General features: G+C 49.8%; 1 protein-coding gene and 2 long non-coding RNA genes across 5 annotated transcripts; 1 reads left to right on the top strand and 2 right to left on the bottom strand.

Moving 5' to 3' along the window:
• Positions 1 to 23,833: 23,833 nt before the first annotated feature.
• On the top strand, positions 23,834 to 42,208 carry GATA2 (GATA binding protein 2). 3 transcript variants are annotated; one of them, XM_042017128.1, is made up of 6 exons: positions 23,834 to 23,921; positions 30,972 to 31,459; positions 32,171 to 32,770; positions 35,413 to 35,591; positions 38,557 to 38,682; positions 39,521 to 42,208. In XM_042017128.1, exons 2-6 carry the CDS (start codon positions 31,231 to 31,233, stop codon positions 39,818 to 39,820), a joined length of 1,434 nt encoding a protein of 477 aa, XP_041873062.1. In that variant the 5' UTR covers positions 23,834 to 23,921; positions 30,972 to 31,230; the 3' UTR covers positions 39,821 to 42,208. The 3 variants fall into 3 exon arrangements, with proteins under 3 accessions (XP_041873062.1, XP_041873054.1, XP_041873070.1); XM_042017120.1 differs by lacking the exon at positions 23,834 to 23,921 and adding an exon at positions 30,169 to 30,432; XM_042017136.1 differs by lacking the exon at positions 23,834 to 23,921 and adding an exon at positions 30,172 to 30,432 and having other exon boundaries at positions 35,446 to 35,591.
• Positions 24,709 to 28,581, bottom strand: LOC121659228. The gene is made up of 2 exons (XR_006014216.1): positions 27,828 to 28,581; positions 24,709 to 25,142 (listed from the first exon to the last, which is right to left on the bottom strand). It is a non-coding gene; the product is annotated as an uncharacterized LOC121659228 (long non-coding RNA).
• Positions 42,202 to 47,188, bottom strand: LOC121659232. Its single transcript, XR_006014223.1, has 4 exons — positions 46,868 to 47,188; positions 44,684 to 44,824; positions 43,598 to 43,746; positions 42,202 to 43,342 (listed from the first exon to the last, which is right to left on the bottom strand). It is a non-coding gene; the product is annotated as an uncharacterized LOC121659232 (long non-coding RNA).
• Between the last annotated feature and the right edge of the window lie 23,101 nt (positions 47,189 to 70,289).

Here is a 70,289-nt window from a genome sequence, read left to right as displayed (position 1 = left end):
CCTGGATGAAAGGCAGCCTCAGTTAAGTGTCCATGCTCATCATCCTGGGCACACAAAGAAGGGCTTGGGTGGAAAATTAGATTCTCAAAGATCAGGCTTACCACAACTTTACGTGTTTGACATATTTTTTCCACATATAATAAGCAAGGGACAGGAGCTGAGCACACAGTTCCTCAGGAGGGACCTGAGTTGGTCCCTACACCTCATCTCCCAATAAAATACTTGGATATACACAAACCACCATGTTCCATATGTCTTAGAAGTGTGTTGGTCTGGGAGCAGCTTCCCTACAAAGCAATGTCCAACCATTTGGTGCCACAAAAGCGCAGCCCATGTAGAATCTCTGCTGGCTAATAAAGGGTTGAGTGCACGTCATGCTCTTTCCCCTCTGTGGTAGCACTAACAAGCCCTTTTCTCTACCAGTTCAGCTCTTTGCACTCACACTTTCAGGGGCCTTGAAAAACCCAGAAAAACAGTGAGAAAGGCACACTGAGCTTACATAACTGATGTGCACAAAACAGAGCATGTGGGATAGTACTGGCTTTTGTGCTCCAAAAAAAGGGAGCAGAGGGTCTGCTGGTGGACTGGATGAGACCAGCCATCATGGGAGACAGAACACAGTCCCCCTCCAGTCAGCCACCCTCCTCTCCATCAAAGGGACACCAGCCTCCACAATTCGCTTGGGGCACAAGTCCTCTCTCAGCTACCTTTTGCCAGCTCACATGGCTGCCAGCTCATGGCCAGAGAGCTCATTTGCCTGATTTTGGTGTTTTTCTTAAATCTCAGCTGCTAGAGTCAGGAGAACATTGGTTCGGTTGTGATCCATATTTTTGACCTAAAAACACGGGCAATTTTAGCACTTGGAATTACAACGGGGAACAAAAACCCTCTCTCTCTCTCTCTCCAAAACCCAGCAGACAGATAAAAACAACATCCAAAATGTTCATTTTGGTCAAATTTCTTGATTCTGGTCATTCACACTGACATGGAACAGAGAGATGTTGAACTCCCACTGGCAGATGCTTGGGTTCAGCAGGGAAACGGGACAAAAAAGGTAAAACCCTACACAAGATAAAGGCACACAAGGTATGAGACAAGGATGGTGCTGGACCAGGCTGGGTAGGAGATGGAGGATGAAATTCCTCCATCAGAGGCTTTGCCATGGAGAAAGGGTGGTGGCAGATGCCAGGCAGGGAGGTGGCATGCCCAGGGCTGCCAAGGGCTAGGGACCAGCCCTAGCAGGCCCTTTACATGGACCAGCCTTAAGCATATTTCCACACAGCTGGAGGGAAACCCCAGCTGCAGTCCTGAAAAATAACAAATAATAAAAGTGGCTGTGAGCAGCAGCAGGGCTGGCAGGAAACATTCCCAGTAGCAGCTGCTTCCTGAGTGCGACATTTATTTGATCCCCTGGCACCATCTGGGCCATGCCCTACTCTTTGTTTTCATTAAGAGTTTAGGAAAACAATTCAGCTTTGACTAATTGCTCTTTAAGGTCCCAGGCTCACCCTTTCTCCTCCCCCCACATTTCCTCTCCCAACCCCTCACCCTCCATCCATGCCCTCCATCCCCTCCAGCCAGCTCTCCCCTTCCATCCACGCCACATAACACCCACTGCCCCTGTGTTCCCAGACATACCTGGTGTCCCCTAGTGCCAGGCAGGGCACATCTTCACGTGTTGTCTCCCACGAGCATCCTCCTTTGCCTGCACAGGCAGCACTGGCACAAGCACAGCAACACATGCCACAAAGTGCCAGGCAAACCCTGAGATGTCCCGCTGTGCTGGGGTGGAGCTGCGGGCAAGGGAGATGAAGCGGGTCAGCAGCACCATCCAGGACAACCGTGCTGTGAGTGGACACCTCCCAAATCCTGTGGGCTGGGAGCTGCCGGTGCCCTGCCCAGACCCCTCACAGTCCTCTTTCCATCTTCAACGTGAGCATGCAGTCCTGGGGGAAGCAGCCCTACGACCCAGCCCGGAGACAGGGCCTGTTTTGTTGAATGTGTATTTTCCACCCTGGAATAATGAGAGAGTAAAAAGTCAAGCCTTGATTTGAAATCCTTGCCATGCTGGGAGGGGGGTTGTTATTGCACAGGACTTGCATGTTCCCCCCTCACCCGGTGTCCTCACCTGATGGCTTTAGCAGGATTCGAAGGGAGGACAAGGAACCAGAGGAATTCCGGCCCCCTAATTACACTTGCTGGGAAGAATTTGCTTTTGCAATATCCCTGCTGAGTTAACCTAACAAGCATGGAGACGAGCCTTTCTTATTTAATTAGCAGCTCCACCGTGAAGTCCCCTTCACAGCACGCACACACTGGCTGCCCCCTCCTCGAGAGCCCTGCCGGTGTTTGTTCCCTCTCCCCTCACCCTTTGCCCTTTGCAATCCTCTGCGAAAGCTCAAAGCACTTTTATGCCTTCCTACTCCCACTTTCCGGTCCTAAAAAGTGTGCTTGGGTCGAGGCAGCAGCTCTGTTTCCTTGCTCCTTCCTAACAAGTGCTTCCTGCTCCTTGCTGCCTGTGATTATGTGGAGCTCACGAAGCGCTGGGATTTCCTCCCCTGGAAACCCCGCTGGCTCCACGGTGCTCTCTGCTCTGCTCTCCTCGGAGGGCTGGGTAACTCATTACTCCAGCCCTGCAATCTCGGCTGGGAAAGCAGCCGCGTGGGAAACCGCAGCCACCAGCCGCGCTCCCGCTTCCTACAGCGGCAGGTTGGCAGAGGGCTGATCCCTCTGCAGGGGGAAACTGGCCAAGGGAAAGCTGGGGGGGGATGGGGGAGGTAGTTTGGGGAGTTTTCTTATCCAGTGGGGCTTGCTGCTGGATGGAGGTGGCAGGGCCACGGGGACCACACTCACTGTGGATTGCTACGAGTCGCTTCGGAGCCATCAAAGCCAGCAGGCTGGGTCGCACTCGGGGGGGGCTTGGTGAAGGTCACAGGTGGAGCTTGGCCTTCCAACAGGGATCAGTCTGCTTCCAGGTGTGCTGTGAAAGGCAGCCAAGGTAGCAGAGGTCACTGGTGGGCCAGGCTTATGCTGCCAGAATGAGGACTGCCAAGGAAAACATTCTGGGGGTTTGCAGGCTAAAGCACTGACCCTCTCCAAGGCAGAGCTGTGCTGGAAAAACTCTGCAGTGAAGACACTTGTCCTATACTCCAGACTAGGTAGAGTTATATTGTAATGGGAAAAAACCAGAAAAATTGGCTTTGTGGGCCTAGAGAATCATGGCACTGGTGTCAGCTGCGGTGGCTGGGAATATTGTATTTTCCCCTGCTGTGAACTGTGGGGTTTCAATAGCTCCAGTTTGCACCCTTAAGCCATATTGGTATGTATCAGCTTCAAATACATACACCACAACTCTCTATCCAAAAAGTTGCCCGATGAGACTTTCCTTATCACCTGTGCCCATCTGCTTTCCCACTTTGCCAGCTGCACCAGTCCAACTCTGAAGCAGAGGCTCCTGCAGCCATCCCACTGCTCACACTTCCACAGACAGTCCATCCAGAACGGAGACCAACACCGAGACACAACTCTCACCTGCACGCTGAAAGAAAGGACAGGGCAACAGAGCAGCAACGCTGCAAGTAGGTGCAGCGGTGGCTTTGCATGACTGCAGGATGCCAGGAGAAATGAGCCAGGACATGGCCACTGCATGGACTTTCTGGAGCAAGAGTAAACTCAGATATTAGCCCCTTGTTGAGGACTGAATTCACCCAGTGGGCTGGCAGAGGAGAACAAAGCTGGTAGCCCTCTTGGAGACATGCTGATGTGCCAGCACAGAGCCCAAGCTTGCTTAATCGGCAGATGGATCAATGGAAGCATCTGTGAACAAAAGTAAGGGGGAATCACAGGGGTCCAGGAGGAAAGCAAAAGGAATCAAGATAATTATTGATCAGTTGAGGTCTTTCTGGCTAAAACACATGCACCTTAACACTGGAAATAACCCAAAGCATAAGTGTGGAAGAAGTTTTGGGAGAAAAGCCCAAAGCCTCATCCTCCTGCCTGGATTGCAGGCAGCAGGACAGACAGGAGGAAATCGGGAAAGCTGGAGGGAACATGGTAACAAGCCCCACTCTTGGCCATGGCCTAGCTCCAGGCCACACATGAGTGGAGGAAAGGAAACAACACCATCCCTTAGGGCTGGGTCTGTTGCCAACTGCTGTAAAACACAACAGCTTGGGTTTCTCCAGGGCCAAAGCCCAGGAGGTGCAGAGCAGAGGTGCACATGAAAAGGGGATCTCTGTGGGCAGCGTGGATGCCTGGCATGGAGGAGACACACTGTGAGAGTCTGAGATAGGACGGGAGCAACAGGGCACTGCCCCGGGGTCACAGGGCTCTGTCTGGAGCTCATTGCCATGGGGCACTGCCCGTTTCCACACCAAAGGGGTCTAAAACACACATGTGCTGTCTCCTGTGGCATCCAGCCCGGTGGCAGGCGCTGCTTGGGGTGGAGGCTGTCCCGGCACGCCACAGGAAGCATGACTCGGGTTTCCAGCGCGAAGGAATGCCGGGCAGGAGCAGCCAGCTTCCTGCTGCATGTTTCCTGCCCCTGTCCCTGCCCCCCGCCACAGCCTCAGCCTTACTGGAAACCCTGAGTGCTGCTCAGTGTTCCCAGCCCTGTCACCGGCGCTGCCCAGGTGGCCATGGGCTGGTGCGAGCCATGGCCTTGCTCTCACCCTTCCCCTCTACTCTGTGCTGCTGCTGGAGCAAAGTGCTTGTGCTCTTTCCATGGGGATATGGAAGAGGATGGGACAGTGAAAGCAGAGGGGAGGAATGGCACAAACCCTGGCTGTGGGAGATGACACTGGCACTGGGGCCACGGGGAGTGTCAGCCAATCTGTCCCCACTTGGTGCCTGGGCTCATGGGGCAGTCACTCTCCATGGAGAGCCTCTAGCAGGCTCTCCCAGTCTGCAGGAGCATCAGCCAGGCAGAGGGTTCATGGCTGCAGGGTTTGGGCTCACAGAGCTGTGCTGCCTGATGGGAATTCCTTGCCTTCCCACCCACACTCCCTCTCATCACCGAAGACCCACACCCAGCCTGCCCTCCAGGGAGCTGGCTTCACCTCCTCTCTGCCCATCATGCATCTATCCCAGCCTGCACCAGCAGGCTTTCTTGCTCTTCAAATCCATCTCCTCTTGTGCAGATTCCTCTCCCAGCCCTGGTTGCTGTCACATGCTACAACCTTCTTGAGACCCACCTTAGCCCCAAAGCTACTTAGCAACACCACAGATCAAATCTCACCACTTCCAGCCCAGCCCTCCTCACACCATTTGGTCTCACCTTGACCTTGTTTCTGCAGCACAGACATCTCCCTGTCAGGTGTTTTGCAGGGTTCTCTCTGCACAGCTCAGGTCGCATCCCCAATATCACTTTTCTTCCTACAAGGCAGCCCTGAGCCTTCTTGCCCTTTTGTCCTTTCGCAACACTCTGAGGATGGATAAACTCTGGGTATTCCCAGCCCTTCCTTCACACCATGAACAGAGGTTAACTACATGCTTACACCCCACTGTGGGCATCACCTGACAGCTAAAGGCCTTTCCCAGGCCAGACAGCAGGCACCTGGCTCTGCCATGGGACACCAGGGATGCTGGACCCCAGCCACACATCAAATCAGTGTCATCTAAAATGCGCCTCAGCTGGGCAGGAGCGTCTCACTATGCACTAGGCAACCACCTAATCTCCCCAGAGACAGTCCTCCAAGGCTGTTCCTGTTCAGGCACTGATAAAAATCTGACCAAGATGTTTTCAACAGTAAGCTGGGAGTGATTACAAAGCAACCGTCCCCTACCCTCCAGCTGGGAAAGCTCACTTTGGAGTTTTCTTTAGAAACATGTGGAATTTTTTTTTTTTTAATAATTTTTTTAATTTTAGTCTCTGGTGCCTCCGCATGACTTGTTGCTGGGGTGGTCTCAAACGTGGCTTCCTGGCATTGGGGGGAGGGAGAGGGATAGACCAGAGGTGAGACAGGGCTCTGCTCTCCTCCCACCAGCCAAGCAAAGCACCGTGGTGGCACTTGGGTAGCAGTGGGAGGGGAGCAGGGGCTGGACCTGGGTTAATCTCCAGCAAAGCCAGGCAGCATCTTCGCTCTTGGGAAGGTGGCAGAACTCTGCCCACACTAATGCCCAGGGAGCAGGGTGGGGAAAAAGGGGATGGCAGAGCAAAATGAAGCACCCTCCTGTGGAGGGTTTTCACCTCCTGCTCCCTTTGGGAGCATGCACAGCACAGCTCCACTTGCACTCACATCTCAGGCAATAAGTAAATCCAACACAGACACATGGCCAGGGCACCCCAACAGTGCCTGCAGCAGCTCTGCCATGTAGAGGCCAGTGGCTACATCTCTCACAGCCCATCTTCCTCCACCAGGCCCTCCCATCAATAGTGTTTGCCTTCGCCCCATGCCCAAGTGCTGTGCAAAACATGGCTCTAGTCTCTACCTGCTCCTTCTTGCAGCTGGCAGGACAAGAGTGTGGCTGTGGGCTGGCTCCCCAGGGGGCTGAGAAGAGCCATCCTTGGAGGTTTTCAGGCCTTGGCTGAGCGAAGCCAGCGTTGAGCTGATCTAGGACCAGCAACAGTCCTGCACTCTCGGTCTGGAGCCCTCCAGGAGTTGATTCCAGGCAACATCTCCAAGACTGATCCCCCTCTCCTGTGGCCATGCCAGCTGGAACAATGCCTGCCCTGGAGCAGCAGACAGAGCTGCTTATGTGATGGATCCCAGACTCACATCAGTGAAACTCGCCAGGCTTGCCACAGACTTGCACTGCAATAAAATGAGTTAAACCTCCCCAAGTAGCCTTGACCCTCTTGGCTCGGGAAGTATAATACAAATCCACCCAGTCTGCCCAGTGCAGAGACTGGCACTGCCATCCAGGCAGGCAGCACCCAGCAGCAGCCACATGTCCATGCTGGACACCACACCATCTCCAGGACTAGGGCTGCCACATGCCCTTACAGCCCCATGGTCCCAATAACCATCACCCAGCACTGCTTTGCAGCTCATGGGATTTATGTATGCAGTTATCCGTTAATTAAAAACCACCACTACTACTGCCAAAGAAGTCCTATCACAGATAAAGCACTTGGCATAAGGGTGAAAGAGACAGCAGTTTTGGCTGGAGGACTTCAATACCTTCCCTTTATAGTGCTGCCAATCCACAGCACAAATGTGTCAGTGCATGAAAACCATTCTGTGAAATTCAACAGGCTCATTAGTCAAAGGCATTAAGGGTGAAAATTGACCAAAACACCCTGGAAAGTAAATCATGTCAAAAAAAAAAAATCCTGGATAAACATGAGAGTGGCAGCAAGATCCCAAGGAGAACACAACTAGCTGAGCACTGGGACACAAAGTCCTCCCCAAGCAGCTCTGTCACTGCCACTGAGAGTCTGGCTCAGCCCTAGGGCTGGACTCAGTGCACGCCACATCTGTGGCTGGGCTAAAGAAAGGATTTAATTAGCACTCCAACTAGCAAAGAAAGTATCACTAGCTGATCTTGGGGAGCAACTGGTATTTTTAAGAACAGCCTATTTTAATCCTTGGAGCCATAGGGAAATTACAAGCCCGTCACTTGATGATCAGAGGAAAATTAAAAGTCCAGCTTCAGTGACAACAAAAATAACCCAAAGTCACGAAGTGCAATAAACAGCATGGGGACCAGAAGGCTCTTTAAACAGGTTTTTTAATCTCCTCTCCCCTCTGCTCATAATATTGCCTTTATTATTTTCTGATGTGGAGCCTGATTCTCACAAGTGCGGTGGATGCTGACAGCAGGGTAATGGAGCAGCAGCAATTTCTCCTGGGCAGACCTTGGTGATTTAATATGCCTGCAGAGAGAGAGAGAGAGAAGGGCAAGAGGCAGCTCAGGAGGAGAGAGTGAGCTGGGCCAGGAGGTGCCAGCAATAAACCCACAGTGATTAAGAGCTGGCCAGGCTGAGCAGGGTTCAGCAGCAAAGGGAAAGTGGCGGCCACTTGCACCAGCACCGAGTCCCTCCCCAGTGCTCTGCCACAGCCCTTGGCACTGAGGAAGGTGCCCCAAGGACAGGGATGGGTAAAGGTGGTGAGAGCTGTGTGCTGCAGCCCATTGCCCAAGCCTGGCCACAGCTGAATGCTGCCAGTCCATGCTCACGTTCCTGGCAATCCAGGAGAACCAGGTTGTTGCACAAGTGCCCCCTTGCAGCCAAGGCCCCACTTATTTGAGAGGGCATTTAGTAAGAGCCCCAGAGAACAGAGATGCAGGATGGACCTCTGGGAGGAACGGTGCTGTATTGCCTGCCCTGACTGCCACAGGGGACAGCTGGGCCATGGAGCCAGTGGGAAAGTCTCTGCTGGGTTAAGAAAAGGGAAACTTGGGATCTGAACAGCAGCTTTCCTGTTGCCATCCCACATCTGGCCTCTCAGGGCTACTATAACCATCATCTCTGCCATGTCTCACTGTTGAGCTTTCCATGGCCATTCACAACCACCCAGATTTTGACTGCTGGTGTGAAACCAGCAGCAGTGACAGACACTGAAGGAGGATATCTAATGGTAGGATATTGGTGGCAACACAACAGAGGAGGTCTGAAAAGCAAAGGGTGCCGGAAGAGAGCTCATATCCCATCCACCCCTGCACAAGAACACTCACTGCAAGGGAAAGGTCTCCTGGTGCCTACAGCCCCTGTGCTGCCTGTGCCCTTCTGCCTGACAGCAGGACACGTGACTGTGGCTGGAGTGATGGATGGGGCCGGAGTCCCTCTTTAAGAGTATCTCACAGTGGTTTCCGTAAGTTGATGGAGATTGCACAACACTGCCAACTGCCATGCCGGATATATTTTGCAACCAAGGCTTCTATGCCACATCTGTAGGATGATATGCCAGGGTCTTCTGAGGAGGTCTGGGGAAGTTTGAGCACAGGAAGAAAAAGAGAAAAATAAAAGGCAAAGAAAAAAGTCAACAAACCTCTTTCCATAGCAGCTATTTTGGTGGGCACCCTGGGGTGAGAGAGGCTGGCACCAGCCAGCTTTGGAGGCACAACAGCCCAGCGAGCTTGCTCAGAGCTCTGCCCACCCCCAGCTGGGAGAAGGTCCCTTTCCCATGAGTGGGTGGCAGTGCACCATGAAACGCCCAGACAGGAACTGCAGACAAAGACTGTGCTCACCAGGAGTAGCTGCAGGGCAGGGCTTGAGGTGGCACCAGCCTCCCTGGGGAAGAAGTGCTGCTGAAGCATAGGGACAGCTGCTGAGGGTGGCTGTGGGCTGTCCCAGCTGATGGCCCTGGAAGTGCCATCCTCATCATCCAGGTTCAGCAGCTCCCATGACTTGAGGGTCAAAACTCCCATGACTTAAGCTCATGCCATCTCCCATCTTCTTGTCCTCTTTTCAGAAGAGGAGAAAGGACTTCAGGACACATGACTGGACTGAAGAATGTTGGAGAAGATGTTCAAATTGACACTAGCCTAGCTGGTACCACACATATCTTGGACATCAGCAGCTCTATGGCAGAAGCCCCCAGAAGTGATGGTAACAGTGATTCTCAACACCAAGCTGCACATCAGCACCACGCTTCAAAACCCTCAACAAGCTTAACATTCACAGCACAATCACAAATGCAAGCTACTACACCCCACAGCAGTATCCCCACAAAATTACCTTCCTTGGAAAAAAACTGGGCCCAGCAAAAGAGCCAGCCTGTTGATTCCATCAGGTTAAGGAGGCCAAGCAAAGAGAACTCCAGGATCACTGTGTTCCTGGACTCACACATGAAACCATCAGCTTCTGATTTAGGAGGAGAGAGATGATCTCTGACACAGAGAACCTGTAAGACTTGATAGACCAAAGCAGGCCATGGGGACAGGAGCAACTTACAGGGACAGGACATCAAAGTCAGGGGCTGAATTCCCTGTGCAACAGCTTCTCATCAGCAAGGAAATGTGGATGCAGAGAGAAGCACAGAGCCAAGGCTTCAAAGATGCTCAGAGTTTAAGTGGCTGAAAATTAAAGTTCTGGGACATTTTTTCAGCCTGCACTTGACAGTGGGAATGAGATAATGTCAGAAAGCCAAGCAGAGAGCATCTCATGCAAAAGATTGATTATGCCAGCAAAAAACAAAGCTGAAAACTTAATGGCAGTGCCTCCATCTCCTTGGAGCTGAGTTCTGCCCTGTGTTGGACCACTAAATACTGACCAATATAGGTCCAGTCACAGGTTCCCCATCACTGATGAGAACTGGTGCTGTTCACATCACTTCCCTGCCTTGTGCTGGATCTCCCTGCTCCCACTCCCAAGGGAACAAGCAGCTTCTTCTTCATGGGTGCTAAGGAAACCTTATAAAAACCCAGTAAGACACAACTCGGTGGTAGATCTGCTAAGGGCTCCCCAAGTCTTTTGCAGCTCATCCATATTCCACAGCTTTGCCAAGACACACCCTCAGTCCCACCTGGGCTCAGACCTTGGAATAACCATGGCCTGAGTGTAATCAAAGAGCAGATATTTTATTAAGCAGAGGTGTCTCACTGCTGTGGGATGGGGAAGGTTTCATGAACTACCTCTTATATCAGATGCACTGGAGTCCTTGCATGCTCCTGTAAGTCTCAGCTGCCCCAATGGTGCCTTGATGACCTGGTCAGTCCTGACCACATCACCTGTACCTGGGTTCTCTCATCTTCAGTGTCTTGGTGCCACCTTTGGGCAAGCAGGTGTCCAGCTCATGGGCTGAAGTGAGGCTCCCCTCTCCCCTGAATTGCATGGGTGAAACAAAACTGGGATGATCCTCATGGTAGCAACTTTACCCTCATCTTGAGGAACCACCTTGGAACACTCAGGCAGCAAATCTGGCTGCTCCCCACATGGGCAAGCTCCAGCTTTCCTTTGATGCCTCAGTCCAGCCTGGTTTCATCCCGTTTAGAGGCACAGATAACACAAACCTCATTCCCTGGCCACTTGGGATGCCTTGCCCAGACCCTTCATCCAGGGCCAACCCTTCCCAGTACCACCATGCTAACATTTCCCATCCCACTCTCCTTATGATGCCACCAGCAGTACCCAACATGTTATTTGTTGTTGCTGCTGCTGCTGCCCTCTGAGCAGGTTTGACAGCCAAAATGCTCCCTGGGGGACCTGGGCTCAAAGCAGTGTAATCGTGTTTGTCTCAAGCACGAGCATCCAGACCCAGTAGGGAGTGGGGGACCACAGACAGAACCTGTGACACACAGAGTGAGGACATTGGAGGAATAACATGGAAAACACTCCCTTCAAATTTCCATACACACCCTCACTCCCTGGAGAAAAAAAAAAAGGAAAGGAAAAAAAAACGAAGGGGAAAGAAGGATCCTTTTCAAAGCAAGGATGTGGTAAGGCCCAAACATGCTCCCCTGACACATGAGCCAGGATGCCGAGATGCTGTTTTTTCCAGGACGAAAGAAGGGATTTTGCCATCTCCTCCACTTAATGAAGAATTCATCTTACATCTCTACAGGTGAGGGCAGCTTAGCACCACATGCCTGATTGCTGCCCCTTGCCTCAGTTTCCCCACCAGTAAATCAGGTTGATGCTCACCTATGGCAGAGCCAGACAACGAGCCTTAACCTGGAGCTGCTTAGTCCTTGAGCCCTTGGAGGCCTTCACATATTCCACCATCCATCATTGCCTACAACATGAACACAGAGTTTTTGTAGTGCAAAGAGCAGCCCCAGGCAGGGAGAGACTCTGCCCTTTGGGGCTCAGACCCTCTCCCCTCCCCTTCTCCAGCAACAGTCTCCTTTCCCTCATCTCCTTCCTGCACAGGCCAGACACAGAGCCAAGCTAATAATTCAGATAACAGAATTAAACTGATCCTGATTAGGAAAAGCCTTTACCCTGAAGAAAGCAAACTCTGGCTGAGTGCTGCCTGTAATCCAATAGTCTCCCACGGCCATGCAGCAAACTCGAAACCTGCCTCCAGGCAAAGGCACTTTGTCTTGGAACAAGGGAAGTTAAATGTGTCTTAATGGGAATTTTGACACGTTTTGCTTTGATTTCACTAATGTTACAAAAGTAACTGTTAGAAAATATTTCAGCCCCCCCCCCCACGAGGAGTCAGGTCCTCGTGTGTAAGGGCACGCTGCCCCGACCGGCCCTTCGGAAAGGGACTGGAGCTGTGGGGAGAAGAGGCCTCGGTGCCAAATCTCTTCACACGTCCCTGCGTGCAACTCTTTCCTATGGATCCATCAGGGAGGCAGGAACCCTTCAGGTCCCCCAGTTGGCAGTGGTGGGGCAGCCAGCATCACAGATGGGACCTCTTTCTTGTTTGCCCATACAGACAAAAAATGGGGAGATAATCCAGGTTGGGGAGGCCTGGGACTGCCAGGAATGGTGAGTGTGGGATAGTTTTGGTGGGCACTGAGGGTACAGGGCTGCTTGATGGGGCGCACAGAAACACAATCACAAGATGCAGGAAAAAAGGAGATGCAGGGGAATTGCTAAGAGGGGAGATGGTAAACCAGCACCTACCTGCAAGACCTCTCAGGAGGCAAAGATTGGTTGTCTGCAGCATGCCCTGGAGCAAAGGAGGATCCTTCTCTGCTTATTTTCCACTTCACTTGTGCTGTTTGGGTGCAATAGGACAGTCATTCCTTGCAGAAGCAACACCAGCTCTGCATGGACATGGCATCAACCAAACAGGAGGTGCTGAACGCCACAGGCTCCACAGAAGGAGCCCTGATGTGGGCACGGGAACACGCCACTGTAGGGGTGGGAGTGGTGTTCCCCCTTACCCCCATGGAACCACTTGGCAGCCCCTCCTGAGGTTCCCCCCTCACTGTTCCCAGCCCCAGGCTGGCATCTCATCTGCCCCAGGCAGAGCAGGGTTGGATTCAGTGTGGGCAGGACAGTGACATGAGCACATTAATAACTCCCTGAAGCTTCAGCTATTTCTTTCCATTTGGCACCAAAACAGGACCTGGTGCTTCCCTGCGCCTCGGTGACTTGAGGCTGGAGAGATGTGTTAAATGAACCCCACGGACCTTTCAGGTGCATTTAACTCTGAAGCACCTGGGAAATACAGGAAGAGAGAACCAAATGCCTCCCACAGCGAGGCACTAAGGTTTAGGTAAAAACCTGGGATAGCAGGGGCAGGACGTGCCCTCCTCAGTGTCTGGGAACCCCTCCACTCCACATTCAGAGACAGGAGCATCCCTGATGGATGCAGTCTGCATCTCAACTGCTATCCCAATGATATGTGCCACATAGCCCCTAATCCCAGATATTTAGTGGGCAGGAAGCAGGATTTCCTTGGCTTTCCAGCCCCAGTCCAGCCCAGTGGTCTCTCTATGGGCTTGCAGCACATCCCTGGCCGAGCTTTAGGGTGGAGAACTGGGGTACCCACAGCAGGACTGCTAACTGGGCTGAGCGAGGAGAAGGGGAGAATAAACCTGGTGCAGTTAGGATAGCACTAATTTTAGAAAGGCTAATGCAACAAGCTCAACTGGAATAAATCAGACAAGCAGCCTGGGCTGAGGGGTTGCAGGAGGAACCTCTGTGCTTCCTCAGAGATAGTGTTTACTTGCAGCAGCTTTTCCCATCCCTGCTCCAGTGGCCCCATCTCCACCCGACCTGACGCAGCCCACATTTGTAAGCTATTTTTTGTTGTTTTAACGCAATGCTGCAATTCTAACCCACAGCCTTGGATTGTCAAACAGTTTTTCTTTTCTTTTCTTTCCTTCAGAAAAAAAAAATACAGCTGAACTAATTTGATGAAAGGGGAAAATAAAATGTAAGCCAGACTAAACACATGCAGTTCCTACCTACAGCCAGGGCCTGGCTTCTCCCAGGCCAAAGTCAACACATGTCAATTTTTAACATGACAGGGCTTTAAAAGGGAGGTTTGAGCCCTGGATGAGAGGCGGCTGGAAAACATTAATAACAAGGTCTGTCAATTAAAGGCAGGCATGACAAGCCACCAAGACAAGAGCTGTGGGGTTTCCCTTCCTCCCCTTCTCTTCCCCTCTTAGTTTGGCAAAAAAAAAAAAGTGATTTATGAAGAAAGCCCCCAGTTCTGAAGAAAATGTAGCCACATCACCTAATGAAGCATGGGCTTTGTTTAGGAGCCTTGAGAACAGCCCAGCAGGCAAGGGTTGAGATCAACAGGTTGAGGAAAGCACTGCTTTGAAGGATGCTCCCAGTGACTCCACCCATCCCAGTGCCATTGCTCTCTGTGCATGCCAGGGAAGAACAGCAGCCTGGCTGCCTCCTCCAGAGCATCAAGCATCATCATTCAGAAGGATCTGCAGTTACTGCACCAAGGTGACTCGGTGGTGATGAGCCTGTTGCAGTGGAAAGGGCTATTTTGGGCTCTGGTTAAAAAAAAAAAAAAAAAAAAAGGAAAAACACCACCCTGCTTTTATCAGCCCTATAGGAAGTGTTTCTATGGCTTTCATGAGCTGGGCAGGTTTCTGTCCCAAGCCACCTACTGGGCTTCAAAACAGTTGGGAAAAACAAGGGAAAGAGGCAGAGCAGTGGCAGCCCCACCGACCTGTGGAAATGAAAGCAAAAGTGAGTGAGAAGAAGGGCAAGGGGGAGAAGGGGGAGTGAGTGTTGGCATTAGGGGGTGTGGAGGGGAAAAGGGCTTTACTCCCCAAATCCAGGAAACATCCCACTGAGCTGGGAGGAGGTTCCCGTGGTGCAGAGAAGCAGTATTTGCTTTCAGCTGGGAGAGCAGGTAAAGATTCAGCCCAGAGGGAAATGGCAGAGATTCATTTCACCTTCACCACCTAAATAAATACAGCATCCCCAGTCACACACTCTGCACAGTGTGTACTGTGCTGGTGTGCGTTACACATCCACACAGCACAGGAACTGGCTGGTGGAGCAGCTCCAACATCCCCTGCTGCCATATCCTGCCCCCAACAGTGGCTCAACCAGATGCTCCAGCAGGTCTTAAGAGCCTACAGTAGTCAAAGGCAATGTGCTCTGCCTCCCAGCATCAGCTCTCTTAGTCCCTGAAGGGGAGAGGACCTTCCTGGAGACTCCCTAGTTATGGACATTGCATCCACCCACTGACCTGAGTGGCGCCTGTGTGGGGCTGGAGCAACAAGCCTTCGAGTGGCTCAGATGTGCAGGGGCTTTGAGGGATGCAGCTCTGCCCCTTCATGTGCCACTTGCCTGAGTGTGGCAGGTGAGCTGGGCTCCTACCCTGCTCTCGGGTTGTGTTCCACTTTTTCTGGCACAGCAAAAAAAGCCTCCTTCCAACACACATGGGGTTCACTCTGCAGGGACAGGCAGAGGCATGCCAGGCTGATTTATTCCAACAAGCCCTAGGCCAGGCCCCTGAAGTGGTGAAAGGCTCCTGGGCTCTCTTAAATGCCATCTCCCCTCTCTGTGGAATAGAAAACAAAGTCATTAGGTGCTCTTCTGCTCAGGGATTTGTCACTGTTAAGTGAGAACAGACCAAGACCAACATGCCAAGTGAAAACAATGGTGAAGCTGATGCTTTCACCCCAGTACAGATTAAATGCAGTGAGGATGGAGAAACCCCACAGGAGAGCTCACCCCTGAGCTCCTGCACGGGGCACATCAGTCTTCTCCATTTAGGGCACACTGACCTCCCTGCCCAACCTTGGCCACTGCCACAGCAGCACAGGCCATTAGCCCAAGCAGTGCCCACCCATTCTCAGCATCACAGAGATCGTGGTATCTCACAAGAGCCACATTCATCATCAAAAAGCATTTGAAGGCAGAGCTCAGAAAGCCTTTGGCTGTCCCTGCTCTGTGCCCACGGCTTCTGGAAGCTGCTTCATTGATGCTTCCCACTGCTCTGGTCCTGGTGAGACAGCTGTTGGCAGCACCACTGGCATGTCCACAGGCAGTGGCTGGAAAACGTTGGTCTGAACAATAGAAGCACTGTGGCTGAAGTCAAGAGCAGCTGCCTGTGCTCTTGGCCTTACTCACTTAAATCCTTGGCTCTGGTGACTGCTACCAAGCCCCTTGCACCACCCACACTTCGGCCGGTGCTGGCTGTCAACTCACTCCGGGCCCTGCGCTTCCCAGGGCAAAGCCCGAGCTCCCTGTCGTGCACCACACACAGGGGCACAGGTAGGTGGAACCTGGGATGATTTATGCCTTTGCTGCTGATGTACTGTTCGGGTTTTTTGAGATAGGCTGTCAGCCACGGCTCAGCGGACAAGAGCTCAGAGGAGACTGAAGCAGGGAGACAATGGCTCTGTGGCCAGCAGGGACTATCTGTACATCTCCCTCCCAATGGCTGCCTTTTCTCACTGTGCTGTCACCATACCCACACTGTCCTCTAGCACACAGGCTGTGACCCCCAGTCACATTTCACAGGCGCTGCTCTCATCGTTCTCCAAATATCCAGCACAGCCTATCACGCTGTCCTCCCTCCTCTGTGTCCATTCCAGGCAGGCAGAGCAGTCCCTGCTCCCCACAGGATCGCTCAGCACTGGGGAACAAAATTGAGGGAAAGCCCTTGCATCAAGAAAGGTTAGTCTTCCACTCCCCAGATCGTGGATACAGATGTTACACTGATGCCACATTTGATTTCAGCCAAAAAAGCCAAGAGGGTTTAAAACATTCATTCATCTCAAGTGGTAAGCAAAGCTTATTCTTGCTAATCTCAATAATTACTCAATTCCTCCCACATCACGAGAGCAGCCGTACAATGGCAAGGTTTCCTTCCTCCATAGGGCCCTGCTCAGAGCAGGGATCAGAGATTTGCGAGAAATTCCCTCATTAAAGAAATGTTGCTGGGGTTGCTGAGTTGGATTCAACAGGATTTCTTAGGACTCAAAGCAGAATCGGGGCCCGAACTCTTCTCATTCGAGACCAGCATCTTTGATCCAACAGCATCAGGGCTGTTGGTGTCACTGTAAGACCAGAAACATACAAAGTCATGAGGGATCAGTAGGACTTAAATCCCTCTCAAACTCCACAAGATCTTTTCAGGCACAGCAATGGGGACAAGGATAAATTATGCATCTCCAGTATAGCATCAAGTGAACAATTAGCAGAGAAAAGCTGCCCACGAGGGCCTGATGGAATAGAGCAAGGAGATTTTCTTCTCAGACATGTCTGCTAGAAACAGCCTGAAACATTTCCATTTCTGTTGCCTTTTAATAGCAAGGTCAGCTCCTTTCTTCCTACCCTGACATCCTCCATCAGGGCCTCTTTCTGGGAACTCACAGCAATGCACCAGATGTCACTGAGAGGCAGAAAAACAACCAGGGGCCAAACTGGGGCATTTCACCATGGCCCTGAATGAACCACATGGCATTTGGCTCACTGGGGAAGGGAGAAGAGAGCACCCCCTTGGGGGCACTGCCAGCCCCCCAGGCCCCTGGGGCTGGAAGGAGCCCCTTTCTCCCAGCATAAACAGCCACCCTGCTCCTGGAAAAAGGCAGCAGACCCACATCCTCCAGGCTCCCCCCAGCACTAACTGGCCACTGGAAATAATCTAAATATTTGCAGCCCAAAGGAGACTTGTTTGTTTTTCCCATTTTTGCTGGGTTTGAACAGCACTCGGCATGGTACCCAGCACAGTTCCAGTTCCCAACAGCCCCAGTGGCCGCCAGCACACAAACATCCCCACTTGCTGGAGGACAGGAATGCTCACAGTGAACTCTGCCACAGCCCCTCCATAACACCCACACTGCTAGCACTGGGGCAGCTCAGCCCCTACCTGATATCACAAGAGAGCCAGAGCTGTGAGAAAAGATCAACACCACTACCCCAAGGAGAGGGTGCTAACACCCTAGGCAAAGGAACACCTTCTTTTAGCTGCAGGACACAATTACTCCCAGATTTCTAAAGGCTTTCTCAGGACTGCAGACCTCAGGTGTGCAACCACCATGAACAGCTGCTGACTAGGATGGAAAGGATGAAGAAGGGAAGAAAAGCAACCACAAAACTTAAAAAAGAAACCCACCTGTGTTTGGTGATGCTCTAAACACCTCCTTCAAATATTCAGCTCAGGCCACTTTCAGCCTTCTTTTCCTTAGTCCAAACCTCGAAACTAAAAATACAGCCACCTTAAAAAAAAAAAGAAAAAAAACCAAACCAAAAAAACAAACCACCAAACATCCAAATCCCAGGATCCAAAGTTTAAAAATACATATATCTGTATTAGCCCTAAAAATGCGGCCATCTGCCCTCTCCACAAAGGAGCAGAAGGAAGCAGAGAGCAAAGGAAGGGGAAGGCAAGGTGTGGGTATGGGTTTTTATGGGCGCACAGGTGCCTCAGGCTAGTGGGTGCCCAGCTGGGGAAGCCACTCTGGCATCCCCTTCCCAGGTGTGCTGCTGGGAGCAGGGCTGCTCCCTGTTTTCTGGAGGTGAGCACAGCTCTGGCCACTGCTGCACAACCTCTACCTGCAAGCAGCTTATTGAAAACACCCTTGGGCACATGCCAACCTCTGGCAACACCTCTGTGCCCTCACCCAGGCTGGGGGAAGCTGAGGCAGTGGGGGAATGGAGGGTCAGGCTGGGGTTTGGCTTTGCCCACACTGGCTCCTATCTCCCAGACCCATTCCACCTCTCTGCAGCAGGTGCAGATCATCTCCAGGGATACACTGGGATACACCATCCCTGCTAACCCCCTCCACCTGGCCCCCCTGAGCTGCTCCAACAGCATGGCTGGGGCCACTGGGACATCCCTGTGGGGCCTCCTGAGGATGGAGGGATGGGGAAAAGAAGGAAAAAAATATTATTCCATCCTTTTGCCACTCTCGAGCTTCTCCCCATTTCCACATATTTCCAGAGTGTCTGTTTTTCCACATTAAAAGGGGCTGGAATAAATGTCACGTTGCAGCATGTATCTGTGAACAAAGCCACAAGTGTGAATGGCCACGTGCACACGTTCTCTCCCCTGATTTCCCAGGTTTTCAGGAGTGACCTTGGAGGAAGAGTGAGCCGTAGTTCTTCATGGCATGGGTGATAACATGTTTGTCACCATTCAGACTGTCTGAAGGCTGCCCAGGTTTTAGTTTATTGCATTTCGAGGTGTCACCAAGACCGGGTTGAATTACGTTGCCAACTCCTTCATAAAAAAAGAAAAGTGACTTTGCTTTCCCGCACCACGCGGAGATCAGGGCTCGCGGGAGCCACTCCGATGTGTACAACGCCTTTTTTGTTCCTGCAAGCGTGCAACAGCTAAAACTTGCAGTGAAACGCTTTGGGAACCTGCGCTGCTAAACAAAAATGTTTAATCACCGCCGAAAAAAGCAGAGGCAGACTCTCGTGCGTGCGAGCCCGCAGCGGGGTTTTATATTAATTGTTGAGATTCGGCGCAGAGTCGAGCGGTGCCGTCCCGGGGCGCGACCCCGGGGTACCCCCGTGGCGACCGCCCGGACCCCCGGGCGAGCCGGGCTCCTGCCTCGATCCCCGGCGGTCCGCGGCCAGGGGATGCTGAGCGGGGGCGGCCCCGGCACCCCCGGCACCCCCGGCTCGGCCGCGTCGCACCCGCCGCTGCCAGAAGGTGCCGCCGTCCGCCTGCGAATCGCTCCCAGCCCAATTAGGCGGCCGGTATCGGCTGCAATCACGGCTGCTGATAGAGATAAATGGGGAAGGCACTATCTGCCCAACAATAGTGGGGTTTTATTTAAAGGGAAAAAAAAAAAAAAAGGAGGGGGAAAAAAAAAAACAATTGAACTTTTCATCAGCTGCTAATCATGATTTTTTTTATTGCTTTGCTTAGCATTTTCTGGGGAATAAAACCTTAGAGGAGCCCAGTCTTTTGTGGAAAATGAAAGGGCATATAAAAAAATGAATGTACATGGATTCTAAATATTTCAGGTTGTATGACTTTGTGTTTGACCTTAGCAGAAGATGAACTAATCCTGCAATATAATAGACTTTCATAGAGATATGGAAAATGGCTGCTTTTTTATCTCAGTTGCCATGGGAACCATCAGAGAAAAGGCCTAGCTGAGATGCAATAGAAGGTTATTAAATGTGTGCTTGTGTATATTGGAAAAATACAGCTTTTTGTCATCTTGTGTCACTCATAGGTCTTTAATACGTAATGTTTAGGTTATTAATAAACTAACACAGGTCCATTTTTTACAGAGAACAACTGTGAATACAGCCATAAAAAAATTAGTACAAGTTGAACATTTGCAAAACTCCCAAGTGTGGGCAGGGGCTGCTGCTTGTCTGCCACTTCCCATGAAAGTTTCTCTCTCTTTCCAGGCAGGGATGAGATGAGCTTTGCTGGACAGGCAGAGGGGACCAGGAGACTGTGGGTGTCCTGTCCCCAACCCAGACCCTTGCTGTCGCCCTGAGGACTGGGGGTCCAGGGCAGTGCTAGTGATATGTGATGTGCTGCAGTGGTGCAGAATAAAATGTTTTGTTGTCTGGTACCTGGGCACAGGCTCAGGTGCTGCCAGAGAAAAAGGGTTGGGTGAGAGACGAAGGTACATCTGTCCCTGGCTCTGGGTTGGGGGATCTCCTGTTCTGGAGCTGGAGGCTGCACAGCCAGACCAGGAGGCATTTACTGTTATATAGATAGGTTTTGGGAGGGAAAAGAAAGGGGAAAAAAAAAACAAGAGCGAGAGAATAAGAAACAAGAAATAAAGAGAAAAGTAGAGAAAGAGAGGAGAGAAAGAAAGGAAGGAAAACCTGATACTGCCCTGAGCTGGAAGGGACAGCCTTCACACTAACTCAAGGAGCAAAGAACTTCCTTTCTGTAAGGCTTGTTTTTGTCCCCCAGGATCACCAATTGCTTCCCAAATTTGGGCTGCCCCAGGTGCCCTGTTCTGCCTGTGGCTGGGGTGTGGAGGAATCACTCAGACCCGACAGTGAGGGCTGAAAGCCAGCCCAGCCCATGGGGGACCCAAGGAACTGGCAGGACTCCATGGCCAGGGTTTGGGGGGAACAAGCTGGGGGGAGCACTGGGAATTTTTATTAGACTGACCCAGCCGGACCCTGAGGCTGCTGAGGGCTGGGGCAGGAGTGGGACACAGCTGAGCCTGGAGGTGGCTGTCTGGATGGGGACAGAGGTCCTGCCACGTACACGGGGCTCATCACTCCTGAAGCAGTGACTGCCCATGGATGCGGGTGAAGGTGGCTGAGGGTGCAGGAGTGAGTGTGAGTGTGAGTGAGCAGGTGCCTGAGTGCCTGGGATGATGTTCACAACTCTTCTCCCTTACCTGCACATCCACCAGTACCTCAGCAGAGCAACCCCAAATTTCCAAGCATGCTGTGTGGCAGCACCCTGCACGGTGAGCTGTTGTCCCACCCTGCTCCCCTGGATCGGGGATGGGCAGGGGACCCTCTTGTCACTCCACGGAATCCACAGCAAAGACCCGCGTGTGCGAAGAGCCTCGGGGGTGTCCCAGGCGCGGCCGGGGGCACCCCTCGTGCACAGCAGCCCCGCATCCATGCATACTAAGTAAAGCAAGGAATACATAGATTTTGCCTATCTGCCGATCAAACGCGGAGATCTGCTCTGGTAAATGATGCATTAGATGCGGTGGCTGTATTTGTTGTGTGAGTTTTGAAAGGGTTCCGATAATCTGGAAGCGAGAGATAAGGAACACCATTTATTCAGCAGCACTTTGGAACCAATTTTCAACCCTGTTCAACCCCATTCTCCAGCAGCCTCCAGGAGCCCAGGAGATAAGGATTGGGCTATTCATTATCTTCACAAGGAACAAAGATTAGCTAGCAGAGATGAAAAATTACCCCTGGATAGTAATAATAAGGAAGCGAACCTGGAGAGCTGCTGAGCCTATATTCTCCTTGCTGCTGGTGCTGCTTCTTCTCTTTTTAAATTTTCTCACTCTTTTTTTGTTGAATCAATATTGAAAAGGTTGGTTCTTTTTTTTTTTTTTTTTTTTTTTTGTGGGGGAGGAAAGCTTTCCCCACTGTCTATCATATTTTTCAATATGCAGAATATGGTTGTTACCGTGGAAGAGAGCAGAGCACGGTTCCCCCTTCCTCCCAGACTTTCAGATGACATCTTTAGTACGAAAGCTTAACAGGAAAGAAAAACATCCTTCTCTTCCAGCGGGCATGAGGGGAAAATCCCAGCTTCCTGCCCCTCCGACCCTCAATGTCTCTGGTGGCACGTGGAGGGGTGACCCCGCTGTCCCGGGACAGCGCGGCTCGAGAGGAGGCACAGCGCAGTGAGCCTCGGGTGGGCAGCGCTCCGGTCTCGGCCGGCTGAGCCCCCGGCTCGCACACCCCCCTCTGTCCCCGCTTGGGGAAGAATCTGTAGCATTCAAACCCCACTTCTCCCGTAGTTTTTCCGCCTGAGCGACAGTTCCTCGTTTTGGAGTCGTTCCGTGCAGGGCGATCCCAGGACGCGGCTGCCGACAGCCTCTCCCTCTTCCTGGGCACAAGGGAAAAAAGAGGGGATATATACATGTATATATTTTAATACCACATTCTTTTGTATTTTTCCCCTGCATAAATCTGGTGATGTATCTTCTCTCAGAGGATGAAGGGTAATACAGGAGGAGTAATTAAAACACTTACTTTGGAAATGGGCTGCGTGGGGCTGATAAGAATTATCTGCCGCATATCAAGGACCCTTTTTCCCCCGAACCGTATCACAAAGACAGACAGAAAATGCCAGCAGAATAGGATCCCCCCCCTCTTTTCCCTGCTCACATTTTTACCTCCATTATGATGATAATTCCTCTCCCGCGAAACTTTTTTCCTTCCCCTCCCGAACCGTATTTCGTTCCCCCACCTCCCGCAGGGCCCCCGCTGGACGGTCCGGCCTTTGTCTCTGCATTAATATGGTTTTCCTGCAGCCTCGGGCGGGGGTCCCGCCTGTCCCCCCCTCTGGAGAATCACGCCGCGCTCCCCGAGCCGCCTGGACGCGGCCCCCGCGGCCCCGGCGCCCGTCACCCCATGCAGGCAGTGGGCGCTCGGCGAGGGAAGCCCCCAGCCCCGCACACACACGCACCGGCAGGAAAATACCCAGCAGGTGAGGACTGCCAAGCCAGGGCTGGGGCGCGCAAACATTTCCGAAAACATTCGTTCTGACTGGATTTCTTAGTGCTCTACGAAATTCGTATTTTGCCGTCTCTTTCCTAGCTATAACAACGACTCGCCGCGTAATAATCTGCTTGTGCCTCTTCCAGCTTCTCCGCTGCCTCACTGACGTGCAGGTGCATTGCCCGAAAGGCTCAATTTGGAAGGGAGAGGTGTGAGAAGAAACACGAGGTTATACAAAAACCAGGCTGGCCAATGGAAAAAAAAATCCAAGACCCCCAAAGCATTCCCTTCACTAGAGAGTGGAAACAAAATTAATACGAATAGGAGTAATTTATAGGAATAATTGGTCCTACGAAGCGGCTCCCCCCAGCCCACCTTCCTTGGGATCCGAGGAAGAAGCGAGCGGCTCGGGAGAGGCTGGGGCTGCGGCGCCCGCCGCGCCGGAGCCCGGTTTCCCAGCGCCTGGGATGTGAGTGCGTGTTGTTGGTATAATATCAATTCATTTAAAATATGAAAGTCAAGTCGCGTAGACTGTGACAGCAACCGTAACAAAAGGTGCAAGCAACAGACAATGTGATGTGCTTGTACAGATATTGTAATGATGCAAATGAAGTGGAGGGGACGAGCTGCCTTATTATGTACATAAATACACAGTGGCTCGCTGTGCCATCCGTGAATGCAGGAGAGTGAGAGAGAGAAGGGGAGGGAAAGAAGGGAGAGAGGAAAGGAGAGGGAGGGAGGAGGGAGGAAGGGAAGGGGGGAAGGAGGGAAGGGAGGAAAAAAAAAGGGCTCAGCTCGAAACTGCTGCCAGTTTTCAGCAGCGCGCACGGCGGCAGCCCCTCCGCCGGACTGCGCGCACCCTCCGCCCGCGGCAGAGCCGCCGCTCCCGGCGCGGGCAGGAGGGGAGGCTCCGGCGGCCGGACCCCTCCCCAGCCCGCGGAGCGGCCCCGCGAGGAGCAGAACTGACGCTTCCCATGCACCGTGCGGAGAACTGAAAGGAAAACGAGGACAGGCGAGAGGCAAGGTAAGGGGCCCCGGCAGCGCGGCTCTGCGCGGCCCGGGGGCGGCCCTGCCGGCACCGAGGTGCGGATCCCGCTGAGGGAGCGCTTCGCTCGGGGCAGTTTTCCCCAGGGACAAATCTGGCAGGGTTGTAAAGAACGAAAAAATGTCCCCGGTAGGGCCGGACCCCCCGGGCTGCCTCCTCCCAGCCGGCCGGGCTGAGCCCGGTGCAGCGCTCACCGGCCCGGGGGCACCGCGGGGCTCCCCCGGCTCTGCCCGGCGGCGGGGCTCTCCCCGGACCGCACCCCGCGGGGAGCGGGGCCGCCGGGCCGTGGCTGGATCTGAGATTGGTTGTTTTGACTTTTTTTTTTTTTTCCTTTCCCATTGTCACCGGGGTGATTATTTAAATCTCCATTTTGGAAAGTTGCATTTCACCCAGGGCGGCCAGGCAGAGATTTCCCGGAGACAGGGTGTGCAGAGAGCCCTGTGTGCCCTCCCCGCAGCTACATCCTATCTCCTCTCTCCCTTTGTTGACAGATTTGGGCATTAAAAAAAAAAAAAAAGAAAAAAGAAAAAAAAAGAAAAAAAAAAAAAAGATGCGAGGGTTTGTTCTGCCCCGAAAGCCGGCAGGGCCCGGCCCCGCTCTCTCTGCACCTGCCTGCCGGGGAGTCCTCCCGTCCCAGTCCCGTGCGGCAGCTTTACGGGGCTTTGCATGATTTAAAATTACCCAGGCACATCGGGGACACGGCCGCTCCTCTCCGCCGGCTCTTTCACCCCCTCGCCTTTTTTTTTTTTTCTGTTTTTGTATGTGCAAAGTTCCCCTCTTTATCCTCCTTTTGCTTTGGGGTGCTCAGGCTGGAAGACGAGGGAAAAAAAAAAAAAAAGAAAAGAGAAGCGTCCAGGAGCGAAGCCTGCCTGGATTGATGCGATTTCAATAAGAAAAGCGATTTCACTAAGAGGGTGCTAAGAGTTTCGGTCGCTGGAATTGTTCATCCCCGGAGCATGGAGCATCTTTATTAAACGCAATTATTTTTTCCTCGGAAGTCTAAGCTCCGGCCTGGCTCAGCCAGCCCCGTGGCTCGCAGGGGCAGGCGGCCGTGGGCACTGCCGTTGCCGGGCGTGAGTCGAGTCCCGTTCACCGTGCCGGGTCGGTCCCTCCCCAGCAAAGTTTTGCCTGAGGAGAAACAAATCAAACCTGAGGGATCGGCCTCGTTCCTCCCTCTTGCAACGCAGCTCCCGAAATAACCTTGAAAGAAAGAAAGAAAAAAAAATCTATATATACGTAAAATTAAAGAGAGATCCTGCAAACGAAATATTTCCTGGCAGCGCCTGAAAAAGAGAATTATACCTTTTTCTGGACAAAGCTGTGCGTGTGCAACCCCCCCCTTCCCCACGCACGCATTTCTCTTCGGGAACTTGCACAAAAGGCGGTTTTGTGGGCAGGCTGGGGTCTGCTTGAGGCTTTTCCTCCCCTTTATTTTGCAGCCGAGCGAGCCGGGGGGCTGCGGGGGCGGTGGGCACCAGGCAAATTGCGGACAAAGCGCAGGTGAAGGCGTGTGCGGGAGCGTGTCGGGAGCGAGACTGGGACCGAGGGTTCCCACGGTGGGGGACATACCCCACAGAAATCCTCTGCGGGATGGGGGATAGCGTATTTACAAAAACAAGCAAAATAATTAAAATTTCCGTGATTTATTCCCCTAGTCGTATCTGTCGAGCTTTTTTTTTTTTTTTCTCTTCATTTTGTTTTTCCTTAATGCAGTTTAAGTAAAGGTCTTGTGGTTACGAAGTAACTGTGTCACTTTATAACCCTATCAGGAGCCATTAATACGTCCTAGTAACGCAGGACGGGGGGGCCGGGGGAGAAGAAAAGCAAAACGGAGACAAGACCAGAGGGACAAAAACATCGGGAAAAAAAAATTTTAAAAGGCAGAAAGCAAGAGCTTTCCCTTCCTAAAAAATCCCGAAATATACCCGAGGCGGGCGGGGGGGCTGCTCGCGGGGACCGGCTGTCCGGGGCTCCTACCTGCGGGCGGGCGGGAGCCGCTGGCAGAGCCGGCCGCTCCCCAGCCTGCGGCGGGGCGGGGGGCCGGGGCGGGACGCCCACAGCAGGCCCTCCCAGCCCCCTCCCCGCCGGCGAGCAGCCTCCTTCCCCGGCCCGCCCCGGGGCTCGCACATCGTCCGCCGGCACCGGGAGCGCCGCGGCCCCGTGCGGGGCTGAGCACTGAGCACTTCTCTCCCTCTTCTTCCCTTTTCACGGAGTTTTCCTGCCCTCCCTGCGTGCGGCTGTGGGTTGCACCTCGGGGAGGCAGCGGGGCAATGCCGCACGGGAGGTCTCGACCCCCAGGTCTCCGTTCACCGGGAGAAAGTGGCCCCCAGGGGGCCGCCGGGGGAACCCCGGGAAGGGGTGTCTGGAGGAACGTGCCCTGGGGTCTGCGGGTCCCACCCCCGTTCTCCTCAGGTACAATTTTTCCCCGATCCAAACACTCAGAATGAAGGGGGGGAAAAAGAGGAAGAATCCCCTCTCCGGACATGTAAATAAATGCTCCGCGTGCGGCGCCGGCTTATTTGTTTTCTGCCTTCGCCTCTGCCCAAGAATAGGTGTCAACTCCATCACATGGCACTACTAACTGTTGCTAAAACATGTTGTCGTCTCCCCCCTCCCTTAACGATATGACATCACTTGTCAATCAAATCAAAATAACCAGTTGTGCTTCCAGATCTGGGGAAGCTCCCTTATTAAAAGAGAAAAATAAATTCCAACAGCAATAACAAAATAAAGTTAATAAAACGGAGCCCTTAGTGCCCGGGGAAAGAAGGTAAATGGGGGTTGGCAGCCGCGGGGTGAAGCAGTGGGGCCCGGCGGACCCTCTCCCGGGAGGCTTGGCAGAAAATTGAGGGAAGAGCTGCTTAACCAGCCGTGTGAGCGGCGGGCTGCGGAGCGGAGCTAAGCCGCTCACCTCCAGCAGCCAGCGCGGTTCGCTGCTGCTCCCGGTGGGTGAATTAATTCAATTAAAAACCTCAGCCGTGCCGCCGGGGCGTTCAGCGGCCGAGACCGGAGCCGGCAGCCGGTGCGCCAGAATCAGGCAGCGGGGACGGGACACGTCGGGAATTTTAAAAAAATTAAATTAAATACAATTATAAAATAGAACAAAATAAACCAACATACTGCGAGCCGGCCGGCTAGGAAATCTCCCAGCTCAGCCGGTCTCTCAGCAAAAATCCTTCATCCCTGCTGGAGGGGTCATTTATTTTACAAAGGGTTTTAATGGGAAGGGTTGCAGAAGGCGAGAGGTGGGTGCGAGGAGAGGCGCCGGCCGCAGCCGGCACCCGGCGGCGGGGAGTTGGCAGCCGGACCCCCGGCCCGGAGGTGGGGCGGGCGCCGGGGGGCCGGTCCCGAGGCGGCACGGCCGGAGCCACCGCCGCCGCCCGCTCGCCCCTTTTGTTTTGCTTCGCCTGCCGGGCCTCGGGTAACCCGAGACGGGGGCTTCAGGGAGCCCTGGCCGGGCAGCGCCGGGGTCTGCCTCGCCATAAATCAAGCCGCCTGATTAATCTTTACAATTTGTCTTTTAAAACAAACACGAACGAATTATCAGCTCGTTAACTGCGATTTTATCACCTGCCTAAAACAAACAGCCCACCCCGCTTTCCCCCCCCAAAAATACCCAAAAATCGCGTCCCCGTGCTGATGGCAGGAGGGCAGTAATTAAAACATCCATATTAATTAATAAGCGTGTAGCGAGGAGCTGGATTTCGCTGGCGGTCGGGAACGGGAGCCGGCGAGGCCCGGGTGATCCCGGCTGACCGCCGCCCTTTTCCAGCGGCCGGGACTCCCCGGGCACAGCGCACCCCAGCCCCGGCAGCCTCCGGCGGTGGGTAGAACGAGGCGCCGAGGGGATCTATCTGCAACGGCTCGAGTTTATTTTATACTCACCTTTCTTTAAAAACATCAAAAAATCCATTTTCGGGTGATACTTGGGTGATTTTGGTGCATGTAGAAAGAAAATCGCTTCGGAAGGAAAAGCCGGATTTTTGGAAAGCTCGCTTGGTTTTCTCTCTGCCTTTTAACTTTCCCTTTTAAAAATAATTTAAAATTTTTTTTTTGCTTTGTTTCCCTTTCCTCCCGGGCACCGCCGGACTAAAGCGCCCGGGCACGCTCCGCAGCGCGGGGGGCATTTGCCCTCCCGAACCCCGGCCCCTCTCCCACCAAGCCCGGCCCAGCGCCTGTCCCCGGCCTGCCCGGGCCAACCAGCCCGTCCCGGGAGAAGCCGGCTCCACCGCCCCTTCCGCGCCCGGCAGCCACCGGAGGAGCTGCTGCCCGGCCCCACCGCTTGCGACCCCCCCGCAGCGGCAGGAGGGGGCGAGGGGCGCCGCGGTCCCGGCGCCACCGCGCAGCCCCGAGGTCAGGGGGCCGGGAGGAGCGGGACGCCCGGGCTTTGGGTGCAGGCGGCGTCAGAGGAGAGGATGCGGACGGGGGGAGCATAATCGCCTCCCTCTGTCCCAACCTTTAGCCGCCCCAGTACAGCCCCCGCTCCACCGCCCCGCCGGGCTGCGCTGTGGGTCCCCCCGGGGGGCTGCGCTGAGGGTCCTCTGGGGGAAGGTTATAGGGGGACGAGTGGTGGTGGGGGAATAGTAAGAGAGGTCGCTCCGGCCAGACGTGCTCCGCAGCGAGGAAAGGGAGTTTTATTATTATTACCGTCATTATTATTATTATTATTTTTATTATTAAAAAAAAAGAAAAGTTCATTTCCTGGCGAATTTGGCAGTGTCGGGTGACGTCAGAGTCCCGGCGTCGTAGTGACTGGGGCAGTCGGGCCGGGGGAGGCCGGCTCCGGCTCCCAACCCCCAGCGCTGCCCGCCGCGGGGGCGGCTCCGGGGGCAGCAGCAGCAGCAGCAGCAGCAGCATCCTCGGGGCCGCCCCGCTCCCCCCGCCCGCAGCCCCCCGGTGGGGCCCGGAGCAGCCCGCACGGCCCCGACCGCTCCCGTTCCCCCTGCCCCGGCCGCGCCGTCGGGCTGGAGCCGCGGCCGCTGTCCGGCGAGCGGAGGGGCTGCTCTCCGCCGCGATCCCCGGGCAGGGACAGCGTCCTCGCCCCGCGCCCAGCTAGGAGGGTTGAAGGATTGCGATCAGCGCTTCCCTTTTCCCCCGAAAGCAGCGGCTGAGGAACGGGAGAGGAGCGCCTGGGAAACGGGACCTGCAGCAGAGCCCGGCGGCGTTCTGGGGAGTCGTGCCTTTCTCATTATTATTATTTTCCGCCCCCAAAGCGGACCGGGTTATCCGCACCTTCGGGGGTGGCGGAGCCAGACCCGCGCCCCGGCTGCTGCCGCTGAACTTCACCACAAACTCCGCCGAAAACGCCTGTTGATTCGGGATGCACCTCCACTCCCCGCCCCAAAGCACATGAGTAATTGCAAATATTAAAACAGTGATGTTTGGTTTTCGTTATTAATTATTTTAAGAAAAAAGTGTGAGAATGGAAAAAAAAACCGTGTTAGAGATGTGGCAGACCCACCGCGAAGGCTGTATCCCCTCCCAGCGTCCTTGTGCCCCAGCCCGGCCCGGCTCGGCTCGGCTTGGCTATCCGGGCCCACGGTTGCCAGCCAAGCTCAGCCCGGGTCCGACCCAAACCCTGAGGGCCGGGGAGTAGGCAGGGTCCACCCCTGCCCCGCAGCCGGCCCGGCGCGGCCCCGCTGCCCGGGCCCTGCTCGTCCCGTCGGTCTCCGGGGTCGGCGCAGAGCCTCGCAATTATTTGTTTTTAATTATTTTTTCCTGATCCAGACGGTTATTTCAAACTAACGTGACCACGCTGAGGTTTGTCCTGCTCCCGGCTGCGCTCTGCTGTGCCTGATTTAAGGGATTTTAGCATATTTATCTCCCCGGTGCCGATTTCCAGCCCCGGGCATCCCGGCGGCGGCGCTGGAAGTCGCGGCCCGGCGGCGGAGCAGCACCCGGCGGAGTCGGCCCCATCGCCGAGTCCTTCTCGCACTCCATCTTCGCTCGACCCCCCCGGCCCCCCCTCTCCCCACTCCGCATCCCCGCACTCCCCGGCGGGACCCCCTCTATTTTGCCGTCCCCGCCCCGCAGGGGCGTGCAGCGCCCGGGCGGGGAAAGCCCCCACGGCGCTGCAGGGCGAGGATGCTGCGAGCGGGGGAAGGGGGGCGGAGGAGGGGGTCTGCCGCGCTCCCCCCCCCCCGGGCCGGCTCCGTTTGGGGCCGGGGGTGCGGTTGGGGGCGGTGTGGGGCGGCGGGATTGGCTGGCCCGGCCGCCGGCCCTGCGCGCCCCGGCCCGTCTGCGGCGCCGCGGCCAGCTGGCGCCAGCGCTCATATAGGATGCGCGGGGATGGGACCGAGCCGGCCAGAGCAGCGGCTTTGCCATCTGAGTAACACCCTCCAGCCAACCTCCTCTGCTCCTCCGGCGCTCGCTCTGCCTTTCCCCCCTCCTCTCCCTCTTCGCTTTTTAAATTCCCCCTCCGTTCTCCCCCTCTTTGCGGCACTCGAATCCTCCACGCCGGCATCCATCGCCACCCAGCCTCCCGCGCCGGGTAAGTGTGGGGCGCGGGGGGGGGGGGTCGCCGCGCCACTGCCAGGGCGCACTCGCTGCTTTCTCTAAACACCCTTTTCTCCGCTCTTCTCCTTCTCTCCCCCCTCCCTATTTCTCCCCCTCCTTTTCCTTTTGTGTCAGTTGGAGTTCTTGCTAGAACTACGCTATATTAGTTCTGCCGTTCTTCCTTTTTCACCCCGCTTTTGAAGCCAGCTGGAAAAACTCCTATTGACGTTTCTAGCGGGGGGGGGGGGGGGAAAGGAAGCTTTTCCCTTTTTTTCCTTTTTTTTTTCTCCTTTTTTCCTTTTTGTTTTTGGTTAAGAGTTTGAAATGGGATCTCTGTTTATTTTGTGGGGCAATGAGCAGGGAGGGAGCAAGACAAGGACTTTTGGGGAGAGGATATTTTTGGAAGGGAGGAGGGGCTCTGCTTCCCCCTCCCCATCCATGTACCTCTGGGAAAAGAAGCCGGCCGGGAGCCGGCCCGGCGAGCAGCGCACCCAGGGCTGCCGAGCTGCTAAACCCTCCCGTCTCTCCCTACAGGTGCTGCCCTGGCGCTTCCTCGGACCTGCCTACGCTACCCGCCTGTTGACAGAGGGACACGCTGACTTCGGGGGTCCTCCCCCGCGCCTCAGAGGGCGCGCTCCAGTCACCCGGCGGTGTTCTTTCTAAGAAAAGCCACCCTAATCTCTTAAAACCCACCAGGCACCGCCAAAAGCGACGCTCCGAGCAGCACCCCCCGCCCCCACCGAGCGCAGCTCGCTCCTGGCCTGGGGGTGGGTGGGACGGGAGGCCCAAGGCCATGGAGGTGGCCACGGATCAGCCTCGCTGGATGGCCCACCACGCCGTGCTCAACGGGCAGCACCCCGAGAGCCACCACCCCGGGCTAGCTCACAACTACATGGAACCAGCGCAGCTCCTACCTCCGGATGAAGTCGACGTCTTCTTCAACCACCTGGACTCCCAGGGCAACCCTTACTACGCCAATTCCGCCCACGCCCGGGCCAGGGTCTCCTACAGCCAGGCACACGGTAAATCAGCACCCCGGCCCCTTCCCCGCCGTCTCGGCAGCGCTCCGGGCCCCGCCGCACGGGCCGCGGGTGTCCTGCGCGGGGGTGAGAAGTTTCACTCGGGGCCGCTTCGGTGTGTCGGAGCCGGGGAAAAGGAGATCGAAAACAGGATAGAAAGGCAGGCACGGGTGAATTTTAACCCTAGGGATATCTTAGGGATAGCGGAGGGGAGGGAAAGAAAGGGGGGAGGTGAGAGAGGAAGGGGAAATAGTGTGCGCACAGGCTAAAACTTCTCAGACACGGCTACTTCCCGGATGCAAAATACAAACCGATACAAACCGATTCAAACCGGCGATGGATTTTATTTGGGGATGTTTTTAGCAGCCGAAGAGAGAGCGTTACGGTAGCTCAGAAAGATAGAGCAAAAAGGGGTTTGCTGCTTATTCCCAGGAATGGGGTGGGAGGAAAGGGGGTGCCTGAGTCCCCCTCCTGCTCCCCTTGCTCCTTCTTGCCGGGCTGGCTGGTATCTCCCTCGGATGGGACAGGGCGAAGGGGCTGCTGCACCAGCCTGGCTGCTCTTCCCCGGGTTGTGAAGTCTCTCCCGCAGCCGCCTGCCCTCCGGCCGCCCGCAGACCGAGGAGCTGCCCCAGCCACGGGGAGCTGGGGTCTTCCCCGAGGCGCTCCGGGCTGAGCCGCCCCACGCTGATCCCAAACGCTCTTGTGTTTCTACAGCCCGCCTGACCGGGAGTCAAATGTGCCGGCCTCATCTTATCCACAGCCCCGGGATCCCTTGGCTGGACAGCAGCAAGGCGGCACTGTCTGCCCATCACCACAACCCCTGGACCGTCAGCCCCTTCACCAAGACACCCCTGCACCCCTCAGCGGCCGGAGCGCCTGGAGCCATCTCGGTGTACCCGGGCAGTAGCACCTCCAGCACCGCCTCCGTGTCTTCGCTCACCCCGGCCTCGCACTCCGGCTCCCACCTCTTCGGGTTCCCCCCGACCCCTCCCAAGGAAGTGTCCCCAGACCCCAACTCCACCAGCGCCGCCTCCCCTTCTTCCTCTGCCGGGGCTCGGCAGGAGGACAAAGACAGCATCAAGTACCAAGTGTCGCTGTCGGAGGGGATGAAGATGGAGAGCGCCAGCCCGCTCAGAAGCAGCCTCACCAGCATGGGGGCCCAGCCCTCCACCCACCACCCCATCCCCACCTACCCCTCCTACGTGCCAGCAGCCCACGACTACAGCAGCAGCCTCTTCCACCCGGGCAGCTTTCTGGGGGGCCCCGCGTCCAGCTTCACCCCCAAGCCGCGGAGCAAGGCCAGGTCCTGTTCGGGTAAGTGTCGCACCCCGTGGCTTCCCCAGCGTGTCCCGGCTGGAAGGGCCGCGCTCCCGGGGCTGCGTGCGGGTGGCTGCGCCGGCTGTTGGGGTGAGGGTGTGGGCTGCTGCGAGGTTGCGTGCTTGTGTTGGCCCTCTTCGGGACAGAAGGACAGGTGACTGCTTGGTTCTGCTTTTCTGGGTTTTTAAAACTAGGAGATGGAGCTCGGACCAGGCTCCTGTGGGTGCCAATGCACCCAGGCACTGGCCCCGGGGCGCTGAAAGGGCCGCGGGGCACGGGACCAGGGCAGTCTGAGCCAGCAGACCACGTTGTACAAAGAGGGATTTCTATGGAGAAAGAAACCCAAACCCTTTTCCTCGGAGAAAAGGAGGCCTCGGCCTCCCGAGGGGCTCAGGCTCGACCCTGCTCCCTCAAGTCAGGCAAACCCCCATGGATGACACGTGGGGACTTCCCAGCGATAGGTATTTCTCCCTCCATAATTTCCACGTCTCTCCATTAACAACACCCAAGGCCGCAGTGCAAGATGAAAGCGAAACTTCCCTGGTCGGTCCCCTTCAGATCGCAGAGGGCCTTCTTCCCTTCGCATTTTACAAGAGCAAAAGTTCAAATATAGTTTACATACCAGTGCAAAAGACTAAGGTGTCCAGTCATTGCTAACTTACTGCGGCCTAACTTTAACCAGAAGATACTTCCTCCCCCCTCCCCCCCGCTTTTTTTTACCCTGAATCAGACATATCTCTGCTTCCAAACGATTGTCTGCAGACCTTTCCGTGTTCACAACCCTTTCTTGCATTTCTTCTAAAAGTGCAGTCCTAAATCCGCAAATTAGGCGATGAACCAAGTTTTGACCCCACTTTGAAATCGCAGTAGTTATACAGCTAGACACAAATTATGACAATTTCTATAATTCTACTGACCTTCTTGGTTTAACATTCTCACCAGTGGAAGGAAATGAACTGCAATATATTGGGGCTGAATTTAGACAGCTCTTTAAAAACAAATGGCTCTATAGGCATTTGCATATGTATTCTATTGAACATATTTGCTTATGAATACACTACATGTTTTTATTTAAGTAGACAATAATTTAGAAATATGATCTCTTATGAGTTTTGCAACAAAAATACCAGTTATTTTACAAGCTCATCAGTACTGTTTCAAATGATTCCTCGGAGGGGAAAAAATACACTCTCTGCCATTATTTCCAGGCAGTTGCATGTATGTACACGTATGTAGTTTTTGGTAGTGCATGGAAGAGAAACTACAGGCAATTGGTAGCCCAAACCTCCTGAGTTTGGAAACTGATTCAAGATCCAGGTCTCTAAAGATAGAGGCATCCTGAGTAGCTTTTTAAAAAATTTTTATCCTGTAGCTGCTGATGATTTTTAGAAGGGGGAAGCAAGGACCTTTTTTGTTTTGTTTTACAGTTGCTTCTTTTTTTTCCCCCTCTGTAAGGGAGCTCCCAGTGCAAAGAACTGGGGAAAGTTCGTGACCACTGAGTGTTTTTGTAGGAAAACTAAGACTCACGACAGGACGACTCCTGCAGCTTCCTGCCCTAGGAGGGACAAAAGCTACAAATGCAGCGCTGCAGAGCTCCCCTCATTTTTCACTCTAGACTGTGTTGTTTAAAAGCTACCCATTCCCTAGATTAAAGCAGACACAAGCCCCGCTGAACTCAACATGGCCTGCTTCAGTTATTAGCAAAAAGAATTTCCTTTCCAGTTAAATACTGTAGGATTTGCATAAACTGTATTAAGAGAGATTTCTATATTAAGCAGACCTGCCCTCAAACCATCCAAGGCAAATGAACTTTTAGCAGGAAGCTTTCTGATGGAGAAACAGATATCTAGGAGTTACATGTTGTGTTTTATTTAATACAGCCATTCTACAATGCCATGTTTATCACATTGTACTACTAACACTAATAATGAAGGTAAACTGCTCTCTACCAAATCCAAACTGGATTGTTGAAAAATCACAGAAACAGAAAAGCACTCATAAGCCTGTTTTTTACAGTAATACCCAGTGAAACTGACCTTTCTCAATGAACAGCATTAACAGCGTTTTTCTGCCTTCAGAACAAAAATCATAACCGAGTCTCTGGTATTCTGTATCCATTCCCAGTCTGCTTGGCTCTGCTTTCTCATCCTGTAGCATTTGCAACAAAAAGGAAAGTGCAAAATTGGAGGTCTTTTTGCTTAGATTTAATTCTAGAAAACCTCTGACTCGCTCTTTCAACGTGTTGTGTTTTTGCAGGTGTGTGTGCTTGTGTGCACGTGCACGGGTGTTTTTGTGGCAGGGGAACACAGGATTTCACCACCGGAGTGCAATAGATACAGGAGGGGAGTGGTGCCCAGGGCAGACTGAGGGAGTTCTCCTTGCTGAAACCATAACTTCCATCTGACACAGTACGAGTGTCACTCTTTCTCACCTTGCAGAGAGCACTGCCTGTTCCTGATCATGACATAAAATACTCACTGGAGCCTGGGAGTTCTCGAAACACTGAGCTCCTTGCTGCATGTGCTGTAGATGTCACTGCTGTCTGATTGTGCTTAATTAACAGAATTAACACACTGTTTTGACTCCTGAAAAATGCCTAAAGGATAATGCAAAAAGACTTTGTGAATTTGTTTTTAAAGAAAGAAATCCGGTTTCTTCGTGTTTCCATTTAGAAGGCAGAGAGTGTGTGAACTGCGGAGCCACTGCTACCCCTCTCTGGAGAAGAGACGGCACCGGGCATTACCTGTGTAACGCCTGCGGGCTCTACCACAAAATGAACGGTCAAAACCGACCTCTCATTAAACCCAAGCGAAGGCTGGTAGGTGTCTCTATTTCTCCTGGGTTTGGGGATAAATAAGGCAAAAGGACCACACACAGGCACAAGTCAATCGTGCCTCATCTCTGCTCAGCCCCTGCGTGGAGCTGAGCTGTACTGTACACGGGGGTCAGTCACGGCGAGGTCACTGCCGTGCCTCGGGGCACATCTCCCCCTCCACCCCTCCGCCCCATCCCGGCTCAGACCACCGAGCCTGCCTCCGTCCCCAGCCTCCCTGCCGCTCACAGTGCATGCGGGATATCGTGTGTCTGTCTCCCCGTTTATCCTCAGATGACAGCTTTTAATTTAATTCCTCATTTATTTGGCCTCTTGGGACGGTTTGGGCACACACTGGGAGCGAAAGGGTTATGAGCATGAATGTCCTCCACCGTGTACTAAAAAAAAGTTCCAGCTCCAGAAAAGCAAAACAAATCAGATGAGTCAAAGCTACTGCTCCCTACTTAAAAATTATTTGTATAAAAGCCATGAAGTAATTTTCACTCTTATATTCTCTGGCAATATTAATATTGGTTCCCTCCCCAGACAATCCCCTACTGTTAAAAAAAAATCCTATTATTTTTCCATGGAGTCACCTATACTTTGTATTTTCATTTGACTGATTTTAAAAAAAAAGTCCTTTCTAAGCTCCTGGTAGTAGTTTCCTATCCGGATATCTGTACGTTAAAGATAAGGAAACTTTGTGTATCTGTTTCCTGACTCTAAAAGCTTTAGAGAGTTTCTATAGGCAAGCCTTGCCAGTCATGCTTGCTGTTTTGAAATTTCTAATACACTCTACTCCACAAATAATGCGTAAAATGCTAAGAATAATAAATATATTTTTTGGAGCTTTGTGATTTATGGTGCCTAAGTCTCCTAGCTATTCGTGGGCAAGTTTCAATGAGGTTTAGAGAGCAGAAAATTGGCATTACTGTTCTAACACTGGGATGGGATACAGAAGATTTCTGTCGTGAGTCAGAATTTCAGCTATGCAAGCTTCTTAATGACTTGCCTTCTAAAGTGACTGACATATAGAAAAATGTTAAGACAACAGTGTAACATTATCGTCTCTCAGGCTCAAGTGCTTTCCAGACTGAATGGGACAGGCCATAGAGTTAAGCAGCATAGTTGAGTATCAGTAAGCCATCTCAAATATGCAAACATAGGTCTCCACCTTCCAGTGTGTTGGGAGACTGTTATACTTAGCTCACTGTGCAAAGTTTGGGGGGCACTGGAGAGGTTTTCTTTTAGTGTAGTTGTTTAAATGTTTTGTTTTCTTTTAATTGATTTACGGCTTTGTTTATTGCCCCTTTTTCCACTGTAGTTTGCTTGTTTGCGGGGGAGAGGAGATGGCCATCTTTGGGAATTTGTTCATCTGCCATGCAACAGCAAAGTGATCGTATTAATAATGTCAGTGTTTGGACGTCTGGCATTAATTGTGTTTGGGTTGCATGAGTGCATTTGCAGTAGGGGGTACCCCCTCTTTCTGCCTTTGGCCTGTTCTCACAGGCGTGTAAGGCACTGAAATGTATGAGTCTCTGAGGGCCTGATTCTTGCCTAAAGCTGCTGAGCCGTCCATCAGCTTTGGGAAAGTTACAGAGGGCCATGGTGTAAATCAGGAGCAAGTGAGAACAGAACCCTGTGCTCCTTTTTGGTGAGCGGGCTGGGCTGTGTCCAGCGGCACCAGCTCCCCACCGGGGCCGGCGAGCAGGGAGCGCACGGAGTTCTCTGGGAATCCCGCTGCCCCGGGACTGGCTCTGTGCTCACGGAGATTTGCTGTGAGCTTTGCTGCTGCTTCACCCCACGGCTCTCCATGGCTAATTGCAGAAATATCCAGGGATCAAGGCCCCTGGGGAACAACCACGATTGATACGCTCTAGGAAGTAAACTCCAATTTAAGAAAATACTGAGTTCCTCAGCATTAATTCAGTAGTACAAAATGGACTTGGTATTTTGACCACTTCTAGAGGCAGGGCTGAAGGTTTCTAATACAAAATAATTTCCCAAAATACGGGGTGCAGTTAGGCTGTCCATAACACTTTATACGTCACTGTCCATGCACAAAGGACGCTTTATCGTGGGGTCTGCTAGAAAAGGGCCCATCCAGGAATCACAGCCGCCTGCTGTTCTACTTTTCCTGTTCTTGTTTTGGGACGTGGGTGAATGTTTGGGCATTTTTTCTTTCCCCTTACCTTGGTTTCAGCAGAACAATAGTTTTAGGAAAGGGTGGTGGATTTTTGGTGGTTTTGTTTAATTTTAAGACAGTTGTTTGAGGGCTTGTCAGCTAAGGAACTAAGTAGGGACAGAGGCGGCAGACGGGTCAGCGTCAGCGGAATCATTGCTGCAAGGCATGAAATTTGGTTTGCTAAATATTTAAAGAAAGTTGGAGCCAGTTTTGTTTTCTCCCTTTCACTTGTAAATGCAAACTGAATTTTCAGTGATGGCTCTGATAAATACTGCACCCAGCTAAGTAATGTGGTTAATTTTCTTTTGTGTCCACCTTTCAAGGGCCAGAGTAGGGGTAAAAATCACATTCTTAATGATTGCCTGTTTTCAAGCACAGTCCCAACATTGGCACAGACTAAATCGGAAAAAGAAAAAAGGCAAATGCTTTTTCATGATGCATTCTAGAGTCCTGCAAAGGGAAAATTTGAAAAAGTCAAGAATATTTTTCCGCCCTCTAAAATTTTTGTTTGTGGAATCGGAGATTCATTGTTTCTCTCCTTACTTCCCTTGCACACAGAGTGCCATGGGGCTTGAAACTGCAGTTTGCATAGGAGAATATTTAAATTTAAACAAAAATGTAACGGCCATAAGACGTAAAACTGACAGCAGCTTTCCTCCAGCCCTGATGCTCTGTAAAATCTTAGTAACTAGTTCTCCCCAAACTAGATATTGAGTCCAATTTGACCTTTCTCGTGCTCTCCCTCCGTCTGATGATACATTTTAATTTTCTTTTTCTTTTGGTTAGTCAGCGGCCAGGAGAGCAGGGACTTGTTGTGCCAACTGTCAGACAACCACCACGACCTTATGGCGACGTAATGCAAACGGGGACCCAGTTTGTAATGCCTGTGGACTCTACTATAAATTGCACAATGTGAGTATTTACTCATCTCATGTGTCGCTGCTTGCCTAGCCTGGATTGATGTCTTAACTGCATGGTGTACACTAGGCTTTTATTGGTTTCAGGGGTTTGGTTGTTGTTTTATTCCTTCCCCCCACCCCCCGTCTCTAAGGTTCCCCTGGGAAGTGACAGCCGTTCTTTGTCAGCATAGTGATGCTAAGTTCAGTGACATTACAATGTATTAGCTTGGCTTCTAACGCTTGGGCAAACCAGGCAAAATAGAGCTGCCACACTTGGTTTTAACTAAGTGGGTTTTGTGTGCCGTTTCCCTCCAGAATCGGAGGCCATTCGGAATGGGCTCTGTGCAAAAATTAATCCTGATAGGCTATCTTCATTTTGACTTGTAAAAAAGTAATTATATCTAAGGCTTTGTTGTATTATTTTACTTTTTTTTAAAGAAATTAATCCTAAGCAGGAACACTTGATACGTTGGAACGTTATTTACACTGTAAGTAACAGAGGTTACTGATATACGATTGCTCATGTCTTAGGACTGAATTTGGGTCAGCATGTGCCTCCTAGTTTGATCTTCTGTTAGGAAATGAATGAGGACTGAGGGTAAGCCTACGGGAAAGAGAGTCATCAGCTGCCAAATTCAGTTCAATTTGTTTTTCATGTCTAGGGGGTTTTTTTGTGTGTGGTTTTATTAAACAAATCAATATAAACAAGTTCTGCACAGAGAAACACCATTTTTTTTGGCCAGAAAAAGGTCTCCATCCAGGAAAAACACATGGGGGCTGTCCAAATATTTTCATTTTTGCACAATAAGGTCATTTTGTCTGCATGAGCCTGATTTTCTCATTTCTTGCAGGTGAACAGGCCTCTGACCATGAAAAAGGAAGGAATTCAGACCAGGAATAGGAAAATGTCCAACAAATCAAAGAAAAGCAAGAAAGGCTCTGAGTGTTTTGAGGAACTGTCCAAGTGCATGCAGGAGAAGTCGTCTCCCTTCAGCGCTGCTGCCCTTGCCAGTCACATGGCACCCATGGGGCATTTGCCCCCTTTCAGCCACTCTGGACACATCCTACCAACACCTACCCCCATCCACCCATCTTCCAGCATCTCATTTGGACACCCACACCCATCCAGCATGGTTACAGCCATGGGATAAAACCTGATGACCAAGAGACCCACCCAGATATTAAGAACATGGGACTTTGCCTAAGATGACACCAAGTAAGACAATGTTCTGCCAAGAGGAGAATGTAGGGATGGCAAAAGGAGACCTTTGCTCCCATGTGGTTTAACTCTTAATGCTGGACTAAAACTTTGCAAGTGATGGGTCTTCTGCAGAAATGTGTAGTGGTGCCTGTAATGCACTTTGCCCCCCTCAGGTATAAGGAAAAAGAACTCACCTGTTTGATACTTAATGGTCCAGCAGGAAGCAAAAGATGGCAGAAGCTGAAGGAGAAGGCTTGGAACTGGCTTTCCTTTCTTTTCTCTCTTTGTTATTACTGTGAATATTGTAAAGAGATATAAGCAGCCTCCCAGGATGGAACTGGCTCACTGGAAGCCAGACATGCTGGATTTCTATTGCGGACTTTGTTTGGGATGGGAAAAAAAAAGAAGAAAAAAAGCCCCCGAAAAAAAAGAAAGAAAAAAAAAAAAAGAAAACAAAAAAGAAAGAAAAGGACTTCTTTATTAAACTGTAATTTTTAAAATCAGACACAAAGTCATATTTATTTTGTTTTCCACAAAAAGCCTCAGCCCCTCTGATTGCATGTTTTTGTGCTGTCATTTGCAATGGCTACCCTGTAAGAAAAGCTGCCTTCAAAACAAGGAGGAAAGGAGGAGAGGGGAAATGTACTCGACAGCCCTCTTGGATTAGCTCCATCTATCTTCCATACCAAAGTTACTAGCAAGGGGGAAAAGATTGTGAGGGCGAGGAACAAAGCAAAAATGTAGCCGTAATATGGGATTTTAATATGCCCAAGATGGTGATTATTTTGACACAATTCCTTCATTCTTCTCCCTAACATGAAAGATTTATTTTAAAAAAGAGCCCCTCTCCCGACTACCCTATTGTTCCTCAAACCAGACAACCTAGGTCAGACAAACTGTTGGGGAAAACTTTGGGGAAGGCAATCCTGCACTAGCAAGGGGTGAGATACAGGCATTTACCAAAACTGTGTCGCAGCTAAGTTCTAGCACAGCCAAAACCATCACGGGGCACAAAAACCATCCTGCTCCTAGACTTCAGAGGTTGAAGCATTTTGTTCTGTTGTGTTGGCAGCTGTCGCTTAAAAATGCAGATTAGCTGCTTGGGTAAACTTTGGGCAGTGTGGCCACCATGTCCACACGCAGCCAGTGCGTGCTGTCTCAGGCATCCAGGCCCCGGTGGACTTCACAGGGAGGAAGGGCAGAAATGAGGTTGAGATCACTGGAGAGGGGAAAAAGAGAGACAATCAGTTTGAGCTTCACACATCCGTCAAATCCCAGACACAGCGACAGCTGATGAGGGGAAAGCATCGTTCTAAGGGGAACGTCTGTTTTCCGTAGCGGATTTTATATGGAAAAAAAAAAGAAGAAAAAAATAAATTTAAATCTCCCGTTATTAAACCGTATTGTACGTAAATGACCGAAAACAAAGCTATTGCCAATGTGAAGTGTATTCTATTGATTGTTATGATCTGATGCCTCTCGTGAACACAAGCTCCAGTATAACATACAGTGTACATATTTAGCTATACTTCTGATGAAAATGCCCCAATGAACAGAGGGGTTTGATAATGTAAACCACGTAAGCTTAACTCTGTGACAAGCTTTTTATTTTATTTTTCTAAATTTTAACTATTTTGTTGTTGGGTTTTTCTTTTTTTTTTTTTTTTTTTGGATCAAGCCAAATTGTATCTTTACTGCAAAAGTCCTGCTTTAAAGAAAAAAACAGAATGAAACAAAAAATGGATGTATGTAAATTTTTTTTAAACCTGTAATTCTAGTATTTTATAATTAAGAACCAAGCAGCCATGAAAATCCTGCTTTCCTCCTTTTTTTTGGTCTGCGTAGGCATATAGGTGCACTTTGTAAAGAAGTGGAAATATATGGGAAACTAAATTGGTTGGGAGAAATCATACGAATTTTTAATCTACTGAGGTAAAAAATTAGGTCCTTTTTACTTTTTACCTTTTACAATGGTACAGTTGTACATTATTTGTACCCAACTCAAATTTCTGTAGGATTTGGGCAGAGGGGAAGGGATGTGGGTGAAAGACAGGGATTACTGATACAGTTGACAAAGTGCAATATATTGTCAGTCACTGCAGCATAGACAACAGCAGTTGAGATTTAAATTATTTTGTACTTGTATCAGCATAAAATTCTTCAGTATTTTCTGGTTTTATTTTAATTTTTATTTTGCTTATTTTTGGATTAGTGAACTAAGTTATTGTTAATTATGTACAACATGTTTATATATTGTCTGTAAAAAGTGTATGCTTTCCTCATATTCCTTCAAGGTGAATATTGCTAAGAATAATAAAATACCTTTTTTGTGAAACTACCTGTGCTCTGCTTCATGTCATAAAAGCTGCTTTTAGTAGGGAGAGAGGAAAAATTATTGTCATTGTTGCCAGTAGAATTATTAGCTAATACTTTATGCAGAACACTTATTGATATTTCAAAAACCTAACAGGGTAGGACAAAAAAAGGTAGTTAAAGAATGATTTAGTATTAGAAGCACAGGTGCAAAAGCTCATTCTCCAGTGTTTTGGGGTGATGAGGTCATGCAGTTAAGTGCGCTAAAGTTTCTAAGCTAGTTTAAAATTTGAGGCAGCAGCCGCATTGTAGATGATGAACTGTGGTTTCTCTTGAGGTTTTTTTTGTGCTGTTTCTCTTAAAGTGTTTGGAGAAACACTTTTACATTAAAAACACATTTTAAAAGCACTGTAAACGCAGAAAAGTGGCCAGCTGCTTATTGGGTTTCAAGGCAGGACCTGTATTAGGCCAGAGAAAGTTCTCCAAAGGAGCACTCTCAAACTGGAAACCTGTTTCTTGCCATTTGTCATTATCAGTGGCGTGAAGGGAGCAAGGGGGGATGGCCAGCCTGGAGCTGCTCAGTGCTGCCCTGGGAACAAGGGCTGCAGCCGTGGGTGCAGGGTGCGTGCACATGGGCTGGCATGTGAGGATGGAGAAAAGCTCTTACCAAACAGATCTTCCCATGACCAAAAATTTTGCAGCTGCTTTCATCACACAGTCGAGTCTGACCCACACAGGGAGCTCCTTGGGGCCTTACAAAGTGAAGCAAAGTCACCCTGCCACACGCAGGGGTGGGCACTGCTGCTGCTGCAACAATATTTTCAAGAAAATTGCTAATGAACTTTGGGTTTCCTCCTTTGACCCTCTGGGAGATGTGTCTCACTTCTGTGGAAACCAGCTTGGGGATAACTCTTTACTCATTAAGGAAAAAATAACCTGAGTTCCTTTTTCTGTGTGTGTGTGTGTAAATTCCAGCCCTTTCTAGCAGTGCCTCTTTCCCCCTGCAGCCTCCTGCCCAGCCCTGGTTGCAAGCCCTGCTTGTGAATACCACAGAGTCGCTGCAGCTCTCGATGTGCTGAAGGAAGAACACACAACTGGGACGAGGCCTTCCCGCATCATTTCAGACGAGTTAATCATCTCTCCAACTTGTTCAGCAAGGCTTAGTGCAAACACCCGTTAAAAAAAAAAAAAAAAGAGGCAGTTTATAGCATACCGTGCAAGCTTCATTTAAAAAGAAACATGTTCTTTTTCAGACAGGTTTAAAACAGGGTTATAACTAATCTCAGCTCTCTCCCTCCATCTTTGAATATCTGAGAAAGCAGAGCTAGCGACATCTCTTTAAAACATAGAATAATCAAGCTGTTAGCTTTGGTTGCACAGCACACATCCCATTCAGGTTGTGAGGGTGGCTTACCTGGGGGCTGCCTCTCTGCCGGTATTTTGCTGGTTTGGTGGGATCTGCTGACAGAACTGGGGCCACGATCCATCAGGCTGTCGGGAGGGGTGCTGCATCCCCCTGCGCCTGGAGGAGCGTGCCTCTCTGAGCGGGGGCTTCAGCAGTTCCTGCAACACAGATAATAAATAATCCCGTGTTTGTCAGGTGGCACTAATCTGAGAAAGATCAAACCATCTCTCTGCAATGTGTGTATCGTGTTTGTCTCCAGACATTTTGCATAGCAGAAGAAAAACAAACAGCAGGGAATGGAAATGGAGCAAGTGTGTAAAGTTCAACGTAAAGTGTAAGCACAGAACAGATATCGAGGCAACAAACTGGGATTTATAGTCCTTTCACTACCACCAAACACTGGGGGACAGGCTTTTTGTGAGGGGGGAACCCTGACATTACTTGCCTTTGGTTCCTGTTGTTGGGATTATTGTTTTAAGCCGTGCTTAATTGTCATGTCTCCACGGCCACATCAAAAGCCAAGAAGATTAGGTTACAGGGAGTGTTTGATGTCAAAATACAAAATAAATAAAAGGAAAGCTGAAAAGGTACTATATTTTCCATGATGTTTAGTGAGGTTTTTGCTTCAAACATCCCTTTTTATTATTATTATTTTGCAAATGTTGCACTTTTAGTGACAAGACATCATTTACTTACTTTCAAATGACTCCAGTGCTTTCCTGCAACAGCTCAAAAGGGTTAATATCCCCTCTTTGATGGCAAACATGGTATAATTAACGCAAACTTCTTAAGTATCCTGGTGACCTGTAGATGGCCACATGAGAATTTTGTTATTTACTGACTTGCCAAACGTTTATTGCTTATAGCAGGACAAGTGGGAAGCAGGCATTAATTTTGATGCTGTTATCTGTGATTGCATGTAAAGTTCATAGCAGAGAGTGCCTATATGTCAACTGCAATTAAGCATTTTCCCAGGTTTTTAAAAATTAATTTCACATTGGTGGAGGGAATTGGAGTGGCAGATTTACAAACTGAATTCCTGCCCATCCTCAGAGCAGGCGTGACACATCCAGACACAGGACAACTTCCCCTTACCTGCAGGCTGCAAAAGAAAACAGTCTGGCGCCATGGAGCATTTGATCCTTGGCTTCTCTGCAGAGACAGTCAAATCAGTACCAACTGTGGCAGGGCAGAGAGGGAGATTTTGTGGAGTGGCATCTCCCCTTGGAAATTAGCCTGAAAAACAACCAAAATGAAGCCAAGAGTGGCTATCAGGTGAGTATGTTCATTTATCACCAACCTGGACTGGATTAGAATGCATGACCTAGAAGTAAAATGCTTTGTTTAGTCCAACTCCCTGGGCCATCTGGTCCTTGCAAGTAAACATTTCTAAGTGAGATTAAGTGACTGTTCTTTAAGCATGGTGATATGAGTGCAAACCAGGCTGCTCTGGGTCTAACAGATCAAACCTCAGCATCAGGGCAGCCGACTGGTGCCAATTCAGAGATACCATTTGCCGGAACAGCTTTGGGTGCAATTCTCCATGGTGCCGGCTTTGCAGTCAATCCTGGTGGTTCAGTCTGATGTGTCTATGTCAGATCCAGAGCCTGTCCTAAATCCAGGGCTCACATTGCACCAACGTGCTGCTGGGAGGTCGAGGACTCCCATCAGAGGGAACTTATGGGAGACACTGCAGAACTGCCCTGCATTTGCAGTAAGAACTAAGTTGCATTTCTGAGCACCAAAAGTGCATCTCAACAAAATGCGGTCGCAGGGTGAGAGATACAGCAGAGAAAACATCCAGCAGGCAGAAAGACAATAGAGAACTAATCCCTCCTTCAGAAAAAGGCTTCAACATACCACAGAGGGAGGGAACTGCTACTGTTTGGTCTATAAAAACCTGAATCAGGGAAGTATAATGTTAACCTAGCCTGTGCAGCAGTGCCAGGCAGAAACCAGCCACCTGCCTGTATCCTGCATGCGCCTCTCTCTGTGGTTCTGCACTCTGGGCTGCAGGGAGTTATCTGGGGGAAAGTTGACTCTGGCTCAGGAGGGTCAAGAGCCTGTGTAAATCATTTGGAGTTGGGCCTATCAATGCCAGAGTGTGAACATGGACCCTTGTTTCTTCTAAACACTTCAGTGCTTCACCAGAGTCTTCCCCAGTGCTTTTATTTTCCTTTGGCTCTTGATTCAGGTCCTGCCTGTTCTCTGTCGTGCAGAGAGTACATGGCAGATTTCTTTACCTGGGACATTTTATTGTCTATTTTGGTTGTGATGTTTTATCTCTGGTTCTTTAATTCACTCCCACTTGCCCACATTGGCATTCTGGTGGCAGGTTATCCTGCCAGGGTGATTTCAAGGCAATCTCTACTGGATTTTGCTGTAAAATTCAGATCAATTTACCATCTCCTGCTTTAATTCAGCCCATCCATTATTTTCTTATTCTTTTCTTTTTTGTAGATCCTTGAAAAATTTGGAAGTAAAACCACCCAATTTGGAGAGTTAATTATAGAAAGAACTAGATGAACAAAAAGGAACAGACCAAAATCCTTCACGTAACCTTTGAGCCCACAGGCACTCTGGACTGCACACTATTTTTCTCTTTCCAAGCATTACTCCCACTGGCACATGAATGATGTTCTCGATGAAAAAGCACATCTCTGGAGGCAGACCACTGCCTGACTGGTGCCAGGACTCACCCCATTCCCTCACACACTCACTTTCTGATAAAAAGCAGAATTACAGCGCTCCATGCCTCAGTTTACCCATGCAAAGCAGGCATGAAGGAGACATAACCTGCCCTATCAGCTACATACAAGTGTCAACTTGCTCTAGCCTAGCAAACTTCAGGGCAAGTTCTGACAAATGTCAGCATGTGGTGTGCACTGATAGGCACAGGGAAAGGGCACAACACTCTCTAGGTTAGAGACTCCTCCCTGCCTTTTCTGTGGAGCTGCTGCATGGCTGTTACCACCTCCATAGAGCTGTTTGTGGCACAAATGACACATTGGAGACATTAGTCACTGGAGTGCATCCCCCGGCTGATTCCAAGCGCTGACCGCGCGCACTCACGGAGAGCCCCACGCACACACAGAGCCGCACGCAGCGCCTCCAGCCCCGGCCCATTGTGAAGCAGCCCTTTCGCCATCTCCCATGCTGTCAGCCCCTGACCTTCCTTTCACATGCTCTAATGGTCACTGGAACACTGCGGAGAGAACACAGTCCGGGTATTAAATAGCCTTAATTTGTCTCCAGGCCTTTCCCCCTCCTCCCCCTTACCTCAGTCTCCTGCGACTTAACGTTTAAAACAGCTGAAGTTTAGAACAAATCAAAGCTCCCAATAGGCCCAGATTGTCTAAATACGGAAAACAGGAAGTGAGTAACCTTCAACGGGAAATTGTTCATCCGATGGAGGCCAAGACCCAAGGCCCGGTGCTTTGCAGTCCTGCCCCAGCCCAGCAGACACAGCGTGTACCGAGCAGACACCGGGAGCTTGGCAGGAGGGAGCGGCTGGGGGGAACTTTTGCTTCTCTTGCGGTCATGTTGGCTGCTTCAAGAAAGGAGATGGTGTTTGTGTCCGTACAGAACAGAAGAAGGGCAGTTGGGAGGGTTATTTTTAAGAAGACTGGGGATGGGATGGAGAAGGAGACAAAGGTTGGAAGGAAAAACAGAAAAGATGCGTGAATCCAAACTAAAACTGTCTCTTGCTTCCTATGAGAGTGAAGATGGCAAGAGAGCAGTGCAAATGGCTTGGGCTGTTTCCAGAAGGGCGGGGAGAGATTTTGTGTGACAGCCCACTTGATGATGAAAAGGAGAACACTTCATTTCCTAGGCAGTGAGAATAATAATTTCTTTTTGTTGAGTAATGTGCCTGCTTTCCCCCACCAGGAAAGATCCCAAATTATTTTACCAGCTGTTTATCTAAGGCTTATATTATTCACTCCTGAATTGCAACCATTAGTGGGGTGGAACACAGCAGCTGTTTAACAACTCAAAACAATGCCCCTTTTTTAGAGAAGGTCATATTAAGATCCTCTCTAACTGAAGGTGAACTTCTTGCTACGTGCTGCATCCACTGGAATAAAGCTTTGCTCACAATTACACTTCTGCCAGAGTCACCAAACTGCCAAAGAAACTAGGATGCATGCCTGAGTTCTTCCACTCCAACTCTGGACAGGGCTAATGAACCATCTACCACAAAGGCCCCTGGGTCATAGGCAACCTTCTTCTGACCCCCTTGGAACTTGCACCTGTGCTCATATGCCAGTTTTGCTCGGGACAGCTCATGGGATAAGCACCAGCAATGAAGCCTGGTCTCCAATTTGAGAAACAGGCAGACAAAAAAAAGTCATGGTTTGGTATGGAGTATGGCACCACTGTCAAGGAGATGGGGGTTGTTTGGTCCTGTCCTGGTTTCTTGCCTCAGGACTGGGAGTACTACAGGTGAAGGGCACTCCTGGGCAGATACGCACACATGGGACAGTTTCCAGAGGACATTCATGCAGAAAACACAGCTGGAATCAGACCTGCCTGACTGGGATGCTGCACCTCTGCAAAGACTGGGGCTACAGACAAACGTACAGCAATGGTAACTGTTGTGTCTTTTGAGGAAGACAAGCTAGAGATGAAGCTTCTAGATAGATCTCTTTGCTGCAGAATTTCAAATGTTGTGCTGAAATTACCCCTTAAAAATATTTTTAAAATATTGGGTTTAGGCAGAAATATTTTCCCTCTTACTCCTACAGTCTTTTTCTGCAAAGATTTCCCCAGCTTTCTTGTGGTTTATATAGGCGTGTAAAATGGGACTCGTCGCATTTGCTTCACAGAGATTTTCTCTCTTGCATAAAGATGAAGTCTAGTTGGTTGTTTTGCTAGCAAACCAGCTGGCTGGGAGAAAGATGCTCTTAATCAAACAGCCTCGATGCCTCTCTGGAGAGAACTCTGTCTTTTTTCCCATCACAACAGGTTTCTTCTTTGTTCTCTGGTGGGCAGGTGTTGTCCCTGTGGGATGTGAAAAAGGGCAGGCTCTGATCCCATTAAAGATAGCCCCATTGGTAATAGATCAGAGGGGCATCCCTAGGTTGTGGGAGAGTATGCCTGTCTTGCTTCACTGGCTAGTGAATAATAGAGCTGGCTCTCAATGATACTTGCAGGGTTTTTAACAGGAGTCCTGTTCTCCAGAGGGACAATGAAAGGGAAAGGAACCCAGAGAGTGATGGCTGTGTCTGGCATTGCCAGAAATCACAGCTGGTCCTGCAAGTGATGGGAACGGGGACAATGCCTCTACCCAGGAAAGATGCAAAGAAATGCTGCCCCACTGCATTATCTTCTTGCTTTACTCTCTTTCCCCACCAATTCCACAGCAAACTGACTTTGAGGGGTATGAAAGTGAATTTTGCTCCAGTGGAAGGCAAGACATGGATAACCCCCGAGACAGAAAGACTGCTGTAACCCCTGATCTCAGCCCCTCCTTGGACCTTCCATCTTGAGGGTTACAGCAGCTCTGATCTGACTTCCTGGGAAGGAAGATTGGGTGTGTGCACTAAAGGAGGTCAGGGAGCTCCAAACCACATCCCTGGCCTGAATGAGGTGGTCAGGGAACCAGGGCCGTGGCTTGCCCAGTGGAGCCTGTCTGCCTGCAGTCCAGACATAGCATGGAGTAGCTGTTTTTCTTCTGAACTTGTGCTCAGAAGAACTGAGATAGCAGCAAGGACCTCCCGTGCATTTCCTTCTTCTGTGCTTTCTAAAATCCTCCAGGAGGCGAGTGTGCTGTGCCCAGGACATTCAGACTCCTGAGATTTAGAACAGGCTCCACACCTGCTTAACTCAGAGCCCTACTGTCTGTGCCTGCTCAGTTAAGGAAGGATTTTTCTACATCATGTAGGGTTGTGGCAATCCATTAATCTGTGTTAGTGCACGCCTTGGACATGGTCACATGTGAAGAACAGAAACTTGCATCTGGATACATGCAGCAGGCAAAATATGCAGCTCTGATTGCAAACCATACCATAGGCACGTTCCTGAAGTATGCACCAGCACTATGGGCCCAGAGGCTTGTCCATATAAGCCACAGCTCTTACAGACAATGTGTCCAGGCACAGGCCTTGTGAATTTCCTTTCTTTGTCAAGATCCCTGGGGCCAGAGTCATTCCAGCTCCAGCAAAGCTGTTCAGGAGGGACACACACCTGCCCAGCAAAGGTCCTGCACCACAGAGCTAACCCTGAGCTCCTGACTCAATGCCCAGGAAAGCAGCCACTTTGGGCAGAGTCTCACTGGGGTAAGTTTTGAACACTGCCTTCATGGGACCCTGCACAACTCGGAACTCAACAGTGGCTGCGCTCAGTGTTGTCAGGACTGATAAGAACAGAGATGGTACTGGAATGTTAGACAGCTGGCTATATTTTAACACAATCTTTTAACTTTCTTTTCCTATGTTCTTCCTTAGTGTCACTTGGAAATTACACTCCTTTTGCCTTATGCACTCTGCACATTTTCGACATCTTTTCATTTGCACCCTCTTTCTTGCTGCTCTCTCTGATGGTTCACTCTCTCATTTACATATTTGCTGAATTTACCTCTGTGGCTCACAAACCACCCAGAGCCCTTTAAATCCTCTAGGTCCTGGGAAGACTGGTCATTCTCCTTGTGAAGCCACTGGTTCAGGCCACTCCACTTGATTCAGCCCTGCCTGAAATCACCACCCCTGCTCAGCATTCCTACATTCTGCCATCACTTTTAGCCCTGATGCTGAACAAGCACAGCTCTCTCTCCATGTATATGTACATATGCATTTATACACATGCTCCCCACCACAGAAAGGGACCGATTTTGCAAGGTTTAATATGCTCCCAGTTCTGCTGTGGACTCTTCCTCTTTTGTTGCAGCTGTGGTTTTAGGGCAGGCTTGTGGGTTTCAGATAGTCCTTGGATGCCTTGGGAAATTTTCTGCAGAAGTGCACTTTCTCTCCATGCATTTTGCACTCCAGCCACCAGGTCCTGAAATCTCAGTGCACAGGATTTCCCCTATTTAGATGAACGCCAAATCTACTTGATTTTCAGGCATTGTTTCTGATTGATACCTCTTGTTTATACCTGCAGGGTCAGGCAAAGAAACAGAAGAGGCAGCTGGACTCCCTCCTGCACCAGCAGTGGCTCTTAACTGAGCCACAGCACAGCATCAGGATGCTCTGAACGGGCTAAGAGCCACCACCACCTCACAGCCACGCCAGCTCTAGGGTGGCTGGTGAGAGCTGCTTTGCCACACCTCTGGAGAGAATAAGATCTCACCCATTACCCCTAATGTCTCTGTCCTTGACACAGGAGAAGCAATACAGCCTACCTCATAAAGAGTAAGGGAAAGCCTGCAAGCCTGAAACAGAAACACCGCCTGCCTCTCTTGTGCTTGTCCTAGTTACACATGAGGGAAACTAACCCTGCCTTAGAAAAGCTGAGGATTAGCCTAACACACCTGGGTACCACCTGCTGCTTTAGTGTCTCCAGCTCACAGTTTTGTGACAAGCTGGGTGCTTGACAGCAATACCCCTTTGAAATGGCAGGTATAGCGCTGAAGGTTTGGAAAAGCCTTGCTCCAGCACAGGGCAATTGTCAATATGCATGATGACAAGCTTCCTGGGGCTGGCTGGGGGCAAGAAGGGGGCAGCTTGGGTGGAAAAAACGCTTAAACCACAGCACAAGGCACGCCTGTGCTCCAAACCAGCTACCCAGCAACTTGGCCCTATGGAGTTAGAGCAGCCTTGAGGTGGCTCTGACAGGCAAAGCACACAAATGCTGTGATAAGAAAACAACCCCCAAAGCAACAGAATGTCTCTCAAGGTTTAAAAGCACAGTTGTTTAGCCTCGCCTATTTGTATGGGAAGCAGGAGCCGCAGCTCCTGAACGTGGAGCTGGCAGGCAGCATAGGAAAGGAGAGGGAGGCAAGATATGTGGCTGAGGAATTTGCAGCCTTCAAGTTCCCTCTCTCCCACCTCCTCCTCTCGCAGGAAATGAAAGAACCCTCTTTTGTGGAGGGAGGCTGGTAGGTGTGCATGCGTGAGTGTGTGTTTGGGAGCAGCCTGGCCTCGCTGTTCCCCTTCCCGGGCACCTCGTGTCCCCTGGCCCGTGCACCGAGACGCCGGAGCCCTCGGGGCCGGCTCGGGGCTGTTCTCAGAAGTCTCCTCATGCGTGTCTGAAAAGATGGATCAGGCAAAGGAAGTGGCAAAACCACCAACATGCCCAGGCCCTGGAGAACTGCCTTTTCACCTTTTTTTTCTTCTTTTTTTCTGTAAAGCAACCACCCCAAACTTCTTCCTCCTTCCCTCCCCCACTCTACCCTGCTGAACCGCAGTGCTAGAGCAGCAGAGCCTGAAACTGGAGAAAAGCAAAGGACAAAAAAGTGGCCATGGGCATTGTAAAGAATGATGACAGGGACCAAGGCCAGCAAGACTGGCTGTGGGCATGGCCATGAGCAGCTGCTGCTGCCCTCACCCAGGACTGAGCATGGAGTGGAGGGCAGCCAGCCCTCTCCACCAAGGGCGTCTGCTTTAGCCTCTGTTTCCACAATAACAGGAACAAAAGAATGGGCTGTTCATCCCCATCCCCACTCACTGCATTACACGGTGTACCTGCATGGCCTGGTGGCCTCTCCTTCGGGTGCCCTTGGGAGGGAGAGGAAAAGCATGGCTGGAGATTGCACTTCTGTTTATATCTCATCTCTTTGTTAGCAGGAAAATCATCTTCTCCCCATGCTTGCTCCTGAGCCAGGTGGTAGCAGTGGGCTGAGGAATGAGAGGGTGACCCAAGCCCCCTCCTTCTGCACCCTAAAATATCAGGCAGGACAGGCTACCTAAGCACAGCAATGGTGAACAGGTCTGCACCATTCCTTGTGGGCTTTTGCCCCCCCAATCCACAGCCACACAGTGCTGGAGAGCTCTTGAGTCCACGCTCATCCCTTCTGGTTTTCTGGGTCAAAAATAAACCCTGCATAAATAAAATTTTCTAAAAAAGAAATAATTTTTATTTCATGTTTTCTGTAGAACAAAAGGTATTGAGTGAAAGAAAGGAACTGTCTGAGAAGGTAAGAATCTCCCAAGAAGGAAGGGCAAATCCAGCATTGCAAAAAAAATTACATAGTGACAAAGGAAGAAGGTGAATGAGTTGAAGGGAATTAAGAAATTGAGGGAGTAATGTGCCATGTGAGTCAGTCCTGAGATCTACATATGTGTAAGGCAGATGGGGTCCTTAAACACACAGCAAGGTGGGAGAGGAAAAGAAGAGTAAATAAAGAAGAAAAATGCAAGAAATAAGCCTACTCAGAGATCTAAGGATTAAAAAGAAAACCTTTAGTAGAAATGGAAAACAGGGAGGCAACCAAACAAGAATATTCAGTCAGTTAAAGCTTGCAGGGAAAAGATAAGGGCAGCAAAAATGCAGAATGAGTTAATTATAGCCAAAGGGATTAAGGAGAATAAGAGGCCTTTTACAAATATATCAGGGGAAACAGAAACACTAGGTAGAAGGTGGGTCTGTTAATAATAGGTCAAAGTAGGGAAGGAAAATAATGAAACAAGGGGACAAATCGTGCCAACAGCAGTGTGGGCATCTTCCTGTTACCAGTCAGTCCGAGACCTCCAAACCAGCATGACAGATCCATTGATGGTGACTGTTTTCAACCCAGAGACTCCCCATCCAGAGGGGCAGATCTGAGCTGCCATCACAGTAGAGATGGGTATGGAAATGAATCATGCAGTGCCTAACACTTCCTACAAGAAATCAATATATTTTCAGAGATGTAATTGCCTCAGCCTGGCTTTTTGTTTTATAGGAGGCTGGAGACAGCACATACAGCCAGTTTAGGCCACACATGTGGTGCAATGGCCTTGGAAGAAGACCTGGTAAAACACAGCATTGAGTGATAGAGGAACTGACCAACTAACCATGGGCTTCTCATCAGCTCTTGTACCTTGGCTTGGCTATTTCCTCTGTCTGCCTCTCTTACCTCCACTGAAAGCAACAAGAATAGAAACCAGTAAATCCCCTGGGGTTGGAAGCCAGGATTGGCAAATATTAGGACTTTGCAAAGCTTGCATCTCACTGATTTATGGGTCAGATTCTCACCTCCTAAGAAATTTTGCGCAAGAATTTTAAATATTTGAAATATGCGCACATTTCTGACGTCAGGATTTTGGCTTTCTCCCTCTTCAGAGCTGAAGTTTGGCTCCAGATGCCAGGTTTCCCTCTCAGTTCCTTTATAAAAACAAAAGGCTCAGTTAGTAAAACTACAGACTACTTATGTCCTCTCAAAGTCAAAAAAGAACCATCAGGAGACAAAAACTGTTTCACCCAGCTCCTTCACAGGAGGAAACCCACCCCTCTCCTGTCTGCCTGTGGGCGCGTTTTGCATACTGGAGCCTTTCCTTGAACAAGACCCCTCAGGCACCCTCCAGCCCCCATCTGCCAGGGAGTCACACAGTGAAACAAAGGGCCAGCTCCTTTGTCTGAGGAGACAAGGTGCCAACCTGCCTGTCTCTGTTTACCAAAGGGAGGGATGTTAGCAGGGTGAGAATGGGGGCTGGGACTATTGCAGGGGTGGGGACCATTTGTCCTCTATTCCCGGCTCTCAGGCGCTTTCCCCACCCTGCTGTCTCCCTCTGATTTTCGTGTCTTGCCAGTTCGGCTTTTTGAAATGCTTTAAATAGTTATTTAGGAGGCTGCTGCTTTAAGATAGATAGATAGATAGATAGATAGATAGATAGATTCTATTTCTGAAAGAATCGTGAGATCTAATTCCCTACAGCTCCATCCACCAATGATACAGGGTTCTTAATCCATGGATAACCATGGATGCACACAAACAACCCATAGCTTGTCCTTTACTCATTGTTTGCCTTTTTCTGCATCCCTACCGCGTCTCCTGCCGAGAGCAGACAGTGAGGAGATACCTGGGGCCAAGTCCTAGGACACATGACAGTCATATCTGTTCCCCAGCCACACATTTGCACACTCAGCCATGTCAGAAATGGACAAACCCAGCCAGAACCAAGTCAGCCTCCCTCCCTTTTTACTGATGTTGCATGTTACAGGGTGAAGCTAACACTCTCTATCTCCCTGGTGCCTCTGCACTTTCAACTCAAATACATAAAACTGCACAAGGAAGGAGAGGTTAAAATAACAACACTCCATTATAAATTATATACTGTCCTTTATAGGTCCTCCTTTTACACCATTGGTTCTTTTACCAGCATTATCTCTGTTGGGTGTTATGTTAGAGGGAGTCTCCAGGAAGATGCTGAACAGGATACTGGATTTTATAAAAAAATAAAAATATATGTCGCTGCTTTGTATTGCACCCTCAGCCTAAAGAATAACACACAGGTGATGCTTCTAGAGGCAGACTTGTGTATGTTCCCCCATCTCTTGCTATATTTGCCCAGCAGTATCACAATGTGAGTCCTCCCACTTCTTCTGTCCACTCACTCTGGCACTCAAGGGCTCAAACAGGAGTGGCAGAATTGCAAAGTATTGCTGCTTCCGTGGCTCAGCCCCTCCTGGAGCAGGGAGAGTTCTCTTGCTTTCTGGACTCACACAGCTTTTTTTCTCCTGTGCACAGAGACTTCGCTGCAGTAGATATAACCTGCTCTTATTTTTCTTCTCCTCCTGTGGCTCCCAGTTTCCCAGGAGATGGTTTTCAAAATCTGGCCAGGAGAGGTGGTGTTGTGGGGAGGGAAAAGGAGGTAGAGCCCAAGCACCAAAAGCAGCAGCCACAGCGGAAAGCAGCGCTTTGAATGATCTCATGAATCAGCCACGACATTATCTACAGTGAAATGCCTGGGAAGGGGTTTCCCATGTCCTACCCTGACCTGGAAGGTTGAATCCACAGGGGCCTGAAGGGCATTTTGATTGCCAAGGACAAAGGCTAAATTAGAAGGAAATGATATTTTATTTAACCTCTGCATCGCGGTGGGGGCCTGAGGGGAGGGTAGAGGCATGGGGGTGGTGACAGAGGCATTGGGATAATAAGGGGGATTCAGAACAGATAACTCAGGAACATATGGGCTCTCACTAAAGCAGTATGTCCCACCGAAAAGCCAATTTCCCTTGACATGCTGTCAGCCACTGCTGGGGGAGGGCAGAGCCCTGCACGCAGCCTGGCCAGCTCTGCCAGGGCTGTGCTCTGCCATACCACCGTGCTGTTTAGTGCCAAGATGGAATTTCCTTTCGGGAAAGGGCTGTGGTAATTGTCTCTCTTTACACAGTGCTTTCCAGACAACATGCCAGACATTGGAGCCCTTATACAGGCAAATCTCCCAGGGACACCCTGACTTGGCCTGGAAGCCAGCTGGGGCTCTGAGTACTCAGCATTATGGAGGATCAGGCTGAAGGACTGCAAACCTGTTGGTGCAGGGACCAGCTCTCCTGAAGGTGTCCTGTTCCCAAAGTGTGGCTGGGAATTTTTTTGATGGCTGGTGGCCATTAAAAAAATAAACATCACAAGAGCTTTTGAGTGTGGGGTGGTGTGAACTTACCTCCTTGTTTACATGCCATTTCAGCTGCAAAAGCTTTAGATGCTTTCCTCAAATGACATTCCTGCAGGAAGTTGCTGTTGATGTCCTGAGGACCCAGGCAATCCGGTGGGTAGGTGGGGAAGGTCTATCTAGCAGGGAGGGACTGGGAGGGAAGGCAGGGAATGCAGCAGTGCCTCCAAGGGAAGGTGGGGCCCATACCACCTTGGGTGGTGGGCTTTATGCAAGAATGCCCCAGAGGACAGGCGGGGGCCATAGGTGCACAGTACAACCTGTGGTGCCAGCAAGGTGAGACCTGGGTGGTGGTGTCCACTCTGGTCTGCTCTCAGTGCAGGGAAGATAACAAGGGTGTCTGAACATCTCCAACGCTTCTGTGAAACCCAGCCTTTCCAGGATTGCTCTCTCTCAAGTTTTTAGCCAGGCTGGAGGCACAAATAGGGTGGGGATCAGAGAACTAGAGGCATGAGGAATGGCAAAGACCTTCACTACAGATCACCTCATCTGGTATTTCATCACACCATGCAGGCCTAGAATGGCACCTTATCACTTCTTTTGGGAGGTGGTTTCCCTACCTCTTATGCACCCAAAACCAGGTTGTATTTTGCCCAATTTCTGTTTCACTGCAAGTAGAAAATAGGCATGGATGTCAATATGAGTTTTTACTAGTGAAAAGAACTTAAAAGTGACACCCCCTCCTGTCTTCCCACAGTACCAAAATATCACACGTCAAAGATCCTCCTGCTGAGAGCTGAATTCCCCCTTCACGCAAAGTTCAAGGACTGAGGCTTGTTCCAAGCATTTCTATTTCAGACTCTTGGTCTTTGACCAAATCGTTGCATTTCAGGCTTGTGCTGAAGACCTGAGGACCATATTTGTTTGCATTTCCTTTGCATTTAGGGGCCCAGGCACAGCCCCATACTCAGAGATATACAAAGGCAGCAGAAAGCCTCAGCCTGTCCTGGGCAGGTTCTCCCAGATATGTATTTCCTTAGAGGTCCTGGATACTTTGGGGACAGGTCAGGCACACACCAGTTCTCCAACTCTGCTGTGTTGGGAACCTGCAGCACAAATTGATCTGTGGGGAGCATGACCCAAAGTGTCAAAACAGGGCCTTTAACATTTTCCACTGCCACCAAACCTGTTTGACTGAATTGCAGGTTAAAAAGGCATTGTGTCTATAATTGTTGGGCTTTAGAGAGCATGTCTTTTCCTTTAATGAAATACCTTGCTCATTCCATTCGAAAAGGAACCAAAGACTTCTCAGGTTTATGATAAAGTTGTAAAAATTTTATTTACCCCATATTTCCTGCTGGGTTATTTACGAGGCATTTTGTCAGCTCTCATAAAACTGCCTAGTAAAATATATTTTCTTACAAAAAAAATAAAATCATTTGTGCAGAACATCTTGAGAGCAGCGAGGACAGAGTTAATGGGATACACACACGTTCCGACCCTGGGAGAAAACAAAACAGAACGAAAGCCAGGCATTGTTGTGCTGCATTAGTTAATAATAGCTTTAGAGCTAAAATCCTGCTCCCACTGATGTTACTGGAAGTTGGTCCTTAATATAAAATAATCAGAGAACCAGCTGCCATGAATTACAGAGCCCCAAAATGAACCTGAAATGCATCAAAGCACCCAGAAGACACACTTGTCCTATTGAGATTTCACAGGAAACACCAGCTCAAGAAGTTTTTCTTTAAAGTATGGTAGTTTAGGTTTATGTAAGTTGGGGATGGATGGAAATTGTCACTCAGTCTGGAACCCAAGGTTGGTTGATTGTTAATACAGTCACTTTTACCTAGTTAAGGGTCAAGAGACACAACATGAAGCTCCTTGACGTAAACCTGGAGGAAATCCCATCCTGGTAGTTGCTGTCGAATAAACAGCCTGGACACAGGAAAAGCATGACCCACCCACTCCGGGCACAGCTGGAGTGCATTTGCCTCTCTTGGAGCACAGTTTTTCAGTTTTGTGTCACATGTTCACATCTGCTCAGTTCTCTGTGGTCTAAACTTTTGCTTTTTATTCCAGCAGTGCTCATGTTCCCTAATCCCAGTGGGAATCTCGAAGCACAAAGTTTGTTGTGCAGTATTACCCCTAACACCCTTCATTTCAACCCTTGCAGCTTCATTCCAGCCACACTCACCACTTGCAGATAAGCAGGACACAGGTAAAAAGTCCTTTCCATGTGGCAGGCTTGGCCTGGCTCAGTCAGGAGCTCAGCAAAGGTATTCTAGCTTGGAGGCATCAGGAATATAAAGGAAACAAGAAAACAATGAATAAAAGATAAAACAAACAAACAAACAAAACAGGGGAGGTTGTTTTTAAAACAACAAGACCTGGATGCTGGGAAGGGTCAGAGGTCTTTTGTTCTGTGCCTGTACAGCATTTGCACAATACAACCCCAAATTACAGCTGAGCTCTTGCTCCTGTTACCCTGCAAACATTAAGAAGCAGCAGCCAAGTATGGGAAGCAGGCAAGGAGCCAGGTTTGCAAAGGTATTTAAGTGTATAAAGACACAGGGGGATATTTATTTACAGATGCTAGCAGAGGTCCTATTTCCTACAGAAGCCAAGGGGCATTAGGCTCTCACTCCAGCAGTTTATCAGTGCCACTAGGATCTGTGTCTTTAGGTACAGATAGAGCTGGGCTTACCACTCCTCTGAATAAGATTTGTTTTTTAAAAGCCTGTCTTATCATGGGGTTGCTCTCTATGTGTCTGCAAAGCACCCTTTGCGATGCAAGGCCCTTCCTCAGTCACAGAACCTGCGACAGCGTTTAGCAATGACAGGTCTGTGCTGCTTTGGGCATATGCAGGTGCTGGGCTGTGCTTTCCTTTGGTACAGCTGTGTTTCTCTTGGGAGGCAGGGAGGTCATGAGGTGTCTGGGTGATCCAGGGGTCTGGAGCTACCCAGAAATCCCTGTCAGCCTGCCCTTGGGGAGTGGAAGGGGGGAACTGTCTGCTAAACAGAGCAGGGGTGGTTCCCTGGAAAACACCTACATCAAGTGGGAGGTACCAGACCTGAGTTTTAACAAGCAATTCAGGAACTGGCTGCAATTTTAACAGTTTAATCAAACTGGACCAAACTTCCTCCAGCTCAGCCCTGATAGAAGTGTCTGATAGACCAGAAAATGCCCTCCAACAGCTACACTCGCCCTGGACTGGACTAAGTCCATTACACTAACTCAGCAAGCAAATTCAAGTTGGACTCACCTGGAATATTCGTCAGCTGTCTAGAAATAAATGCTGTGGAACTCCAATGCTGGTAGTCTGGAAAGGAAGAGGAGAAATGTGTCTAAAGGCTCTCTGGATGTGGCTCAGAGTGTTGAGTAGGTGGAGTTGGAGAAGGAAAGCCATTTCTATTCCAGATATCAAATAAGCTCTCAGGAAAATTCCTTCTACAGCTTAATTCATTTAAAAAGAAAACACCTTTGCCTCCCAGCTTTCAAGAGGTTTTGGATCCTCTACAACCAGCACAGTCAGTTGTTCCAGAATCAACAGTTTTGGTCAATGACTGACAAGGAAAGGCTGCTTTGCCTGAGTGCACCAGGGAGAAACCAGCAGACATGTGGCAGACACCTTATTTGCACTGGTAGGACTAATGCCTTTGAGTCAGCCTGCGAAAGGTGAGCTGGCAGGATGTTAGCATACTGCACGCCCTGACAAACCCCTGGTGATGAGAGAGCTGCTGGAGACCAGAGCAATCCCGCCCAGGAGGAATGTTTCTCTCCATTCCACCAGACCATGGCTATTAATGGGGCAAATTCCCAAATTAAAACTACAAAAAGCACCTCCCCGTGCTCCAGGCAGGGGTCAGAACATATGGTGCTTAAGCTCCAAAGCTGGCATGGGTGCTGTCTTTAGGAGGGGAAACATAAAAGGACACCTATAGGGGAGATGTGCTGAGGTCTCTGAAAGGCTGCCGTTGATGGGAGTCCTTGTCACATCATTCCAATCACATCAGCAGACACAAAGCTTGTAGCTGCCCCTCATTTTTTTCTTCTTTGCAACAAGCTGTGTTATTTCTCTTCCCTACTGCCAGCTGGCATCAGTGACCAACTTACCCACATCAAACACAAAGATTTGGGTCGTCTGAAGCCAAGCAGGACCCTCATCTAGGGAACACTCTGGGGCTGTTTAATAAAGTTAGGAGACTGGAGAAGCATCCAAGCTTTCCCACCGTAGTAGGAGAAGATGAAATTCTTTAATTGTTTGTGTTTGAGTGAAACTCATATAAAAAGAGGATTTGGGATTCTGGGGAAGCTTTAGAGTGGAGTCTGACCTTAAGCCATGTTTCTGAACAGCACTGCACGCTCTCACACTGTGCTCCCTGCACCCACTCTGGGAACTCAGCCCTCACTCACATCCCTCTTACTCGGGTGCATGGAGGGATTCAGGGAGGCAACAGATATTTTATTCTATAGCTAGTACAAGATCTTTTTGGGCCTCTAGTCCAGGCAACTTAAAAGAAGCTGTGCCTCTCATGGGCAGACAAACATGAAACCACTCTGCATCCCATTACATCTCAATTATCCAGTTATGCAGAAGTCATAAAGCGGTTTGGATCCCAGGTTGGGGTCTCTCCTTAACCCAAATTTGAGCGCATCTGCAACATTAAACCTATTCTGCTCTCATTCTACTCCACGCAGTTCTTATCACAGTGCTCAGACTTTTCCAAAGAGTAATAAAAGGAACAGACAAATCAAACTTAGCATGTGAATTTGGCTTTGAATGGCAGAAATCTCATAGGACAATCAATTTTCATAATTCTGTCCTCAACTGGGATTGAAGTTCTATGAGCCTGTTAAATTAGCTGCTATTCAGACCCAAACAAAGTCCTACCTGCTAAAATCCACCCAAATTTGGAACTAGTAGTGGTAACATGAAATCTAGGAAGACAAGCAGAGCGGACACCAGCCCAGATGCCTACTGGAAACAACAGTAGAAGGATCTGAATCTGAATTTCCTAAACCACAGACAAGCTCATTAATGCTGTAGTCAGCCTGTGTGTCATCTCTCAATCTTGATAAAAACAAAGTGGGTTTTGGTGGTGTTGGTTTTTGGTTGGTTGGGTTTTTATTGTCTTAAGTTGGTAAATACAGGGACCACTAGGAGCTGTTTTAATTTTTTAATCTTAGAAGTCCTTATGGGGTGGGAACTATGCCTTCCATCCTTCACCACCTCACATTCACAAGTCGCTTGTAGAGATGATGAGAAGCCTTTCCCTTATAGATTGCATGGTTTTTTTTTTTGTCATTTGTGCTATTGTAGCTTTGGATATCATCAAAGCTGTGGCACAAGCACAGGCTTGAAGGTAAAACACAGAACCCTTCCTCTGGCTCAAAAGATGCCAGGATGCTTGGTCTCAAATGCCATCTGGCACAGTGGAAATCTCACTGACAAAGAGAGCAAGTAACCAAAGTGACAGTAGAGGAAAAAACCCAAACCATGACAGCACTGACTGCTTACTGCTTTTCCTAAAATTACCCTATTTTAACCTACTATACCTCTATGAGGAATAACTAAAGAGACTGGGGCATTTCAGTCTGGGAAGTAAATGAGAGAGTAAATGATCGTAGAGGGCTATAAAATGCTGTGTGGAACTGGCAAAGGTGAACCAGGAACAACCGTTGAGCAGCTTTTATGGCAAAAGTAGGGAGCAACTGGGGAAGCTGGGAGGAGGCAGACTCAGAACAAACAGAAGGCAGTGTCTGGGCAGTGTATGCTACAGCCTGGCCCCACCAAGTCTCTGTTTTGAAAAATAATCCTGACGAGGGCCACCAGCCCTGACGAAGCCCGGCTGAACAAGCACCAAATCTCTGCATGCTCAACTGAAGGACAGGTCTGGTTAATGACAGGGAGCCTTTGTGAGGGGTTGTCTCAACTGCAGGGAAGACAGATGCTTTCAGTCAACCCTAAAAAAATAATTGTAGCTTTTTTGTTTCCCCCGGAAGTGACATACAAGTAGATTAAGAGCCTTCCACCTTCTCATAATCCTGGATGGCAGGAATGTTTAGCAGTCAAAGCATTGCACAGGCTGGTTCAAATTCTCATGCTGCTGTCCTGGTTTTACCACCAGTTTATTGCATGGCATTACAAAACACATCTAAGGTCTTGGCATATATATGATGAGTGTCAAACCAGCAACAGCCAGGGTCCTGTAGTTTAAACTTTGGCTCAACTTGAGAATGACTGTCTTTGCATGCTGGTATCTCAGGAGGGTGGGACTTCACCTAACACTGCAAAGGTTTAAGGGTGCCCAAGTGTTAATTGTACATATTTGAATCAGACTGAGTAAATTAACCCCAGTTTTTCAGGGTAAGTTGGCAGAAGGCAGAACCATCTGCAGATGGAGAAATGCAAACAAGGAGGAAAAAAAGTTTAGTTTTGCATCCTGAAAGAAAATGCAAATCTTAGGGTTTGGGTTTTTTGTTTCTACTTGAGTTTCAGTGCTGGTCTTCTCTGATTCTACACCTTCTGGCACAGGAATGAAACCAGCCTAATTTCAGTAACTGGCCAAGGAATGCTCAGGCTTTCTGAAGTCCCAGCCTACTTGGCTAGCTCTGTTTCTGAGACAGAGAAACAGCAATCTTTCTACTTTTAACATCAATAACACCAGTTATTCTCCCAAAGAATTATTATCAACAATTCCTTTGCTATATTTACAAAGAAGCGGGGCTATTCTTAGAGAAAACACTAAAAAAGCCATTTTATTTAGCTTTCTTGGCAGTTATACAAAAATGTAAGGAATGTAGCCAGTTAAAAACATCAAATCCCCAGCACGAGCCTATAAGAGCTTTCTAATGCATATTTACAGTATAGAAAGCAACCACTTTCCTGTTTTGTAGAACAAACAGAGAACCTTCTCTTTTCCTCCTAGCTGTTCCTGAAGACCAAATATTAAGTTAGACACAGAATGTTGCTTTTAATGGTGTGGGTTGTAAACTTTTAATGCCTAGAAAATGGGACTTTATACTACAGCCTTCTTTTCCTAAAAAGGAATCTGAGGCAAATTTTACTGCTGGTTTTAGGAAAGTTCTGAATTGGCAGCCCAGGGTATCCAAATACTCCTTTAGCCACAGCTTGGTTTGCCATAGGGAACAGCAGTGCTAACTTCTTCCATGCTGCTGCTGGCCCAGGCAAGGGCATACACCCCAGAGAGGCGGGGACTGGGGAAAACACTGAATTCCCGTAGGGACCCAGTGTGGAGCTCAGTGTGGGGACACTGGGATTTGGAAACACAAGCAGGGGACCACCCCACTGTCTCCATACATGCAACAGCATCTCAGTACTTTGCTCCCAGCCTCTGAATACCATTAGGAAGAATCTCATAGAGGCATTACTTACTGCTTAAGAGGGACACTGTGTGGTGCATCTGGATCACAGCTTTCCTGATGATGCTGAAAACAAGCAAACAAAAGACAGGCATTATTGCCTCCAATTTTGGGGTGAGGGTGGGTGTTAATGAGTTCATCTCTTAGCTGGTGAAAATGGACAAATGCCACCGATATTACTTGTATTGCATGAAGCCCGAAAGATTTCCCAATAGTTGTGTCAATACCTCCATTAAAGAGTAGTCTTTTTCACTTTTTTCACAAAGAAACTCAGTCTTTGGGATTTTGTAAATTAACTGGTATAGACAACATACTGCAAGGGATAATCCTCTACAGGTAGGAATATTTTTTCAGCTATAACTATAAAACTCCCTCCATTTATCTCTTATCTTGCCAGTGTTGGAGACCTCCTGCTCTCCTGAGCCAGCTTGAAACTGAAGATCTGAAAAGGCTCCAGATCCCATTCCCCATACTTGAAATTAGCTCAGGTCTCCCAGGTTAGAGTGAGGCTGGAATCATACTGCCCTATCCCAACCTCTGAACCATATCACCATTTGTTGCTATTCTGCTGCTAGAAAGTCTGTTGTTTAAGATATGTTTTCAGTGGGTCCCCCCTGAACCTTCCTCAGGGAGGTGATAAAACTGCTTTGAAGTTCTCTACAAGCTTTTGTTTTTATAACCAATATTCATTGAATTTATTCGGGTTATTATTTTTTCTTTTCTGATCCTTATGTAAGATAATGGCCGAAAAGGTCAAAATCCTTCCTTGACCTACATTGAATCAGTGCTCCAAAACTGGAAATGTGTTTGGTTTTCTTTGCCCACGTGGCACTGGCCACAGTCCTGAGAGTTCTATCATCCTCCTCCCAACCAAGGGCGCAGTCTCCCTCTTTCCAGGCCGTCCAAATGTACCACAGCCCTGACACTGCAGCAGGAAACAAATATATCATGCAATCATTTTGCAGAGTAACATACCAGGATCTGACAAATTAGCCCATCACAACACCCTGCTGCTCTGTTGGCACGAGCTAAAACCAGCAGGAGGGCAGCTTAGCTTTCGCTACCCTGCCATGGAGCAAGGCAATGCCAGGTCGGAACAAATCCTAATATGGCCCATAATCCCACTGCAGTGAAGGGATAGGACCTAGGGGAGTAATTGCTCCTTGGAGGAGATGATGCAACCCCAGTCAGGATTTCTATGGGCTTTTGTGATTTGTACTGTAACCACATGCTTCTTTTTCTACTTCAGAGCGATCAGAGCTGAGCAAGGCCTCACCCAGAGAAAACCAAGCAAGAAAACGACCACAGTTGAAGCCATCAAGAGGAAAGGAGAGACTCTTCAGCCTTTGGCTTCCATTTGCTGTCATGTAACAGTCTCATCATTGTAAGAAGTGTCAATAAGATACCAACAGGGTAAACAATTGTCAGACAGATTTTCACAGAGCCAGTTGACTGGACCATGGCTGCTTTGTACACAATGCCAATGCAGTGTCATTTCTAATGGGGGAATTTATACAGTGTAATTATGTCAGAATTTGCTCCAGGCTACACACTGTTGCATTATAAACCTGGCCATTGCCTGTGATTAGTCAGAGCTTTAAATAACACTGAAAGTAATTATATCAAGCCGGAGGAAGAAAAGTGGTGCATTCCAGTGCTTGCCACATACCAGCCCCTGAAGGGGGTTAGCTAACGATGATGCCCCTTTATTGCTGGAAGTCTTGATACCTTAGGTCACATCCTCATCACCTGGATCACCTCACAAGCCATTTAAAGACCTTAGTGTGGCCCTTGTAATTATGGAGCAGAGGGGACTTCATGCAAGTGACAAGATTCCCGGATGATTGGCTGTAGATGGATTCGATTGAAATGCAAAGAGACGGAGGCTGCCTCACATAGCAGCACATGGCCAAAGGGGCTTTGCATCAGAGAGATCTCCCGGAATGTTTGTAGGCATACGTGGATGTCAGGCATGCTGTCACCAGTGACCTGAGGATTAAGGGCAGGTCTGGTTGCAGCAAAAGGTCACATTTTCATCCTGATGGTGGTACTGGAAAAAGCAAGGCTCCTCCAGGCCCGCATGAGCATGGCATCACATTGCCAGTGCTCTGCAAAAGTGAGGGCTCCATCCAGGAGGGACAGAAGAAGGATCTAAAAGAGAAAGTAATCACTGGATGAAAGGTGAGCAGGTTGCAGGGTTAGGAGATACTCCTATTTTGCATTTCCTGTTAAAAGAGCCCTAATCATCTGGCATCCTTAGACCCCCATTTCCAAGGAGAGAAAACAGATCTTTTGCTTTCCAGGTCATGCTAAACTTCACTTCTGTGAGGGGGACAAAGCTGGCTGATACCTTCCTTGCTCTGGCCCTGGTCCCGCAGGGCTGTTACAAGCAATTCTGGTTTGTAGCAGCTCTCCTGAGGGCTGTTACGATGGTTGAGAATTGCCACCACACAGCATTTTTAATCTCATTCAGTCCTGCCTTAATCTCTTTCTCTGTGTCACAGGGGGTGCTTCCCCTTCAGTTTACTTTCTCTTTCCAGTAAATGTTCATTTGGAAATGAAGCAATGCATAGAAAGCTCCAGAGCTCATGGGATGAGGCATCTGAGATGTTGCAGCCAAACTGGACTGAGTCACAATCAGAAATGGTGCTATTGCTGGTGCCTTACAGTGTCTGCTCTAGAAGTGGCTGACACACTCAAGACTGCACAGATGCACTTTTAGAAACTGGGAGAATAATTCATGAGAAATGCCCACTACTTCTGCTTCTTCCTGACTTGAAGAGCTACAGAACCAACAACTACTTGGTGGTATCCTGGTATTTCTACTTTTGTCTGGGATGGGAATTAAACCAGGTGCTAGATTGACAACAAAAATAACAGAATAGTGGAAGATTAGCCACATCTTTTTTTGCTGAGCTTTTAAAAGTTCCCTTTCATTTTATGAGGCAGCATCCAGAATAGTTTTCATTTGTTCTGGACTGATTCACCCTTCCCCTTCCTTTGACCTGATAGAATGGTGACTGGAGCTCTAGGCTGTGCATCCTGTTCCAGCTGCAGCCAAACTCCATGCAGAGGTGCCTGTCCACAGCTGCTTTTCATGGCTCTCATCCACAGGCTGCCACCTCTTCTGATCTGCCAGCACAACTATTTGTGCTATCAACTATTTGTGTCATCACTTCCCCGGCTCTATCAAAATAGTCCTGCTTACAGCAGACTGAAATTAAATCAGCTTTAAAATACAGATACCACAGAGGTCTTCACTGGCATGGGACTAAGGGAAGAACTGCTGTTAAACAGCATGTTCAGGTCAATGCATTGAGCAAGAACCAGAACAAGCATCCATACAAGACATATAAGGTACCAGCATTAAAGAAACAGGGCTGGAGGCAGCAGCTCTGCAGCATCCCCAGCCAGCCTCTCTGCTGAGCACACTCTCCTACTTGGTCTCCCTCTTTTCCCCTCCTTCTCACTTGACCCTGTAAAAAACTGCCTCAATACACTGAGCTGGCATAAAACCTAACAAAACCAAGAATTGCTTTCATTCTGCTGCTCAGCATCCTGAACAGGCTCAGAGCAGTATCCAGTGAGTCCCAGAGCCAGTGAGAGGAAGGAGGCTGCTGTGCAGCCACAGCCCATACATTGCTGTAACAAGATGTGTCTCTCTAAGTTTTAGTCACAAAATCTGCATTTCCAAGCTGCTGTGGAAATAAAAGATGCTGTGGGCAACAGAGCAGGAACTGAACAGAGGTAAATTTGTGTTTTAAATGAGAGAAAGGGGGTGGGGTGAAGAATAAAGGGCAGTGAGAAGAAAGATGCATTTTTTGAACAAAGCACCACTGTTTTGTAAGGATAACTCCTGAGTTACTTGAAGTCTGATAATTCTGCATCCACTTCTGGATGGTAATTCCTAGTCATTTTAGCTCATGTCATCTAACTGTTTTAAAAAGCCAACCTTGTCAAATTGCTGCTGTTTTTATCAAACGTGCAGTCACATTATGTGCATGCATGTCTATCAACTGTGAAAAAGGAAGTAAAACCCAATAACTCCATCAAATTTTCCATCTGAGGTGCTTTATCTCAGTGTAAGTGGCTCAAAAGTGTAAGGTCCCAAATCTTAGGTAAACAGATAGGTGGTTGGTTGGCTTGCTGTGATTTACTTCCAGTACCTCCCTGGTCTGGAAAACCTGGATGTTCACCTGGAACTGTTTTTCATTTTCACCTGGAAGGGGGTTTTGACAACAGGGATAGTTTCTGCCAAAGGCTCCTTGTTGCTTGTTCATAAATTTATCATATGAGTGGAAATACCACTCATCACTGCACTGGGAGCAGTGAAAGCCTGTTCTGGCTGGAGCTCTCCGTGTCTGTGCTGCTCTCACTCTGACCATCAGAGTGCTGAACTGGCAGACCTGGTCCATAACTGTTGTGTATTTGGCTGGTTCCACAGCAGAGCATTGAGATGTGGTGGCTTAATATTGCCAGTGCCCAGGGTATGCAGCCTGTCCTGCCTAACAAACAGGGTACAAGCAAGGTTTCACTCTGAGTTCCTTACCTGCTCCACTGTATAGAATTTCTGAGCGTGGCAGGTGGAGGATGCTCCAGTTCCAAACAGGGCTGGTGACATGTGGCTCTGAGGGCCTCTGTACTGGCACAGTCCCTGTTCTGAGACACCTCAGGAAAGATTTCAGGGATCTTCCCTGCTTGAAGGAGAAAGAGAAGTTAACTTTTCTTACTTCCTTATACTCCTATTAATAGTCACAGAAGTCGCAGTGCTACAGCAACCTGGGGCAAAACAAAACCCCACTGCACAGGGCCTTGTAATTGCAAGAGCAAGTAGAACAAAAGACAAGCCAAAGATGTGTGTGGGCACAGATGCTCCAATGTACAGCCCTGTATTCCTCTTCAAAACACCTCAGCAAGGTGTTGGTGACCATGGCTCCCTGACGAGAGGAGGCTTTGCTCTAGGGAGTGACCCAAAGGCCTGTGAAGCCTGTCCCCAGCCCTGGAGTGCCACTGGGCTGTCACCCAGCCCCAAGTCCCTCTCATTCCTCCAGCAGTGACACAACCCTGGCACAGCTTTGTTGGGGAACAAGCAAGGCCAAGCAGCCTCTGACCCTGCCATGTGCCAAATTATTTTGATCCCTTTGATGCAGAGTGGGAAGGAACGGAGCCAAGTGAGTGAGGGGGTGCGTGGGCCATCAGAGGCATCAGTCAGCTGGTGCCAGGTGGGGATTCAAGAACTTCAAGCCTTGGAGGTGATGAGAGTCCCATCATGGACTGCACCAGAGTTGTGAAGCCGCAGAGAAGATGGATTCAGCCAGATATGAAAAGGACACAATTTCCCTTTTGTTTGCCCTTCTTTAGCCGTCTCTGTCACCTCTCAAACACCAAATTTCTTGTGTTGCAGAGATGCCTGTAGTATTTGCAGGAGAAGCACTTTTGGGGTGGGAATTACAGGTGTGCTGAGCCTCACAGTCACCTGCACCACAGACAACAAACTTGGGGGGGACTGCAGGACCTGGGAGGTGGCATTGAGCATCCTTGCAGAGCCCAGGTGCCAGTGAGGAGACAGATCAAGAGAAAAGAAATGGAGAAAAAGAATTGTTTTATTCTCCTATACTAACGTGACCTAAAAAGTTAATTGATGTGGCTTTTCCCCATCTCTTAAGCTTTTCTGAAATAAAACCTGTGGTTTTGAGTGCTAAAAAGTGAAATTGATGAAGTGATGAGTGAGACGTGATGAAGTAGAGCAGATGGGAATGCACCAGGACAAGGAGGAGAGCAAGGAAAAAAGCATACCAGAGAAACAGGAAGAAAGATTGGTGGAAGGAGACTGTGGTGTGGCAAAGAAACCCTTTCAGCAACAGCATCCTGGGAGCAGCAGCCAGCCAACATGGCTTGCTCCCAGCCTCCAGCCTGGTCCAACTGCAACAACATCTGTTACCCTTGAGCTCGGCTCGGTTAGTGGCATGTTTGTTTAATTGTGGGCCTGGTTTGTTATTTTGCTTCCCATTAGGAAGCTGAAGAAAGAAGGAGGAGGGTGTTTTCATTCTGGGGAACATTTTGCCAGGACAATGAAGTTTTTTTCCATGGCACTGGGTAGTCAGAACTAGCTGTACTGCTTCTTGCGACAAGGCAGAGCCTCCAAAGCCCATTGTTCAACCTGATGCATTAAGGGCTCACACTTGTAATTTTGGCGCTGATCCCTTTCTCCCATTGTGTGAGCAGAATAGGGTGAAAAAGGAGAGTCTGTCCTCTTTATCTGGCAGCAAGAAAAGGAGGCAGCAGTGGTGGCAGTGACTCCTCTGCCCGCCAAGGTTTCAGCTCTCCTGTGGCGGTGGTGGGGAAGGGGGGGTTGGTGGCTTTGAAAGCTTCCCTGGTCACTCCCAGGAAAGTCACCCAGCTTTCAGTCTGCTGTAACTCCTTGGCCTCCCTCCAGTTTTCCCAAATTCATCACTGTCTATTTTGGAAAAATGACTTCTTCCTGCCTGAGCATTCAAGCTTTTTTGTTTTAATAAAACAGAGAATTGTTGATAGGGGAATTTTCTAGTGCTGAACTGCAGCCCTGAAACCAGTACCCTCTGCTGCTCCATGCACTGCTGTCGGAGAACAGCAGGAACAAACTCCCATGCCACTGCCCCTTCTGTGTTTTTTTCCTCCAGATCTGACCAAGGCGTTGCAAAGGGTGTCAGTGACATGGACATCTCCTTCCTATGCCAGGGATTGCATCCAAGCCCCCTGAGAAATGTTGGCTTGTCAGAGGAGCTGGCATTGTGCAGGCATGTCCTGGTGTGTTTGTCTTGCTCAGAGGCAGGACAGCTGACCAGGTTTCTGACTCAGCACCAAT

This window comes from Corvus kubaryi, unplaced genomic scaffold, assembly GCF_017639235.1.
Source record: "Corvus kubaryi isolate FWS band 111438036 unplaced genomic scaffold, C.kubaryi_AGA036_p1.0 136, whole genome shotgun sequence".
Lineage (NCBI taxonomy): Eukaryota > Metazoa > Chordata > Aves > Passeriformes > Corvidae > Corvus > Corvus kubaryi.
This window is presented reverse-complemented; position numbering and strand designations above follow the sequence as displayed.

Bases quoted from the DNA above. Each gene is read 5' to 3' on its own strand.
- GATA2 (XM_042017128.1), top strand. From the start codon at position 31,231: ATGGAGGTGGCCACGGATCAGCCTCGCTGGATGGCCCACCACGCCGTG. The intron at 32,771-35,412 runs GTAAGTGTCGCA...TTGTTTTTAAAG, and splicing joins CAAGGCCAGGTCCTGTTCGG to AAAGAAATCCGGTTTCTTCG. The intron at 38,683-39,520 runs GTGAGTATTTAC...CATTTCTTGCAG, and splicing joins TCTACTATAAATTGCACAAT to GTGAACAGGCCTCTGACCAT.